The sequence below is a fragment of the Arachis stenosperma genome, chromosome 8, assembly GCF_014773155.1.
Source record: "Arachis stenosperma cultivar V10309 chromosome 8, arast.V10309.gnm1.PFL2, whole genome shotgun sequence".
In the NCBI taxonomy this organism is placed as follows: domain Eukaryota; kingdom Viridiplantae; phylum Streptophyta; class Magnoliopsida; order Fabales; family Fabaceae; genus Arachis; species Arachis stenosperma.
In genome coordinates this window covers 35158741-35230829 of record NC_080384.1, presented here as the reverse complement: position 1 = coordinate 35230829, position 72089 = coordinate 35158741, and the positions used below count along the sequence as shown (strand labels likewise).

Sequence of the window (72089 nt, the reverse complement as noted above, 5' to 3'; positions counted from 1 at the left end):
TAACAGATTACTTTGCTAAGGTCTTTCTTCATCCTCCTTGAGCTGCTGCCTTTGCCTTTGAGCTTTGCCATTTTCCTGAATTTTTTTGCAAACAACACAAACTCATTTTCAGAAGAGTTATCACTGGATTCATCATCCAGAGGGTTAGTCACAGAAGAAAAAGCAATTCCTTTCTTTTTTGAATCTTTTTTCAAATAGGAGTTTTCAAAAGCAAGAAGATTTCCTCTCAAATCATCAAGTGTCATGGAATCTAAGTTACTACTCTCAAAAATAATTAAAGCTTTTGTTTCCCACTCTTTTGTGAGACATCTCAACACTCTTCTCACTAGCACAGATTCTGAATGTGTGATTCCAAGAGCATCTAAGCCAACAGTGATGGTATTGAACCGTTCGAACAGTTCATCAATGGACTCTCCTTCCTTCATTGCAAACATTTCATATTCCCTGTTTAACATGTCTGTCCGAGTTTTCTTTACAATGGTAGTTCCTTCATGAGTGATTTGTAACTTGTCCCAGATTTCCTTTGCTGTTGTGCATCGTGATACTCGTCGGTACTCCTCAAAGCTGATGGCACAGTTGAGCAGATTGATTGCCTTGGCATTTAACTCCACCTTCTTCCTATCTTCCTCGGTCCAACTTGCTTCTGGTTTAAGAGTGACTACTCCTTCAGCACTTGTGGTAGATGGGAATTGAGGACCTTCTAGGATGATTTTCCAAAGTCTGTAATCCACGGCTTGTACAAATATCTTCATCCTCTCCTTCCAATAGGTATAATTTTTCCCATTGAAGAGGGGAGGTCTGTTGCTTGATTGACCTTCAGCCAGATTGTATGACAACACACTTGCGCCACTGTTTTCTGCCATGAGGATCTTTACTCCAAGCTGCAAAGCTTGATCTATTTGAGACCAAGCTCTGATACCAATTGATATTTTCAGTGGCTAAGAGAAGGGGGGGTTGAATCTTAGCCCCCTTTTTGCTTGAAACACTTGCTGACCTTCAGAGAAGACTTTTCTGTTTTTGCTCGTCGCTGGACACGAGCAACTTTGTTTTGTCTCGTCCCTTGCCACGAGACTTTTCCTTTTTGTCTCGTCACTTGGCACGAGATAATTCTGGTTTTTGCTCCTGTGTATTTGAAAACAGAAATGGAGTAGAAAGGAGAAAAAGATTGCACCCAGATATATCCTGGTTCGGCTGCTAAGTGCAGTGCAGCCTACATCCAATCTCCATCACAAACATGATGAAATTTCACTATAATCAATCTGATTACAACTTGTAAAGTGCTAACCCAACTTACAAGGGGATTCCCACAGAATCATGATACACAACATAGATGAACAAAGGACCTCTAAGACATCTATGGCTTTTTCTTTTAATTTTGCTCTCTCTGCCTTTTTCCGCTCTATGGCTTTTTCATACAAACCTCACTTGTTTGCCTTTTTCCATGAGACTCAAGACATGACAAAATTAAACAGAAAAATTACAAAACAGAGAACATTGAAGGAGAGAAAAACTGTTAGCTCAGGTAGCTCTGAGAACTCTGTGCCTTGCACTCTCAAATTTCTCCTTGCTTCAAACAGTGGTGTTCCCCCTTTTTAAAGAAAGGAAAGCCTCCACACTTGAAGCCAAAACCGAACCAACTTCTTCTCCTCAACAAACACAGAACCGGTTCGGCCACACAGAAAGAGAAGAGATAACCATGCATTAACCAACATGCAATTACATCTAGTCCTTTCTTGATCATCACCCTTCATCAATCCGGGCTCTCCATCCTTGGCTTGCTCTCCAAGATGGATTTCTGGCCCTTGATGCCTCATGATGATAATGACTTCATCTGCTTCAATCTCTGCCTTCAACCATCACTTCGCCACTCTAGCTACTCCCTGTGGTGGTTGAGCAGAATCAAAGACAAGCCATGCTTCAAGAATCTCTTCTCTTGGCCGAATCTTCAACGTCTTTTTTTGAGCATGAAAAGCTCAAGATTACCTCACCAAATCTAACCACATTTGGTGAAAATCTCAGCCACAGCTCATTTTTATTTTAGTGTGTTTTCTTGCCATCATTAGCTTGATGGTCTTGATACATGCAGCCTCTTCCTTTTCTTGGTTGAAGAACATTTCTTCCATTGTTTCCTGGACAAGGACCGAAGAAAGAAGAGGAAAGAGATGAGAGAGAATTAAAGAATCTGAAGAAAAGTAATGTAGAGTGGTTAAACACATTAATTTGAGAATAGCTTGCTTTTACTTCCCTTAGAGTGGCGTGCATAGTCATAATAGCCATCAAATTAATCTTCTCTCTCTTTCTTATGTTTCCAATGCATTAAATTAAATTTGAATTCCATCCAAAGTGAGAAATGGAATCCGTTGGAGGCAAGCAACCAAATTCAAAGAGTTGGGTTTTTCATCAATGTGCCCCAATCCCATTTTTTTCTTTCGGACCATGCATGCTCAACAAATTGGGCTTGTGACATTATTTAAATTTCTGTCCCAATAGTAACATTTGCTTTCCTGATGAAATTTGGAACTTGCACACAGCAAATGGAAAGCATGTAACACACTTGAGTTTAGAGCAATCAAAATCATTTGCGCCCAAGTAACATCAAATCAGCCATATTTATCAAAACCAAAGGCTGAATGTATTTTGGGCTTGCACCAGAAAATTGTTTTCGGCCCAATATTAAACCTGCACAACAAAATTATTTTAATTAACACATTAATCAAGATTAACTTAATAACTTTGCTGTTAATAATGTTTGATCATCATCAATTTAGTTTAGAGTTTTCCAAACTCATCATCCATCATCAGATATCCTCCGATCAGTAACATGATGTAGCATCTAGTGTATTGTCGGAGGGTCTTTGGGTCGTCCGTAGCGGACATCTGGCGGACACGATCCCGCAACCATACGAGCTTCAGCGTGAACGATTCCTTCCTCTGTGCTGCCTGCTGTGGAGCCATCGAAGGCCTGGCACCCAACAGCCGCTCCACCAATTGCCACATCTCCGTCTAGTACCACCTACCAAAGTCACGGAGGCACCCCAATAGGGTCCCCGTGGGCACGTAGCTCTAGGTGGTACGCAACGTCTTGCAGGATGATAGTAATCTCACCCCATGGGAGATGAAACGTGTGCGTCTCCAGATGCCATCGCTCCACGAATGTGTAGTCAAGGCATTGTCAAATGTGAAGTCTCTGAAAGGCACCGTGTCGCCAAATCCAACCTCCTTCAGATACGGGACGATGACGTTCAGTGGAGAAAGGGTATGACTCACTCGGTGAAAAAGTAGAAGGCGAGACCTCTAAAGAAAAAATATATGTTCATAATTATCAATAAATAATTTTAAAACTTTTATTGATTTTTTTAAGTTTAACTGTCGTTACAATGTCACTAATTTTTTAGATAGGTGCCTATATTTTTTTTTAAATTTTTATGCTGTTTTTATTTTGTTATTAGATTTTCTCAGAAAAAAATATTAAACCTAAATAGATATTTTTTCATAAATTACAGATTTTATAAATAACAACGTAATTACATATTTAGTTGCATATTTTTTAGAAAAATCTTATTTTGTAAGTTTCAATATATTTGATATAAAAAAATTCTAATTATAAAATTAAAAAGGGTAAAATAACTAAATTAGATGGCGTTCCAAACTAATAATTATGTAGTAACAACCTTAGACAAGTGAAATAAAAGAGAGTTCTAAATTTTTACCAGTAATCTATTGCATACTAACTACACAAACTATATTCTCCTTTGTCACTACTATCCTAACCATAGCTACATACACACATTTATCTATATAGGATTTTTTAAAATACAATAAATTAAAACTAACCGCAAAGTCCGCTGTCCTGACATAATACGAAGTCTCGTTCAGCCTGTTGATGTCTTCGTTGTTATCAGCTGCACGCGCCATCGTTGTAAATATCAATTATATGCTCAGAAATGGGTAAATAGGAAGAAAAAATAGTTGAAAAATTCAAACTAGCGCCCGATCAAATGCTGTAAACAAGTTATATATATAGCCGTCTCCAAGCCATATCTCGTTTACACCGTAAATAAGATGACTTTACATATATCTCATTTACAGTATAAATAAAATAAAACAAAATAACGAATTTCAATAATAATTTTTAAAATTATTTAATTCGATAATTAATACATTTAATTTATTTATTAAAATAAAAAATCAGATATTATGGGACAGGGTGAGAGCGTGAATTTGTAAGGTACACCCGGATTTAATTTTGAGGCGAAGTTATTAATGTTTACAGCAAGCGTGATAGATCTGCCTTTTTCTATCGTCATCTCTATTACAGAACTCTTCAAAAAGTTACTAGGTTTTATTTTTAAATAAAATAAACATATATTTTAAAATAAAAAATATTATATGCACACAAAAAATAGTCATATGTATTTGTATTATTTAACTAATTTTTAATATATATTTTATATTTATACAAGTGATTATAGATTTAATAGTTAATTTTTGTTTACATAATTTTAAAATATCCTAAACCAAACACAAAAAAATTTTAGAGTAATTATTCAAATTAGTCTCTAACGATTTTAAAAATGGATATTTTAGTCCTAAAAATAATTAATATACAGATCAATCTCTAAAAATTTTTTTGACAGACAAATCAATCTCCAATTTATTTTTCGGCAGAGTAACTTCCAAATCGGTCCTCAAGGATTTTAAAAGCGAACATTTTAGTCTCCAAGAAAAATTAATACACAGATCAATTTTCAACGATTTTTTTGTCAGATATAACAGTCTCCCGTCCATTTTACTTTTACTATATGTCAACCTTTATTATTATTAACTTAACTTTGTGTATGTGGATGATGGCACTAGCATATTAATACACTCTTTTCGTTAGAAACAAGTATTTAAGGTGAATAATGATGATTTGAAATCCAAATTAAAATATTTTCTTTTAATACAAACATGCATGTTTTTTAAAATAAGATATCTTTTGATTATATTAAATACAAAAATATCAAATAGTTTCAACTTTAATTTTTTTGTAAAATAATCTCTAATAATTTTATTATTATTATTATTATTATTGAGTATATATATATATACTTTTTATATTATAAATACATACAAAAGAATCTAATATATAAATTATTATTATTATTTTTGTCTAAAAAATACAAAAAATTATGATACAATATTAGTGTGCAATTAATAATAATAATAATAATTTTATTTTACTTTTTTTTTGGACGGAGAACTGATTTGTCTGTCGAAGTAAAACCTTAGAGATTCAATTGTGTATTAATTTTTTTAGTGACTAAAATGTCTACTTTTAAAATTCTTGAGGACTGATTTGGGTAATTACTTTGTCAGAAAATAAATTGGAGACTGATTTGTCTGTCAAAAATAAACTTTAAGGATTGATCTGTGTATTAATTTTTTTAGAGACTAAAATATATATTTTTAAGATTTTTGGAGACTAATTTAAATAATTACTCAAATTTTTATAACTAACAAATAAATTATAGAAAAACACAATAAAAATCAACAACACCGGAAACAAAAAAAAACAAAAGAAGAAACAGCAGGAGAAGAAAGAGGAATTGAGGGAAAATGAAAGAAAAAAGAAAGAATGAAGAAAAAATAAGGCTGACCTACTTTTTAGGGTTTTCGGTACTTAATTAGAAATTTAGTTGACTAATAATTTATTCACCTAACTGTTCAGTTGAAAATAATTGAAACATATACGTCCATAACATTTTTTTTCCCTCCTTGAAATATGAAAGAAAAAACAAATAGTTAGAAGGTAATTATGTGGGTAAATAAAAAATTATATAAAATATTTTGAGTAGGACAGGCTTGCATACTCCACTGTATCTCACTTAAAACATGAGACCTATGCATAAGATATATATAGAATTTTTCACTGTATTACCAAATAAAGTTTATGATCATTCAATTTCATTTTTTAGCTTCTTACTTAAAATAGAGAATGTCATTCATGCATGCATAAAATAAAAGCATTAACTTCCAGGCTGTTAGAAAAGCCCTATACATATCACAGAATCATCATTATCTTCGGTTGTAAAGAGTAAAGCTTCGCAATATAATATATTGCTCTTTCATGACATGATGTCTCTGCGGTTGTGTTCAAAATTTCCTTCTTTGTTTCGTGTAATAATTTCAAGTGAAATGAGATTTCAATGATTATCAATTTCATTGCAATTGTTTTAAGCTCTCTTTTTTTGTCTCGTGCATAAATATTCTAAGTACTAAGTCCTTAACATAGTACTTACGTTAGTTACGTACTTCTACTTAGATTCATTTTGATTGGCCACGGAATTTTCGTAGATCAGAAGCGCCAGCATATACTTTTGGTAATTAAAAAGAGGAAATTACTGCAGAATCTAATCTCCTGGATGTAATGACGTCCTCTGCACGTAATCAGATTCCATAAAATTTAATGTATATAAATAGAAAACTAGCAAAAACATTGTCGATTAAATTAATTCAATTGAAAAGATACAAGTAAGTTTGATTCGAGAAGTTTTAATTTTAACCTTTACATATAATGAAGTATTGTTTACAAATTGGATGGCTTACAAATTCTCTACTTAGCACAAGGATACGATAGAGTTTAATAACAATAATGAAGTTGAAAAACACAATTGCTAGGGTTCTAATTAATAGGTTTTATAATTGATTGATGGCATCTTAGGGTTTCAACAACTTAATTAGGTACTAGTACATTTTTTAGTGTGTAAAAACTATAAAGTATATTTTTTTAGGATATAATTATCTTGTCTTAAATGCACATGTTAAAATTATAAATTAATTTTTTTTAAAAAATCCAAAAAATATAAGTTATTTATTTTGTATTTATTAAAATAAAATATTTTACTAACTAATACAGACAGAAAAATAAAGATGAACATAATGACATGAAGTGAAATTAAATAAGAAAGATATATTAAAAGTGAAATAAAAAATAAAAGGAATAGATTGAAATTGGATACAAAGAGAATTATTCTACCTTTTATCCAATTTTATCTAATTTCTTGATCTAACAAAAAATGAACTTCTCAACTTAATTTGTTCACACTATAATTTGATAATTGAATCGAAAAGACTCCCCAACCTTCTATTAAATTTTTCTTACAACAAGAAAGAGACTCACTCAACTTCACTTGTCCATGCCATGATTTCATCACGAAACCAAAAAGTGTTTTGACACCTCTAATCACTTAATACTATGACTACAATAGTTTATGAGATATTTCTAATCTCTTATTAGGTTAAAACAAAAAAAATCCTAAACCCACAAACACAAAGCATAATCTAGTAACTAAATAAATAAAATTAAAATACATAAAATTAAATTAAACATTCTAAAAATATAAACAAATAATTTTTAAATAATATTTAAACTCTTTATATCATGAACATTTGAAATACGTATCAGTATCACTAACAGTAACCTTATCTGATGTTCTTAAAACACAATTGTTTTTATTAGCAAAGGGGCTTATGTGTTGCCCAAAACCAAACATATTAAGCTGCAACAACTCTGAAATATTAATACTCCTAAAATTTCTTTTTTCATCCTTTTGGGCCTTGAAGAGAAATGATTGAAATCTTTCACAACCGAAACATTGGGCTACAAAATTAGCCCATATCCGACTGCAATGGCCTATTAATCTTTCAAAATATAATTACTCCATTTGCATGCTTCCTTTCGTTGAGTAGCTAAACGGGTCCCTGGCCCTTCAAAATGACAATCTCATAGCAAAAACAAAATTTGAGTAAATGGCCTTTATGATTCATGAATCATGATCATTTGTCCCAAGGATAAAGTATTTCTATATAATTTAAAAAATTTTAATTGGTCTCTAATTATTAAAGTAATTTGTTTAAGAGGTCCTTATAAAAAAACAGTGACCTGTTAATATGTTAGGAGTGCTTAAACCAGTAATTTAAATAATTAGTGATTAATTAAAAATTTTATTTTAAATTATAAAAAAATACTTTATTTTTCAAATAAATAGTCAGAAACCAAAAAAAAATATTTACTCATTTAAATTATGCATATCCGTTACAATGTCGCATTACCTTGTTTCCTCATCCAAATATATTAGCTTATTGCTTGGAAAATATGTATTTGGAAACAAAAATTAAAACAACTATCAGTACAACTTTAAAAACTGAGGGGACAATGACAAAACATAAAATATGCATGATGCAATACAGAAAGGGACATGAATTTGTTTTTGCTTTAAAGAAGATTTTGATCCCGTACTTGGATGATGTATATTAAAAACTTTACTCCAATTATAAAATGATCTCATCTAAAACGATATCTAATCAACCATATGAATATTCGTTCACAATTCATGACAAACAAAAACACTTTATTATTCTCAAGTCCCATGCAATATGCATCTCACTGGATAAGACTATGTGACGACATATTCTTATGGCAATGAAAATGATGCGTGACACCTTCAAATTACTTTTACAATACAATCATATTCTAATTGGTTTCACCAAAACATTTGTCAGAATATAGGTCAACCATATAGGGTATCAGATTCTATTCCTAAAATGAACAGTGGCAAATGGCAACAGATGCATAGATGAACACACAAGGCAAGAAGATATGGACAACAAATCCGGGACTAACACTTGCCATTAAAAATTTCATCCAAGAATATTACTTTAGTTCCAACTATGATAGCAATTTCAATTATACAATATCCAGTTCATGAGAATTGAGAAAAATGGCAAAGTTAAAATTGGCATCTCTCTCTCTCTCTTAATATTTCTTACAGTTACTGTTACATGTAGTAACTTTTTTATATGTAAAAAAGTGATAGTGATGAAAATTGAACCTAGTTATGCCATCTCTTACCATTTCTTACAATAGATGTTTCAAATACTCTGTCTAATTTTAAATATCATGTTTTAGATGATGTATCTAAACACAACTTTTTACCTAAATCTAAATACACCCTAAACATGATACTTAAAATATATGGATAACTGGATCAAACCGTGTTTCCATGATGATTTTCATTATCAGAGGCCTCTTCTTGATAATAAGGGGACAATTTTCCACTTGTTGTTCTTGGAATTGCAGATATTTCATGCAGCATTGTCACCACCTTGCGCATTGAAGGCCGGTTTATGGGAAGAGGGTTTGTGCAAAGAAGCCCTATGTTTAGTACCTTAATGATTTCTCCCTTGTACTTAACATCCATAGTTGGATCAATCACTTGATCCTCTCCACTCTGCTCCAATGTGGAAGAAACCCATTTCACCAAATCTTTGTCACCATATGCTGGATCAAGTGGAGCTCTCCCACTTACCAATTCTAAAATTACCACTCCAAAACTATAGATGTCACTCTTCTCATTCACTCTTAGAGTGTAAGCATATTCTGCATCACATACATTAAAATGCAATTTAATAAAATCAAAGATAGGTGTATACATAGTTAGTAAGTGATTAACCTTCCATATATAAATTTATTGTTATACCAAAGTAAAATCAAAGGTAAACAAAAGTGAATTTGATGTTAATTTTTTACCTGGTGCTATGTAACCATAAGATCCGGCAATTGCAGACATAGATTCTGCACCTTGGGTAACCCTGCTAAAAGTTCTGGCCACACCAAAATCGGCAACTTTTGCTCCAAAGTCTTCATCAAGCAATATATTGTGGGATTTGACATCCCTATGAACAATAGGAGGAACACAATAGTGATGCAAATAAGAAAGCCCCTCAGCAGCATCAATGGCAATTCTGTACCTAATTGGCCAATCCAACAAGCTTCTCTTGCTACTGTGAAGCAAATCAGCAAGGCTTCCATTAGGCATGTACTCATAAACTAAGAGCTTGCTATCACCACTGTTACAACAACACCATAGCCTCACAATATTCTTGTGCCTGATTTTTCCCAATGTTTCCACCTCAGCTTCAAAAAAACCATCTTTTTCAGAAACAGTAGTCCTGTTTTTTGGTCCCCATAATTTCTTCACTGCCACAGCTTCACCATTGCTCAGGACAACCTTGTAAACTTTCCCGGATGCTCCGCTACCAATGACATTGTCTTCACTCAGCAACTTCACAACCTCATACTCACTGAATCCAAGTTTGTGAAAAGATCTCCATTTTAACATGTTAGGCATCACTTTCTTCTTCATCTTCTTAATGCTCCTAAATTTGAACCAAAACCATGTTACCCCAACAACAAACACAATTCCAGCAAGCACAAATATGAACCTGAAAACCCAATCATACTTTATCTTGTTCTTCTTCTTCTCACCTAAATTTTGACAGAGCCCAGAGACTGAAGAAGAACTACACAGCCCTGGATTTCCAAGAAAACTCTTCTTGTAATTCTCATTGTCGAATTCTTTAGGGATCTCCCCTGAAAGCTGATTATTCGACAAATTCAGCAAATTAAGATTCAAATTCTGCAGCTCAATTGGGATCCTACCGGAGAAAAGATTCCCGGAAAGATCAAGATAATTAAGCACCGGCAAGGTTCCTAATTCACTTGGAATGTTACCATCAAGCTTATTATTGGACAAATCAAGATCATTAAGCTTTTCCAAAGCACTAATCCCCAAAGGTATCTCACCCGAAAGCTCATTATCACTAATCACAAGCTTCCCCAACTGACTCAATTTCACAACACTCGACGGAATCCGACCAGATAGCCTATTATGGCTGGCGACAAACTGAACAAGGTTGTTCAAATTCCCAATTTCCTGCGGAACAGACCCTGAGAACATGTTGAAGGAAAGCGACAAACTTGACATGTTGCTTGCGCCAGAAATAGAAGTAGAAATCGACCCAGTAAGGGAATTCTCATCAAGCTCCAGAAGAAAAAGGTGTGGCAGTCCCCACATAGCCTCGGGAACAGTTCCCGAAATGTTATTGTTCCTCATTCGAACCCTCATCAAGCTCCTGCAATCCCCCAGACTCTCGGGGATTCTGCCGGAGAACGAGTTGTAAATTAGCATGATCTCCTGCAACGCTCCCCGGCGGCACAATCCCGCCGGAATCTCGCCGGAGAAGCTGTTGTACGAAAGGTCGAGTGTCTGCAGGGGGGAGTTGCTCCCGAGTTGACTCGGCAACGACCCATTGAGCGAGTTGTTGAACAGTTTAAGCTCGTACAAGCTCTCGGCCTCGACGATACTCTCCGGCAGAGAGCCTTCGAGGTTGTTATCGAACAAGTTGAGAGAACCGAGTTTCTTCAACCGAGTCAACTCGGAGGGAATCGTCCCTGTCAAGTCGTTCCCGGAGGCGTCGAAGCCTTCCAAATGGGTGAGGTTGTTCCACACAGTGCCACGTGGCAATGAACCAGAGAGCGAGTTTCCATAGAGCTCGAGAAACACGATGCTGGTGAGGCCGGAGATGAGAGACTCCGGTATGGCACCCTGGAGGCTGTTATAGGTTAGATCAAGTATTCGAAGGTTGGATAGCTTCCCCAATGAAGCGGGAATTGGACCGAGGAGGTTGCAGCCGGAAAGAGACAAGTCCTGGAGGTTGGTCATGTTGCCGAACTCACTCGGTAACGGAGCAGGAAGAAAAGGGTTGTAGGACAAGTTGAGGGAGGTTAAGGTGGTGAGGTTGGTGAGAAACGAAGGGATGGTTCCGTTGAGGAGGTTTCCGACGAGGTTGAGGGATCGGAGGTTGGGGAAGAGAGAGAAGGAAGGGGGAATAGAAGCGGAAAAGTTGTTGAAGGAGAGGTCGAGGTGGAGAAGGGAGGGGAGAGAGGAGAGAAAAGAAGGGAGGGGTCCGGTGAAGAGGTTTCCAGAGAGGTTAAGGTGGGTGAGGGAGGTGCAGAGGGAGAGAGTAGAGGGGAGGGGGGAGATGAGGAAGTTGTCATCGAGAGAGAGAGTAGAGAGGGAGGGGAGGCGGCAGAGGGATGAGGGAATAGGGCCGGAGAGGGAGAGAGAGGAGAGGGAGAGGGAGATGACGTGGGAGGTGTTGGGGTTGCATGTGACGCAGGTCCAGTTGCATGGGGTGGGGTCGCGGGGGTTCCAGTCGGCGAGGGAGGAGGAGGATGATGGAAGTAGTTGCTTCTTGACTTCTAGAAGGAGCAGGCCTTCTTGGTTGAGTGAGAGAGTGGGAGTAACAAAGAAGAAGAAGAAGAAGAAGAATAAGAGAGGCATGGCGGTTATAGTTTACAGAGAGAGAAAGAGAGGGAAACGAGAGATTTAATTACGAGTAGTGCTCTCATCACCCACCTGAGGGACATACCACCATCATGCTACTATAATTATCACTACGCTACTACATTTTTGTACTAACATAGTAACATCTCTCTAGTCTTTTTTTTTTCAAACTATTTTTATACAAACATACGGAAAGAGCATACTATGCTTATTATAACTTCAAAATTGAAAACGAGATGGATTGAGATTGATGTTGCTGCAGGTTCATACGAGTCTATCTATATGATATGTTCAAATAAAGTTTTTCCGCAAAATTTTCTTTTTCCATTTCCAATTATACCCCTTATTTTGTCTTTATGTTTTGGTACCAAAAAATCAATGATGTTGCTATCTGACTGAACACATTTTCAACCGCATGCATGCATGCAATCAAAAATAGTAGTAAACACAGAAATTACTGGAGGGAAAAGAAGATTGAGGCCATAGATATATGGATACGATGCAGAGTGTGAGTCTAGTCTAATCTGTTGGGTCAACCCACAATGGAAAACAATAAAAAGAGTAGTTGTTAATAATAATGGAGAGTGGTTCGAACTTCTTCGGAAAGGCATGTGAAGTTGAAAACGTTGAACCAATGCAGACAGCTTTGAAAATATTGTTAGACTAGCTTTTGAAAATCTCCTCTCACTAATTAAACCAGAAAATCACTATTCAATTATGGTAACAACTTTTTTGACTCTTCAGTCTTCATAGAGGCCTACCATTAATAGCACTACCTATCTCCTAATTTATCAACTTAACCATTAATTAAAGCATAAGCAACTAATCAAGATAGATTTCTTCAATTTTAACTGAGTCACTATTGCTCTTCTAAATATTTATACCACTCTTTTCATTTTTAAATAGCTATGTATACAATATTATTGCTTGAATTAAAGTTTGATAGGAATTATTAAAACTCGTATAAAGATGAGTTACTTATATATATAGTATTATAAAATTACTAAAAAGAATTAGTTTTAGTGGTAAATTTTAATCATAATAATTTTATAATCATTAATTTTTTTTTGTTAATTTACTGTTTTGTAACAATTATATATTTGTTATTACTGTTAAAGACAAAAAAAATTACTACTAAAATTAATTTGGTGTAGTTAACGTTCTTGAAGCGATAAAGGTGATTATGCCAAACCCTGTCGTAGTAGGTATTCAATTTTGAGACGTCTTCATGTCATATGATTAAACAGTTGAGTTGGTGCACTGCTAAATCAATAAACATCTTATCAAAAAATTCGAAGCTATATGTGTTAGTGATGCTGTCTAGTGTCTATGCATAGGACTAGTAATTTTCAGATCTATATAACCTTTGTGTTTCTTAACGTTTAAATATATGTAAACTTTATATTTAAAAGAATAGTTAAGATATTTAGCGAGTCTCTTTTTAGAATAAATTGCAAAATGAATATAAATAGTAATGTACCTAAATTATATCCGTTTCACACACAAAATAAAGATGCTCATGATGATGAATATGTTTATGCTTTACGACAAATTCTTCCAGAGTGGGGAGTGTTGAAATTTTGCAAATACTGGCGATGCACTAAATGGAGGCACATAATTAATGAATATATGAGTATTAAATTGAATGATGGGATTGACAAAATTACTCTTAGTTTCAAATGATTGTTATTGATGTATGATTAGGCATCACAAACAAATTTCCAAGTTCCAACTCTTTCTTTTTGACTCGACTTTGGTGCCCAGAAAGGCCACTATGATATTGATTATTGAAAAGTACAGCTTAGAATTTTGCATACGATTATGCCTTTTCAGATTGACGCTAGCTTCTTGGCATGTAACATGTTGCAAATCACAAATTAAATGTAGCAAACATACATCACTGTAGAATCATAGAATTAAACTAAGAGAACGACAGGTTCAATGCACATTCACATATACATTATATATATTAATTATTGATTAGGCCTTGTTTTTATTAGGTATAAATCACTTTAAGTATTTTCAACACTCAACATAAGTGCAACTTAAATTCAGTAAAAACATGAAGCTTATGCCTATTCTTTCCACGGAATCAAAAATTAAAATGAACAAATGTCTCTCAAGCAGGGATCAAGATAGAAACTTGTCATAATCATTTTTTTATGCACTTAGTAGATAATTTTGATACGCCAAAAATCAAGATGTAAATAACATAATGCATTTTATAATTTTTTAAATATGAATGTCATGAGAATGTAAATTCTTTTTTTGTACATAACAAAATAATAACATGTATTTTCTGTCATGATCCTGTTCAATATCTTTTCTATTATAGGGCTGTTTAATTAAGTTTCAAAACAATTATATTTATTTATGAAATTGCATACGGAACTGAACCATCAGTATTTAACTGATGATGTGTATATGCTACCAAACGCTACATACTCAGCACATGACTATAACAACTAAAAGTTAATGTCCAAGAAAAAATAGTGTTTTTTTTTTTGTTTTTTAACGTATCTTTTAATCTGACAAATCAAGGGTTAATTCGTCGCAGTATTGGGCTCCATTAAAAGTTTGTTGTTGGCCAATGGATTGTTGTATGTACTAAACGAAATTTAAACCCCTAACATTTATTTAAATGGACTAGTAAGATAACTACTAGAATAACACAATTTGGTTTAAAGATATATAGGGTTTACCTAATTAAAATGAAGCAATCAATTTTTTTACTTTTTTGCTTCTTATGATATAGTGTCAACACCATAAATAACACTTTTAGACAAGGTTTCTTCGTTTCTAACTTTCTATAGATATAAGTTGTTAACTTGTTATTGTTATAAAATAGGTAAATTCTAGCCTACCCTTTCTATAATAACATGTAATTTACCCTCTGTGACATGTCATCTTTTAATTGGTTGCTATGTTAACTATGGTTAAATTCTTGGTAATTAAATTATAGCCCAAAGTGGGTGATTATGTAATTAAATACCTCCAAATTTAATTTCAATGCCATCCAGAAATCCCATATCATCATCAACATCACCATCATCATCATCATCATCATTATTTTCATTTTCTTTTTCGTCTTCCCCTTCTACACTATCATCATAAAAAGCCATCATAATCGATTTTACGTTCTTAAATTTTAAGATTTTCTGAATTTCGCAAACGTAAACTTAGTCTCACCTGGGTTAGGTTCACAAAAGAAAAGCAGTTTTTATAACTAAACACAAAACACAGAACACGACCTTACTTGAACAGGATCTGTTCTATAGGCTCGTACATCTGTATCCTTGAGTTCTAAGAAGACTTTGGTTGAACTATGACCGTGAGGTCAGAGCGTGATTAATTGTTCCAAAGCGCATGCCATCTGAACAGTAGAGGATCGTTCGCACTACAATCTGTATCCTTGAGTTCTAAGAAGACTTTGGTTGAACTATGACCGTGAGAGCGTGATTAATTGTTCCAAAGCGCATGCCATCTGAACAGTAGAGGATCGTTGCGCTACAACCTTGTGGTCGAGATGGTCTCACGGTGTTCTGACAGACTCAAATATTTTTTTCCTGGCCATTTAATTAGTTATTTTCTCTAAATACTTAGTGTGTGTTTGGATCATAGTTGTCAGAACCGGACCGGATCGGTCGGTTCGACCGAAAAACCGGTAAACCGGACCATATACCGGTTCGGTCCGATATTTAGACCGTGTAAGGTTGAGAATCGGTACGGACCGGTCAAACCCGGTGTGAACCGGTAAAAACCGGTCAAATTCTGTGAAAACCGAACCGGTTTGAGTCACTTGGTCAACGTTGAAGGTGAATCTACAATGGACTAGCGATATGCAACTCCACGATGCTCTACACCCTCCAGCCACGATGCTCTACACCCTCCAGCGCTGCCAAGTGTCGCTTGTGATGATTTTTGGATCCAGCATAAAGCCAACAAGCTTCTTCCACCACCAGGCTAGAGTATTTCTTTTTAAATATTAGACAAATTATAATACATATAGCATTCTTTCTTTTTACTTCTATTCAATTTATTTTAATTTCAAAGTCACTCATTTTTAAATCAATTACATTTTATTTAACTATAAATTTTATTAAATATATACAAATTAAAAATATAAACAAAAAATTTAATTAACCACAATTTATTTTTTTAATATATTATTTTATTTTTTATCTTCATGAGGTTGATAGTTGAAAATCGTTAGATGATATTTAGTTAAACTAGTCAAATCATCTAACGGTTCTTAAATATCAACTTCACAAAAAAATAATTGTATGTGACTTTTCACCAATAATAATATAACAATAAAATAAATATAAACTAATTAATAAAGTATTAAAATTTAAAAATGATAATTATTTTTATAAAGAAAAAATAAAAATACTAATAATAAAAAAATAATTAAATTTTATATAATTATTTAATTATACCAAGTTAACCGGTTCGACCAGTGACCCAGTGACCCAGTAACTTCACCGGTTCGATCACCGGTTCGGTTCTGACAACTATGGTTTGGATTACAGTTTGCAAACCGGAGTTTGAATAAAATTAATTTTGCAAACTTGATTTTGATGAAAAGTAAGTTTGTATCAAGTGATTTATGTTTGGCAATATTTATATCAAAATGAATTATAGTAAAATAAATGTTGTTTGGATTACACTATTCAAAATCACTTTTAGATACAAAATTACTAAAATAGACATCAACTTAAATAATTTTTGTATATTATTTTAATTTATATATTTGAATAGATGTTATTAATTAATTCTATAATAAAATTAATATTTATACACTAAGATAAAAATAATATATAAAAATTGGCAAAATATACTTTTAATTAAAACTAACAAAATATAAATTTTAGAGAGTACTAAAAATAATAAAAAAATTAAATATTTATTTTGGTAGTAATTGAAATAAATCAAAAAAAATTTATGATATTTTTATACAGTATATTTTTAGTACTCTTAGTACTCTTTTTTAGTATGTTATAATTTTTTATTATTATTATTTACAATTAATTTTTTGTTTAATTTACTTTTTTAATAGGATCAATATATTATATTAAAAAAAATAAAAATAATACAAAAAAATTATAATTATAAAAGTGTATAATATCAAATAAATAATTAATAAAAAAATAGTAAATAATAGAAAAAGATAGTTCATATAAACAAAAATAATATAAATAATACAATAGTATGCATAAAGGATAAAATTGGTAAAAAATAAATAAAGATTGAGTATTGATGGCTAAAAGCCCGTTGGTGAAACGCAGAAGCTTATTATTTCCTGGTTCATCAAAATATGGAACACCCAATGAGTTGATTTTTTCTTTCAATTTCAGAGAAAAATGGGACTGGGGTAAATTGAATTTCTACACAATGATAAAAATATAACTTTATTTTTTAATGTTTATAGAAATTATATATTTATCTCTCTTATAAAAATATTTAATTACAAAATTACCCTACTTTAGTTAACATATTAACTCTTATTGAGTTAAATTAACTCAAAGTAAAACTAAGCATCCAATTAAAGCATGTCACGTCACGAAGGGTAATTTACATGTTGAAATAGAGGGGGTTGGATAGAACTCACCTATAAAATAACTAAATAAATAAATAAAGAAGAGATAACAAATATAAAATAAAGAAATATAAAGAGAGAGAAAGAAGTATTGCAACATAAAGAAAAAGAGAATTGTTTATTGTTTTTGTGTGTATAAAAGCCTCATATTGCTTCACTATTTATAGGCGTGTGAAGCTTACAATTTCAACTTCTTTAATTTATGTTTGTCATGAGGAGTCAGCATTGAAATCAAACACTCTTAATTAATGATGGTCATCCACCTCATCTTTCATCCTTATCACAACACTCTCCCTTTGATGACCATTTAGGATTATTGTCTTGTTAAAATCTTACTAAAGAAAAATCCAGTGGAAAAAAATCTTAGTGAAGGAAAAAGAGTACAATATCCTTTAGTGATAGGGACTGCCTCATTAAAAACCTTGTCAAGAAAAATCCAATAGAAAAAAAAAACTGACCAAGGAAAAAAGACTACAGTCTCCCCCTCTTGCCAACATCATTTAATGTCTCGAAATCAGCGCATTCCAATCTCATGTACCAATCTTTCAAAGGAGGATTTTGGGAGTGACTTTGTGAACAAATCTGCCAGATTGTCACTTGAGCAGATCTATTGGACATCAATTGTCCCTTGATTTTTGAAGATCATGAGTGAAGAAGAATTTTGGAAAAATATGCTTTGTTCTATCACCTTTGATATATCCGCCTTTAAGTTGAGCAATACATGCTGTATTATCTTCAAATAGGACAGTTGGAGCCATCTTATGATCAGTCAGTCCACATGATAACAGAATATATTGAATCAGACTCCTCAGCCAAAAACACTCGTGACTAGCTTCATGAATTACTAGTATTTCAGCATGATTAGAGGAGGTTGCTGCTATCGTCTGTTTCGTGGACCTCCATGATATAGCTGTACCACAATATGTAAACAGGTATCCTATTTGAGATCTCCCTTTATGTGGATCAGACAAGTATCCGGCATCTACATAGCCAACTAGTTGTGACTTGGATCCATAGGGATAAAACAACCCCATATCAACCGTTCTATGAAGATATCGAAAGATCTGTTTGATTCCACTCCAATGTCTTCTGGTTGGAGAGGAACTATATCTTACTAGTAAATTCACGGCGAATGATATGTCAGGTCGCGTATTATTAGCAAGATACATTAGCGCTCCAATGGCACTAAGATATGGTACTTCAGGACCAAGGATATCTTCATTTTCTTCCTTAGGACGGAATTGATCCTTTTTTCACATCTAAAGATCTTACGATCATTGGGGTACTCAAAGGATGTGACTTATCCATATAAAATATTTTCAAGATTTTATCTGTGTATGTTGTTTGATGAATAAAGATCCCATTTTTTGTATGCTCGATCTGCAGGTCGAGACAAAATTTAGTCTTTCCAAGATCTTTCATCTCAAACTCTTCTTTTAGAATTTTTATAATTGTTGGAATCTCTTCAGGAGTTCCAATGATATTTAAATCATCAACGTACACAGCTATAATAATGGATCCAAATGCAGTTTTCTTTATGAAAACACAGGAGCAGATATCATCGTTCTTGAATCCATTTTTGGTCAGATACTCAGTAAGACGATTATACCACATTCGTCCAGATTGCTTTAGACCACATATAAAGAACTTTGCAATTTGACTGAGTATAGCCCTTGCGAATATTCATTTGATGGTTTAGATATCTTCAGTCCTTCAGGGACTTTCATATAGATATCACGATCTAGTGAGCCATATAAGTAGGCTGTTACCACATCCATTAAATGCATATGCAGTTCATGATATGCAGATAAACTGACCAAATAACGCAATGTTATCGCATTCACTACAGGGGAATACGTTTCTTCATAATCTATACCGGGCCTTTGTGAAAAACCTTGTGCCACAAGTCGGATTTTGTAGCGCACAACTTCATTTTTCTCATTTCATTTTCTCACAAATACCCATCGGTATCCAACAGGTTTTACATCTTCTGGTGTACGGACTACAGGTCCAAAGACTTCACGTTTTGCAAGTGAGTCTAACTCAGCCTTCATGGCTTCTTTCCATTTTGGCCAATCATTCCTTTGTCAACATTCTTTGAGTGACCTTGGCTCAAGATCCTTATTTTCATGCATGATATTTAATGTCACATTATATGCAAATATTTCATTGACAATTGTCTTATTTCGGTCCCATTTCTCTCCTTTAAAGACATAATTTATCAAGATCTCATCATTTTCACAATTTTCAGGTACCTGAACGTCTTCTGGCATTAAAATTATATCAGAATTTTGGACAACTGCATGTGTCTTTACTGTGTCTTTTTCAACAGGAATAGTATTTACCTCTTTTCTCTTTCGAAGATTTTTATCTTTGGAACCGACAGGTTGCTACAGTGGCTATTTGTCCTACTGGGACATCAATTCAAATTGGGATATTTTTTGCCCTGCCACGCTTCTGGCATGAATTTGCTTTAGTAGCTACTTGTCCTACTAGGACATCAATTCGAATTGGGGCATTTTTCGCTGGTATATAAGATTTGGTTATCCTCTTTGTATCGGAAAATGAATCAGGCAATTCATTTGCTATTCTTTGCAAATGTATAATCTTTTGAACTTCTAGTTCACATTGCCCTGATCGAGGATCTAAATGCATCAACGATGATGCATTTCAATTAAGTTCCTTTTCAAGAAGCTTATTTTCTCCCCCTAATGTTGGAAATTTTGATTCATCAAAATTACAATATGCAAACCGAGCTTTAAATACATTTTCCATTTGTATCTCAAGATACCTTACTATAGAGGAAGAATCATATCCAACATATATCCCCAATTTTCTTTGGAGTCCCATTTTGATGCGATTAGGTGGTGCAATGGGAACATATATCGCACACCAAATATTCTTAAATGGAAAATATTTGGCTGCTGGCCAAAAGCTAATTGCATAGGAGAGAACTGATGGTAACTCGTTGGCCTCAAATGAATAAGTGTTGCTGCATGTAAAATAGCATGCCCCCAAATCGAGGTTGGGAGATTTGTTCTCATAAGCAAGGGTCTAGCAATTAATTGAAGGCGCTTAATAAGAGATTCTGCTAACTCATTTTGTGTGTGAACATAAGCTATTGGATGTTCAACACTTATTCCATTAGCCATACAATAAGCATCAAAAGTTTGGGAAGTAAATTCACCAGCATTATCAAGGCGAATTGCTTTGATTGGATTTTTTGAAAATTGTGCTTTTAATCGAATAATTTGAGCCAATAATCTCGCAAATGTCAGGTTACAAGAAGATAATAAGCACACATGTGACCATCTCGAAGATGCGTCTATCAAGACCATAAAATATCTAAAAAATCCACATGGTGGATGAATAGGTCCGCATATATCACCTTGAATCCTTTCTAGGAATTCAAGGGACTTAAATCCAATCTTTAGTGGTGATGGCCTTAAAATTAAATTTTATTGAGAACATGCAGCGCAACAAAATTCATTAGTTTTAAAAATCTTCTGGTTTTTTAGTGAATGTCCATGGGAGTTTTCAATAATTTTTCTCATCATGGTTGTTTTCGGATGACCCAATCTATCATGCCAAGTTATGAAATCATTTGGACTAGTAAACTTTTGGTTTACAATGGCATGTGATTTAATTGCACTAATCTTGGTATAATATAATCCAGATGAAAGTGAAGGTAATTTTTCTAATATAACTTTCTTATTTGAATCATGAGTTGTGTTACATAAGTACTCATGATTTCCCTCATTCATAGTCTCAATATGATATCCATTTCGGCGAATATCTTTAAAACTCAACAAGTTCCTTAGAGACTTGGTAGATAATAGTGCATTATTTATTATGAATTTTGTTCCTCCAGGAAACAAAATTATAGCTCTTTCGGAGCCTTCTATCACATTGTCCGAGCCAATAATAGTATTAACATATTCTTCTTTTGGCACAAGATGGATAAAATATATATCACTTTTAAGAATAGTGTGCGAACTTGCACTATCCGCAAGGCAAATATCTTCAAAATATGTCCTTGCCATTTTTTTTCAAAAACAAATGATAATTATAAAATGAGTAGAAGTACATACAGAGTCAAATTATTCACATGAATACTTAACAAACACATACACATATCAAATTATTCCATCATTGATCAAATAGCCAATATTAATTACCTTCAGAATCCTTAAAGAAATTAGATATATCATAATGAGTGGTGGAATTTTCATCATTTGAAACAAAATTTGTTTCCTTTTCTTTGTCATCCCTTTTCAAGGATGCTTGATAAAGATCAACTAGGTGCCTTGGGGTACGACAGGTACGTGACCAATGGCCCTTTCCACCACAACGAAAGCATTTATCCTCAATTGATATACTTTGCCCATTATTTCTTTCTTTATCCCACTTCTAGTGAGATCTTTCTTGTGAACATAATTTCTTTTCTTTCCATAATTTTTTTTTGTTATCAAAATCTTGCCATTTACCTCTTCTGGGGTTAATTGCCGCATTTACTTCAGGAAATGGGGTGGTGCCAACTGGGCGCGCTTCATGATTCCTTAAAAGTAACTCATTGTTGCGTTCAGCAACAAGAAAATAAGAAATTAACTCAGAATATTTTTAAATTCTTTTTCTTGATACTGCTGCTGCAGGAGCACATTCGAGACATGGAAGGTCAAGAAAGTTTTCCCTAACATATCGGGCTTGAGGAAGTATCACATGATTGTACCTTTCTTCAAAGTCTTTCCACAGATCTGCAAGATCTTTTAATGTGGGATATTCATTTTTCAATCATTCGCCAAGATGACGATGAAGGAAAATTATGGCCTTGACTTTTATCCTTCTGGGATGTATTATTTTCAGTCTCAATGGTATCTTCAAGATCCATTGAATCAAGATAGATTTCAACATCTATATCCATGTTAAATAATTATTTCTAAATATATCAAGAGCATTATATTCAAGATGAAAGAGTTTCGACATAATAAAAATTTGTTACCTGGAGTCTTTCTAAAATTTGATCAGAGTCTCATGCTGATAACGTGTTATAAAATAACTAAATAAATAAATAAAGAAGAGGTAACAAATATAAAATAAAGAAATATAAAGAGAGAGAAAGAAGTATTGCAACATAAAGAGAGAGAGAATTGTTTATTGCTTTTGTGTGTATAAAAGCCTCAGATTACTTCACTATTTATAGGCGTGTGAAGCTTACAATTTCAACTTCTTTAATTTATGTTTGCCATGAGGAGTTGAGCCATTCAGTATTAAAATCAAACACCCTTAATTAATGATGGTCATCCACCTCATCTTTCATCCTTATCACAACAGTTATGACATTAAGAGTGAAGTACCAACCCGACCCATGTCCATTTCTAAGAATGACAACACGACCCCTCAAAATAAAATTGATCCACTCCAGTCCATGTTTCCTGATTCCGTCACACAACGCAGTCCCTGTGGGTATTTTTCCGTCAATTCTGAACAGAAAATGCTGACGTGTCAGGTTCAAAAATGGACAGGGGTCTAATTGTCTCTAAATTTAAATTGGTTAGAGGTTTATTTGTCCTTATAATTTTTTAAATAATATTTTTTTAGATTATTTTTTATTTATTATATTAATATTCTTTTTCCAATAAATTATTAAATATATGGTATAATAAGTACAAACTAATTAATAAATTATTCAAATTTAAAAATATCATTCATTATGAAACTAAATAAATAATTCTCAAATATAATTTTTAAATACATAAATAATAAACATCAAAATTCAGTTAATACATTAATAATAATAACCCTATAATATACTATTAGTATTATGATCTAGATAATTTTTCATAATAAAGTGAAAATTAACAACACATTACTTGATATATAGTAAAATATTTTTGAGTAATAACAAATTTAATTTTTTATCTCTTTAAACTAAATTAATAATTCTATTTGATATCTTTGTACTAAAATACACTATGAGCAAGCTACTAATACTAAATGAAATAGTTAAAATATATAACCTTTAATGACATAATTAAATACTAATTGAAATAATTCTATTTTTTATCTCTTTAATTAAATTTTAATATACTTAAAATTTTAATTAATCTATATTATTCTTATATTGATAAATCTTTATCAATCTATAACCTTATGATCATATGTATTATTAATAGATTAATAATATTATTGATACTTTAAATTTATTGAGTTTATAAATGGTCTACATCATATATTAATTATATTTTAATTATTTCATAGTATTAGTAGTTTACTCATAGTGTATTTTAGTACAAAGATATCAAATAGAATTATTAATTTAGTTTAAAGAGCTAAAAAATTAAATTTGTTATTACTCAAAAATATTTTACTATATATTTAGTAATGTGTTCATTAGTTTTCACTTTATTATGAAAAATTATCTAGATCATAATACTAATAGTATATTATAGGGTTATTATTATTAATGTATTAACTGAATTTTGATGTTTATTATTTATGTATTTAAAAATTATATTTGAGAATTATTTATTTAGTTTCATAATAAATGATATTTTTAAATTTGAATAATTTATTAATTAGTTTGTACTTATTATACCATATATTTAATAATTTATTGGAAAAAAATATTAATATAATAAATAAAAAATAATCTAAAAGAATATTGTTTAAAAAATTATAAGGACAAATAAACTTCTAACGCATTTAAATTTAGAGACAATTAGATCCCTGTCCATTTCTAAAACTAACACGTCAGCATTTTTCGTTCAGAGTTGACGGAAAAATACCCACAGAGACCGCGTTGTGTGACGGAATCAGGGGAAAGAGACCGAAGTAGATCGATTTTATTTTGAGGGGTCGCGTTGTCATTCTTAAAAATAGATAGGAGCCGGATTGGTACTTCACTCATGACATTAACCCAATAGGCCCAATTGAGAGAAGTAGACTTAGTTGTGATAGAAAATACTATAAATAGGCTGATAATTGGTTGTCCAATCCACTGACCAAAAAGAAAAAAAAAAGGCCGATGATTGTAATTGCTGGGTAAATGAAATGTAAAAGTGATTTTATTCTAGTTTCTTTAGAGTTTAGAGTAGTTTGGCCAATTTTGCTCCAACTATTCCAATTTTGATGTAATAATTGTGATTCAATTTGTTAATTACGACATTGGTAAACGTATTATCATGTCCTCCCATTTGAATAAATAGAAAAAAAAGTCACTAACCAAGAAAATCGAATTAAAACGACCAGTTTGACTGCCCGCAAAACTTATCCGATTCATGATACAAATTAATCAGCATTGAATTGGTCAAAAAATCAATCAAATAAATAGTTAATCAATTGAATTGGTCTAAATTTTTTAGTAGTTAACTAATTTAAAATAATAAAATTTTAAAAAAATTTAAATTATATATTTAATGCATAAATATATTAATTTATTATGTTCAATTCAATTTCGATTAAACTTCAGTTAAATTTTTAAACATTTAAACTTCTAGCTCTAATTCTACTAGTTCCATAATTGATTTTCAAAATCTTGAAAAATAGATTCTGAATATATATCTTCTAAGTTTTAGATGTTTAATTTTTTTGTTTTTTTTTTTTTTGAAACAGAAAATTTGACATAAGTTAAAGAAAATATTAGACTTAGACTTAATTCGGTAAAATTTTTATTTTTTGAAAAAAAATTTATAAAAGTTAACTTTTAAAAGTTAACATTTTAAAAATGGTAGCATCTGTGTTTGGTAAAAATTATAAATGGCTTTTAATAAGCGTAAACAACAACAAATGCGATTACTAAAATAACTTTTAAAAGAGTAAACTACCATTTGTACCCACGAAAGTTGAAAACGCTGACATATCTACCCATAGAAAAAAGAAATTACCATTTGTACCCATAAAAAATTGTTTTTACAGGCAAAATTATCCAAATCCTCAAAAATTATCTAAAATCCCTAAATTACCCTTCTCTCCACACTATCATCTCCTTCCTCCCTCCTCTTTCTCAATGTTCTCAGCCACCCAATCCCAGCATCAACCACAAACCACCTCTCACCCTCCTTCTCATCATAGCTAACCCTCTTCACTTCTTTCGCGGTCGTTGAAACTCTGTCAATTGCTTAAAAGATGTCCTTGGCGGCAATTGCTTGGTGGGCGGTGGAGAAGAGTGCGAAGACCATGGGCTTTTCGGCCTTGAAATTCAGCTGAGACGCTTCGAATCCGGGAACCCACCGCATCAGATTTAGTAGCTCTCTCTCCTTCACGTCCTCCGGAAGCCCTGTGATGAATATCGTTCGAGCCTAACCCAACACACAAATCACTTTCCCATTTTCAAGCAAGAAAGTTGTAAGAAGGTGAAAAGGAGAGCTACCTCTTCGGCGGGGTGGGGAGGAGCAGGGGGAGCAGGTGCGGCGGCAGGAGATGGCGGAGGGGGAGGAGCGGCAGCCGCAGGGGGCCATTGCTGGTGATAGGGGTGGATGCCGGTGCCAGACATGGCTACGATGAGATTCAGAGAGAGAGAGAGAGAGAAAGGAGAGAGTGAAACCCTATTCTGTAATATATGAAAGGAATTTTAACAAGGAACCTGGTTATGTCACTGGAGCAATGAGATAGTGATCTTGAATCCGAAAAATTGACAATTTTTTGTGAAGATTCTAAGAAATTAGGATTTTATTTTGAATTTATATATGTTCTATTCTTCAATTTGATCTAAGTTTGTTTTATTTTTTTGTGATTTTGAAGAGGATAGTGGTTGAGGTATGTTGATGTTGGCTTCATGGTGGACTTGCACCGTGAAGGTGCTCTTCTTCTCCGGAGAAGCGACAGCAAGTGTTGTTGTGACTGTAAGGATGAAAGAGAGGAGGGTGTGGTAAGGAGCCATTAGAGTAGCAGTGAGGACTGAGTGGAAAGTAATGGTGAGTGTGTTAAAAAGGGAAAGAGGGGTAGTGGGTGGGTAAAGAAGGTGGTGGTGGGATTTGAGATTAGAAAGGGAAAGAGGGGTGGTGGATGGGTGAAGAGAGTTAGGGTTAGAAAGGTGATTGGGTGAAGGAGGTGGTGTGGTGGTGAAGATAAGGGTAATTTAGGAATTTTAGATAATTTTTTAGGGTTTGGATAATTTTGTCTGTAAAAATAATTTTTTATGGGTACAAATAGTAATTTCTTTTTTCTATGGGTATTTATGTCAGCGTTTTCAACTTTCGTGGATACAAATGGTAGTTTACTTCTTTTAAAATTTAAAAGTACTATAATAGACCTTAGATGCTTTTAAAATGAAAATTTAAAGATACTATAACTTCTAAAATTTAGATATTTATTAATTAATATATGAAATTATATCAAACATTTTAATTTTGATAAAAACAAACCAATTTTAAAAATTTTTCCTTCGATACTTTCAAAAACACACTTAACTTTTAAAACATATAAACATAAACACAAATTTTTTTATTTATCAAATACAAAATAAAATATTTGGATTTTTGAAAAGAACAAATACCTCTTCGAAAAACAACTTTACCAAACCAGACCTTAATATTCTTTCGGTGCAAAAGCCCAAAATATAATTAGTTAATGGTGTATTGGTGTAAATGAATTTTATTTGATGTTTAGTTATACTTACAGTGCAATAAAATTAAACTAACTAAATCTTCCTGCACAAATGTGGTTAATGTTCAACTGTTGATCCAAATTTGGAAGGAAAAAGTTTTCTAAGTTGATGCCACATCAACTGCTAGTTGCTAGTTATAATAGAAAGCTATTCTTTTCAGCAGTTAATAAGCAATCATACAGGAAGAGGATAGCATCTAACAAAAAATTTCAATCACTATACTATGTTCCAAATTCCAGAATACATATATGATGATAACCAACCAAACCAAATTATTTCCATTTGCCTCCTCTCAAGATTGTTGTAACTAATGTACATTTTCATAAACTAAAGCCGCTGGACTGCCAAGTACGGAATGCTTCAACCAGCCAGGAGTTTCTTGATTCCAGATTTCTGGTCGGCGCTGAGCCGACTTGGGAACTTGATGTTGAATTTAATCCTCAAGTTTCCTTTCTTTGACGGATCCTTTGGAAGCGGCATCCCTTCCCTTGGGACGACCTCCTCGTAATCTGGATGGATGACACTGTTGATGGGTATGGTTAAGTTTCTACCATCCAGCGTCGTAAGGTTTACCGTGTATCCGGTTAGAGCCTCCACGAGAGAAATCTTCTGAGTTGTGATCAGATCATTTCCTTCACGAGTGAAGACGCTGTGTGGTTTCTCATCGATAATGAAAACAAGGTCTGCAGGCGTTACATTTGGTTGTTCGTTTCCTTTCTCCGGGAAGGTGATCTTTGTTCCCTTCTTCCAACCAGGCTTGACATTAATTGTCAAGATCTCCTCCACTGGCATGGTTTTGCTGCACTCGCAAGGAAAGCAAAAAAAAAAAGTCATCAGTAATCAATTCAAGTCAGAAGAAATAAGATTATGAAAATTGACTCGGAAGAAAAAGGGAAAGACAAAGTATAATATTTCATAAGATGCTCCAATATTTTCAGTAGGTAAAATAATAACTAAACATCAGAATCACATAACAATCAAAGCAATATATCATACCAGTTAGATTGAGAGGAGATTTGGAAGGTCATGTGCAATATACAAGAACAAGTCATATGAAAAACTTGTTACAACAGATACTGCCTCAAAAACTATGAAGCATGGATACTAAAACAAACAAGGAAATAGACACAACACAACACAACACAACACGGGAAACACACACATACGAGTGTCAATGGAATGCCGTGTAATATGTCAAACATATAGACACAGCAACTCAAGGAAGTGTTTGTGCTACATGGTTTAAAAATATATCCCACAAAATCTGGTTCTTAAGAGTATAGGTAATGAATATAGAAATTGTAATGCACCATGAACTTAATAAAGCTTTAAACAAGTATAACATTACATGATAGCATGTTTGGTAGTTTCAATTCCTACAAAAACTATATATGTAATTATGTCATATTCAATGGGAATTGAACTCCAGCACATCTTGCAAGTTCTAGATTATAAGCTACTAATAACTAGAGCTCATGCATTTCCACAACAAGAGATCATATTTTCACAATCATGTCAGCTATCTTAATTTACCATACAACGGTTAAACTACATGCAATTATACAAACCAATGTAGAAAATCTATAACGCCAAGAAGACTTCAAAACTCCTAGTATGATGGCTACTGCAACCCAGGAAACAATACTACTAGTATATGCAGAAACCACCAACTTAGCTCCAAGTCAAATGTTCGGAGTTAAAAAAGGGGTAGCCTGGTGCACACACACATGCATCCTGCACTACGCAGGATCTGGGAAAGAGCCTGCAGAAGAAGGGTATAATGCAGGCTGCCTAAAGCCCTAACTTAATAAATGCAGCAGTTGCTTATTCCACAGCTTAACAGGGAACAATGTACTGTTATTGTGGCACATTTAAATAATTACTAGAACCTTCATTATCTTTTCTTCTCTATATTTTCTTTTTCCGATTAAAAATATGATCTGGTTTTTTGAAGTCTTCAACACCGGTGGTTGCTCAACATAAACTTCTTGAATAAAACCATTTAGAAAAGCACTTTACATCAAGTGCTCGTTTGTTGTAATGGTTTATCAAGCATCCTAGAAACTTGATGATATAGTGGAAATCTCTAGCATCCTAGAAACTTGATATAGTGGAGATCTCTGACACCTTGGTAGGGGTGGAAATGGACCGAGCCAAGCCAAACTTCAACTTTGACGAGCCTGGTCCATGTAAATAGATGGCTCAAGCCTAGGCCTGTTACCTCTCAGGCTTTATTTCAAGCTCGAGCCCAGCCTATTTAAAGCCCAACAAGCCCACGAGCTTATTTGAAAAGCCTGTTTCGTGAATTATAACTCAAAAAAATAAACTTAAAAATTCTAAATTGACATCAAATGCATTTCAAAATTTATAATTCATAATTTGTAAAGCATAATTCATTTATATATCAACCATTAGTCACATATCATAACTATACTTACAATCCATAAACTTTTTCTTTGAACAAAAAGGCTACAATTGGTGAGAACTGGATTCATGCGAAGAGTTTATTTCTAATCTTATGCAGAGTGAGTTTGAAATGTCTATGTTGGGAGAATTCAACTTGGTATATTTGATGCTAAGGCTAATGAAGGAATCCTTTTAGGTTATTCATTATCTAAAAAAGTACTTTATAAACAAAGAAAGAAATGGCATATAGCAACATACACAAGACAAATTCTAGATCAATATAAGCTAGAGAAAGTGTTGGGCATATTATATCCCACATTCCTAAGTCATCAAACCAAAGGACATGAAAGCCATAAAAAAACACACCTGAGAAAACAAAAAGTCACAAAGGGACAAATAAATAATGAAGAGTATACAATTCAGCACTTAAAAAAGAGTATACACACAATAGAACCAACCGGCAGTATTAGTTGAATTGTATATTTTACACAAATTACTTGGTACATATCAGATACAAACAGCAGCCATAAGAGCATCTTGTTAATGAATAAATTAACCAAATAAGGAGCCAGAAAAAGCAAGTCATGCTATAAGGCCAATTAGTTTCTAATCAAAAGTAAAAACCCAACAACGAACTCAATTACTTGTGTCTACTATCGAGTACTATCATAACAAAGTAGTAACCAAGCAAACAACTAGCACAAAATGTAGCATTATTAGAATGAAAGCTACTAGATGCAAGATCAAAAACTCACCCACTAGCATCAATAATTTCCCTGGAGATCTTCATCTTCTTAGTGGTGCCTTTATATATCTCCTCAAGGGTGCAGGGAAGCTTGTTCTCAATAGGGGGAGCCTTGCGTGGACCACCTTGACTCATGTGCACCCCTGCTCCACCACCTCCTTCACCAAAAGATGCAAACATGTCATCACCAAACATCCCATTAGGGAACCTTGATCTCATGCCACCGCCACTGCTCCTTCCCATGCCACCAAAGGGGCTTGAAAACCCAAAAAACTCAGCAAAAATGTCATCGGCGTTTCGAGGATTGAACCGAAACGACCCCGGCATGTCACCGGTGGAAAAGAAGGTGGATCCACCGCCACCAGAACCAGCATCAGGTGGTGGAACCTGACCCTTCAAACCTTCTTCCCCATATTGGTCATAGATTGCTCTCTTCTGAGGATCACTCAGCACCTACTCAGATGGAAAAAAATCATTTGGGGTTGATTGAATGCAGAAAAAATTGAGATTTTGAAATACCCATTGATAAAGAAAGAAACTAAAGCTTACATCATATGCTTCGGAGATTTGCTTGAACTTGGCTTCAGCTTCTTTTTTGTTGTTGGGGTTCTTGTCGGGGTGCCATTTCATGGCGAGCTTTCTGTAAGCTTTCTTGAGGTCATCTTCGGTGGCATTTTTATCAACCTGCAAGACCTTGTAATAGTCCACGCCCATGTTCGGTGGCGGTTGATGTTCTTCTCTCTTTCTCTTCTTCGGTTTGTCTTTCTCTTTCTTTCTTTCTTTCTTCTTCCTCTGTTTTTCCTGCGGTGGGGGGATTCAGAGCGCTTGGTTTCCGTGTGGGTTTATGGGTATGGTGGCATTTCAGGGAGGTGTTCGAAGTATGGTTCGATTGTTTGAGAATGCTGTGGAATGTTCTAGAAATCTGAAATCCACAAGTTTTACTCTTCAATTTTAATTATTTTCATTTGTTAGTTAATTATTGAAGAATTTTCACAAAATCAATTTTGATGTTTTTTTTTTACACAGTTGTAGATATTAAATCCAAGTCAAATGTATATTATTACTTTATTACTTTAATACGAGTCTTATAGTTGTAGATAAAAGTTAGGGGTGTTGGCGGTGCTGTTTGGTTCGGTTTTAAGAAAAAAAATCATTCGATTTGAACGTTTAATTTATATGTGGTGCGATTTAAATTGGATGAAATTTTTTGGAAATTCAATCCAATTCGATTCGATTACAAGCGGTTTGGATCGATATGGATTTGTGATTTTTAAAATAAAAAAAATTTAAATACATATAACAAATCTTAACATCAAATTTTAAATAATCAACAATAACATAACAAATCTTAACAATATCTTAAAAAGCCAACAATAACATAGCAATAGAAATAAAATTATAGGTTAGTTAAAATAAATAAATAAATAGCATTTTGAACATAAAATATTTATTAAATAATAATACTACATAAATAATAGAAAAATGAATAACAAATTGAACATGTTATAATGTTCTAAGTATAATTGTAAATATAATAATAAAATAATAAAATAATAATATTATAGCACATTGTGCGGTTTAGATTGGATTGGATCGGTTATGAAAAGTAGATCCAAAATCTGATCCAATGCAGCAGTTTGCAAAAAACAGAATTCAATCAAATCCAAATTAATGCGGTTTTAATCGGTTTTCAATTTGGATCGGATTGAATGAACAGTTTTAAAATTATCTTTATATTATGTTATTTTTAACTTTATTAAAAGATAATATTAAAATAATTTTAAAATATAAAAAATTTAAAAAAGACTATTTAAAAATTAAGAACAACCTTAAAATTTAGGGTTCATTATAATAAGCTAAGGAGGGAGAAAATTTACATCAACCAGCAAAAAATAAAACTGGTTTATGAATCAACCAAGACACATTTTTATGTAGTTCGAATTAACTTAATTCGAACTTCAAACTATGTAATACACACGCACACACCCACTAATTCGAATCAACCTGATTCGAATTACACAGCATTATAAAGTAACTCAATTTTTGGTGCTAGTAGTAATTCGAATTACTTTGGATTGCATGTGTGTAATTCGAATCACCTGATTCGAATTTCTGTGTGTAATTTAGATCAGGTTGATTCGAATTAGTGGATGTGTGAGTGTGTGTAATTTGAATCAGACTGATTCAAATTATATAAAATTTGAAGTTCGAATTAGGTTAATTTAAACTACATAAAAATGTATCTTGGTTGATTCATGAATCAGTTTTATTATTGACTTACTGGTGTAAATTTTCTCTCCCCTTAACTTATTACAGTGAATTACCCTAATCAAAATGTGTTAAACTTTTATGCTAACGGTAGATATTGTAATAATTTTGAACAAGCACTTGAACGTCATAGAAAAATGAGCATTTTGAGAGAGAAGAAGGAGAGCGGTCATGCATTATAACAAGATCAAAGAAAAGAAAAAGAATGATATCAAATATGAAGCAGGAAAGTCTGAAACTGCCTTCTATTACAAAACAATAAAGAATCCAATGATGAAAAGGATCAAAGTTTTAGTAGTAATGACTACATAGTAATGAGCCTAACTAATTAACAATAAGGAATTTGGTGAATGAATGAAGCATCAAAGAATGACTAGGAACAACTAAACTACAACTAACAAGGAATTTGGTGAATGAACCACCTAATAATTCGAACCGGAAGCTTCACAAGACTCACTGCCAAATTGGCCAATCCGGTGCAGCAGATGCAGCATGGGCACAAACAACTCAGTATTGTTCTGCATTACATACGTTCCAATCAAGAAAAACAAATTAAATAAAAACGACACATGTTTTCTGTCTTTAATTTAATTACATATATGAATATAAAACAGAGATATTAGAAGAGAGATTTACATACCCAAGAACCCAGATAATCGCACCAAGAACAGACAAAACCAAGGCCAATAGAGCAAAGGGTAATCCGATCAAGAAACCCAATGGCCGGCATTGGCATCCATCTTCATCATAATCTCCCATCTTAATTGAATATGTGAATAAGAAGAAGAATCAGAGAAGTGGAAATTGACTTTATAGAAGGCACAAAGCGTGTTGTGTTGAATTTTTTTGGTGCACCAAAACGGGTTGATTTTTTCTAAACAAGAAGCATGATATATAATAGGCAATAGCATGACGCAGACACCGCCTATATATATAGTAACAATTTAATTGTTGTCTACGGAACATGACTGAAATGCCCTCATTCCCAAATCTTATATATTTATCTTATTATATACCTTAAATCATATCTAATCCAATTTATGGGAAAAGATTGAAGGCTAACGATTTTAATTTATATTGATTTATATACCTTAAATTAATTTTTCATCCCATGAAATAGAAAAGCCTTTCACCGTTTTGATAAAATATAACTAATTATTGGTTAAAGGGAAAATTGATTCTCTCGCAGGTGGAAATATAACAGAAGGAGACTTTAAATCCATGAAAATGAGTTAATCCAATTTGTTACTAATAATACTAAAGAGATAATATCTTAAAATTATTTTATTTAATTTAATATTTATAATTATATATTTATTATATTTAAATATTTAATTATTTTAACAGTAACTAAAAATTATAAAATAAAATAAGGCATAATTAATTTAAAAATATAAAATAAAATAATTTTAGATTATTTTAAATTAATTTTTTATTTTTTCATTTTTGTAATATTCGCTACACAATAACAGATAGAGAAAATTTTAACAGTAGAAATAAAATATATATAACATAATAATAATTTTTATAATAAAATTATTATATGTATGTAAAAACCAGTTATTAAATTATTTATTAACTATTATATACTTGTGTATAAATACATATATTATTTAATATATTTTAATGTATATTTTGTATTTCAATATATATTCTATATTATGGGTTCTTTTTTATCTACATATTAATTTCAAAATATCTAATTTATAAATTAAAACACAAAATAGTAATTTAAATAATTTTTTAGGTTTTATATTTTAAAAAAATTGAGTAATTTTTTTAACAATACAATTGAAATATCTTTCTTTCTATATATATTATTAAATAATTATTTAAAAATTTATTTCTTATACAATTAAAATTTAAAAGTTAACTCTTGTTGATATTCATAATTAAAAATTTTTTTTAATTAATGTAATTACTGCTGAAAAAACTAAAACTAATTTTAAAATAAGATAACTAATATTTTTTGAATTAATTTAAAAAAATATCAATTTTATTTAAATTGAGAATAGATCATTTTAATAAATATTTAATATAAAATTTTTAAATTACCTATTAAATACTAAAAATTACCATAGTATGTGCCTATGTGGTGATAACTTTCTGTTGTTGCATGCTACTGCCACCTCTGTTTTGATATTTGAGGCTACCATTATCGAATTTGATGAGCTTAATAATAATAACTTTGATAGTAATCATAGTATCTAGTTGGTGGAGGTTAATATTGGTAATTCGCGATGCAGTTTCCTTCTATGTTAGTTGGCCACCGTCTGCTGACATTGACTGGCTTCATTCTTAATGAGTTAGTACTTAGTACATTCACATTCACGCGTTTCCACAATAATCATTTCGATTTCCTCATTTGCGCATGTCTCTCTTGACGGTGAAATGGTGGGTTAATACTTAATAGTGAAATTAATTTTTAAAGATTATTTTTTTAATTTATATTTAAAAATTTTATTAATTAAATTAATTATTAAAAAATTACAAATTAACTATTTTTATTTTTTAATCATTGAATCAATACTTTTTATTAATAATTGATAATATAAAATATTAATTTACATACGTAATATCTAGTATATTCAATTACTATCTCGTAACGTTCTATATAATCAATTATCGTTGTAAACTATTAGTTGAGTAACCAATAACAAAAATAATTAATTTAATTAATAAATTTTAAAAAAAATTATTTAAAAAATACTCATCTTTTAAAAAATAATTTGCTTATTAATCCATAAAATGAATATATTTGACTTAAATACCACCACTAATATCATCATAAACTACGTATTAGATATTTGTTAGGATTATTATTAGTATAAATCTTTAGTTTTTTTAATAAATAGAATAAAATATATATTTTTTTTAAAATATTTATAAATTTTATTTTATTAAATTTTTTAAAACATTAGGACTAATAAAATAATAATGTATAATAAATATATTTGATTTGCTTGTATTAAAGATTATTCTTGCAAAATTATACTTGAATTTGATTATGTTTTTTTTTTTTAAATTAGTAAACTCGTTGATTTGTTTTTGGTCATCAACTCGTCCACTTTTTATTTTCAACAAGAAAATAATGGGCTCAGCCAACGATGATTTTCAATTTCCAATAAGTAAATCATGGTCCAAGCCCACATATATAAGAACAAAAATTAGTTTTTTTGGTAACCACTCCTAACCCAAAGAAAGTTCTATAACTTTCAGGTGTAGTGGCTAAGTGAGGAAGAGTGGGGTTCTGAGGTATTTATGTTTGGGTTCTGGCCCTTGACCTGCTTCTGCTTGCAGGCCCTAACCATATATACTTTTAGCCAAGACCAAAATTTTTTAAATTTTGAAAAGAATATATAATTAAATAGGTCTCTTAAAAATTTTGAGTTTGATATTTTTGTCTTCAAAAATTTTTTCTTACATTGATGTTGATGTTTTTTAATTTTATAAAAGTAAGACGTATAGATTATTCTGTTACACTTTTAAAAATTTATTTGTCCAAATAAAAAACAATCTAATTAAAATAGGAACTTATATATATTTACTAACAATGAGTCTGATTAAAATATGGACTTATATGTATTACTTTTATAAAATTTAGAGATTTCAACTTAATAAATTTTTTTTACGGATAAAAATGTCGGACGCAAAATTTTTTGGAGACCTACTTAAGTATATACTCTTTTGAATAAAAATAATCAATTCAACCAACTTAAGTTGGTTTATAGTAATTAACTTATTAGTTGTTTAAACAAATGTTGGAGGTTCAATCCCACCATGCAATAACTCATTAGTCAGCAAAAAATCTTAAACACAATGAATTAGTCCTTAGCTTCCGGATTTGAGAATAACGCAAAAAATAAAAAAGAAATCAATTCATTTGTGTTCTTTTTGGCTAAGGAACTAATTAATTTTTTTCAATAAGCAATCAACCATAAAATTAATGGAGAAGTAAATGTTGAAAAACAAAAAGAAAATTTTAAAAGAGAAGATAAATATTATTAGCTGATTATTAACTTAAAATAGTTGGTTTCCACTCTTTTTTCTATTATTGCTAGTCCGAGTTCACAATAGCATTTGAGCATCGTTTAACGAGGACAAGAAACAAATATATTTAAAAAGAAAAAAAAAATCAAAAGTAGAGAGCCCTCTATAATAACCAGCAAGAATACTGTGAGAAAAGAAACCCTAAGACCTAAATCATCTCATGTCTTTTCTCTTTGAGATGACCAAAGTCAATAGAAAATATTTTTAAAATAGTTACCTTGTTACTTTAAGTTAGTCATTGCGTCTGAACTTTGAGCAACATAAAGATAGTGCAACTAGCACTAATCATGATTTAAATTTCAGCTTAGAGTTAATTGATCACCAGTTCACCACAATTTATTTGGAAAAATTATGCTACTAGCAAAACGCCCTAATTAATAAGCTTTATATATATGGAATGATATTTAGCCTATATATATATAGTTCACATGTTTTTTTGTCTAAATAGTTTCTTGTGAATGATCAGCGATCAAGAGGGAATAATCCCTGGAAAATTGTGACCCGTCTCATGTTTGTGGCCCACAAAAAAATTAACAACGACATTTGGCTATATACATAAATAAACCGTAAACGGTGATGGCGCCAACTATGTCGTTGTTCTTACTTCTTAGCTTGGCACACACGAGACATATACGGATATATATTATGTATATATGTAGATGTAGACGTATATTATGCATGCAAACAAGTCTGCAATATACGGATCTAAAGTGCAAACAAAATACTTGCCACCACAAAATTTACTCAGAATACTTACACGCACCAAAGACAAAATGTTCATCTCCACATATACATGTTGATGCTTCTGGGCCAGATCTTAAAATATCATTTCCAAATTCAATTCCCAAGTGACCCACTTATTTTATATATAGATCCAATATGCCGCGCGCCTCTGCCTCCTTCCATCCATCGTTTTCAAATAATTGTTACTCCTTATAATTATATCTTATACCTACATATATATCCAATTCATCCGTATAACAATGTATCTCTCAAGATTTGAATCTACCTTCAATTATTATTTCGTTCCCTGGTAAAATTCACAAATCTCAACTAATTAATTTGTACGTACATGCATTATAATAAGAGAAATAGAAAGATAGAAAGGTAGCAATGAAAATTTCACCAACCTCGTTTAGTTTCTTTCAACCATATAATTTGGGGGGTTTCTATTCATTCTTCAATACTAAGTGTCTTTTTAAACTAGGACTATCTAGAATGTTATCATGTTACAGTAGTTGGAGAGTAGAAAATGAAAAATTTTAGGACTATGATTCATCTCTTTAATTTTTAAATTTCTAAAAGAAAGTTTCGAAGTTTTTATTTTTTATATTTTCAAAAGATAATAAATTTAAATTTTTATCTTTTAATATAGCATGTGGCCATCGCAGAAATATCACTTGTTCATTGAAATAAATAATAAAGTTGAGAAGGGGAAAATTGAGGCTCATCAATGATGCCTCATTGCCTTTAATAATAAATTTCCTAAACGAAAGGAAAAGTTGTTTGTGTTATTACTTAAGACAAGAGTATATTAGAGCGAGATATAATCATGATTAAATATTTACCTCTTCTTATATTATTATAAATTTTTAAAAGAATTAATTTTATGACGTCATATTAAATTTTTTATAATTTAAAAATATAAAGTTCGATTTTATTGACTTTAAAAAAATAATTATGCTAACTGTATATTAAAAATAAGTTATTTATATAAAATATATGTTAAAATACAAAATATACGTTAAAAATAAATTAAACAATATATGTATTTATATATAAATACATAGTGACATATTTAATAATTAATTTTTGGTGTGCATATAATATTTTTTTAAAAATGGTTAAGTACAATTTTAGTTTTTAAGGTATAGGTCGAAAATTTTTTTTGTCTCTAAATTTTTTTGCATACAAAATCGTCCCTAAGATTTAACTTAATTTTAAAACCGTCATTCGAACTAAAATACCTTTCTTCTTCTTCACTAAAATACCAGTTTTTATTCTTTTTTTTTTTCTTCTCGAGCAGCATCTCTTCTTCCTTTACTTTTATTTCATTACAGCACCAACAACAACAACAATAAAATTAAAAGCAAAACCAATATAATAAATATAAAAAATAAAATCAAAAATACAAAGTTTAAAGAATTGATTTTGTTTTCTCAAATATACAAAAAAATGAGATCAGAAACGCAATAATAATGAGATCAAAAAAATAAATTCAGAACCACAAGATCAACGAAATCAAAATCAGAAATACATAAACAATAAAATTAGAATTAGAATCAAAAGCAAAAAATCAAATCAAAAACAAAAAAATTAGAAGTAGAAACAACCTAGAGTATATATTAATAAAAAACCCACCTCAAAAGGGGCAAATCCAGTTTCACCATTCAAGTTAAATATTGAAATTGCAGTCAACAATCTCAACAGAAGTTTAATAGCACAATAAGAAGCTAACAATGCGAGAACATAATTATAGCAATTAGAACGCAAGGAAAATCTCCGAGTCTTTGTGTTTGTAGCAATAAGCCAAATTCTATAGAAGCAAAGTCCCATAAGAATAAAATTGGAGGTTGAAATTACAAGGGTATTGATTGCACATGGCATATAGGAACCAAAGGCGCTATCAACTGCTTTGGCCCAAATCACTGTTTGATTCTGGCTTGCAGTACCAACCGAATGGTTTCATGAGTGATGGTTCTACCAGAAACACACACAGACGGTAGTAGTGACAGTGATAAAACGCGATGACGATGAAGCACTCCTCTTTCTTTTCTTGATCGTGCATTTTCCTTCTCTTTTTTTACGAGCTCTTCGATAGTGACAAGATATGGTGGCAAGGCGTATCTCTTCTCTCGAGAGAGAGCTCTCTCTTTCTCTGGTTCTGATTTTCTACGGCGACGGCGGCTCCAAGCCTCGTCAGTGTCGTCTCTCTTTTCCTTTTTTTCTTTCTCCTTCCCTTCTTCTCCGTCCTTCTTTCTCGCGATTCCCTTTTCCCTTTCCGTTCTCTTTCTTTTTTTTTTATTTATAATTTATTTAGTTAGGGATAAGTTGGTAGTAAAAATTAAATTTTTAGTAAGAATGATGATTTTAAAACTAAGTTCAACTTTAGGGATAATTTTATATGCAAAAAAAATATTAGAGACGAAAAAGAATTTTGACCTATACTTTAGTGATCATAATCGTACTTAACTCTTTAAAAAATTACGAATGAACAAAAATGACAAGTATATGCTAAAATTAGCCATTATATACTTTTATATAACTACATGTATAAATGACCTGGGATAATGAGGCCAGTAACAATGAGTGTTCAAGATTGGATGAGTAACTGATAGAAAACAAAAGGATCTGGGATTTAGCAAGGGAGTTAGGAGTAGTGCTATATAATGAAAAAGATGACATTATGGCCATTCTCCAACAACAGAATGAAAAAATTGTTCAAAAAAAAAATGGCAAAATAGAAGGCAAAAGCTAGACGGAACACCCAAAATCCATAAAAAAGTGTGCAATAATTTTTTTAAAATGATTTTAGTTCTTGGAATGTTAGGGCGTTGAGGGGTGACGAAAAGTTGAGAATGGTAAAGGTCCTGAAGAGAAAATATGATTGAACATGTTAGGTTTGGTGGAAATTAAAAGGCAGATAGTAACTAAGTTTGATATTTTAAAAATTTGGGAGAATGGTTGTGCGGAATGAGACCATGTTGAGTCTGATGGTGCATCTGGTGGGTTATTGTTAATATGGAATGATGAGTTTTTTAAAATAAGAAATTGTTATAAAGGCGAGAGATAATTGTGTTTAGATGGGATATTCTTAAAGAATAATTTTAATTGTGCTTTTATTTTGGTTTATGGTGCACATGTTAGAGATGAGAAGCTTGTTGTGTGAGAAGAGTTGAGTTACATAACTCGTTTATGTTAGGTTTCTTGCTGTTTTATGGGAGATTTTAATGAAATTGTACAGGTGGAAGAAAGATGAGGCACTGATAGCTTATCCTTGTTGGTGAAAAATTTCAAGAATTGGATATATGATATGGGTTTGGTAGACTTGCCGATTACTGACCGCAAGTTTACCTGGTTTAAAGGTCGATCTTGTAACCGTATTGATAGGACTCTGGTAAGTTTGGAATGGCTTGAAAATGACAAAGAGATAATTATTAGTGTTCTTTGCATTTTAGTTTAAATTTGTTCTATTTGTTGTCTTCTTATGCTCTATTTTATGTGTTGAGCTTCTTTTAAAAAAAAAACATGTATAATTAATTTTTAATGTATATTTTATATTTTAATATATATTTTATATTAATAATTGATTTTAGTATATACTTAATATAATTATAGAATAAAATATAATTATTTATATATTTTTTATTTATTTAAACTTTTGAAAAATAATTTGATGATACAGTATATAAAAATGTGTTTAATTTTAAAAATGAGAAAAAAATAATACATTAAAAATATGATATAAAGACAGAAATATAAAAATGAGTATTTTTTATTTTATTTATTAATGAATTAAATATGAGATAAAATAAATAATAAAAAATTTATTTTATTTTATTTTTTTCAAATAAAGTTTAGAATATAAAATAAAATAATAAAAAATATAATTATAAAAATTTAATATTAATAATAAAAAATAAATTATATTTTTATTTAATATTTTTATATTTTAAAAAAATAAAATATATTAATTTAATATCTCTATTTATATTTTATCTAATAAACACGATTTTATATCAAATCCTTATATTTATTTATCAGGGTGAACAGTCCTTATAAATAAACACAGGAATCAGAGCTGAATTATTAAGGGTGGGTCTATGCATGTCAATGCCACCGTTTTGGATTGTTTTAGTGGGTGAGAAAATTATGGGACCTCTCTTTGAGAATGACACCCCATTCATCATCCTCATATATATAAGAGAAAGAAAAACATAGATTCCCGTTTACAACAACATATATATGTAATTGTAAGCACCAGCAACGATACGATCATTATTGCTAATTTAAGGACAATTTTTTTTATAAATCAATTCAAATATTTGTGTCCATGTTCATTATCATTAGGACCATCAGTAGTAAAGACAGTTGTGTCTTTTTTGGTAGTACTAACAAATTAAAGTATGTCAGTTAAGTATAAGAAAAATAAATGGTTCCTCTCATCAGTATGGTCCCTTCATCCACATGGTATGAGTTTGACCTGAAAGACCCATGACCTAGATTAAATTCCAATGCCATTAATTACACACCATCCATATATGGATAGATGCTGACATTTTATTTATATGTAATATAATATGAACAGTTATTTAATCCAGTATAATTTTATTTGTTAACACGGGTTCTATCATGTCATGTTATATATATAAGTAACCAAAAAGTTAAACTTTGATAGTTTATTAATAAATTAAAGGCATGATTGTAAAGGGTTACTATACGTAGTTATTACGTACTGTATTTCTTAGATTTTATCTAACATTTAACTAGTAGTACGTATATACGTAACATCCAATTTGGAGAGTCTGGATAATAATAATAATACACCTTTTTAAGTATAAATAAATGTTTATAAACTGAATTCCAAAAAAGTTATTCATTTTTTTAATTATCCTATTAATCTCTATAATTTTATTAAATTTATAATTAAATTTTTTGTATATTTTTTTAATTAAATCTTTATATTATTTTTAATTTTATAATTAGATTCTTTTCGTATTAAAAATATTAAATTAATAAAATATTTCATTCAAATGATATGTGATTAAATTTTTTATTTTAGATATCTTCAATTTATAAAAAAATATTTCACTAATTTTAATATTTTCATACTAATAAAAACTTAATTATAAATAAAATTAAAAACAGTATAAATATCCAACTAATATATATATATATAAACTTAACTATAAATTTAAAGAAAACCATATACAGAATAATTAAACCTTTTAGATTATGGGATGTATTCAATGATAGGATCTGCAATATCTATCACATTTTTAGAACTAACCTGGTAGTTAAAAATGAAATCTAGAACTTTGTAGTTAATAAAAATGAAATTTCAACTGTAATGACAAGAAAAAGTTACTACTTAACACGAAAGTCTTGTGTATTTTAAGAACAAGTTTAATTAAGTTATTTGTTCTATATCATTCGTTGTTTGAAATATTAACCATGTTTATAAGAAAATCTTTTGTTTTCAATTAATAAACAAAGGATTCTATCTATACTTGCTTGAAGAGTATTCTTTTGTGTTTTGGTATCAATTCAAGCTTGGGCAATATCGTGCACGATGCATTACACGTTTAAGACAGGAAAATCAAACTTGTACAACCATTTTAACTGAAAGTTACAACATTTAATAAACTACCGCACTTTAATAAGAGAAAAAAAAACATATTTAAATTATTATCAAAGTAAAAGAAATGCAATAATAATATATATACAAACGATACAATTAATGAGCAGCTTCTTGAAGAAGTGCTTTCTAATAACGAAATTAATTTATATTTATGTGATTATGGTGAAATTGAAACAAGATATGCATTATCTGTTAAGGGCGAATATAAGTACAGGGGTCAATTTCATCCACCAACATCAACACATAGCATGCATGATGCATAGCTTTCATTTTCCACTGTACTGTGTTACAACTTATATCTATGTATGTACAGAGCGTGACAGATATAAACACCTTCAGCTGAGACCACTAGCCACTTCTCCCACTCATTTAGTATTAATTAGTATATATCCATTTCCATTACAACTTTGAAATTTCCTTCATTAAATCGCCAACCCTCCTTCAGCACATTCAATCTTATAAACATACGGAAAAGACATCCACGAACCAAACTAACATAAATATACAAGAGGCCGTTTTAGTTAGTGTAGATTACATTTAATGTCAACCCTTATTTATATGCTAAAATTCACTTATTAAATTAGCGGTATAATACAAAATATAAATTAAAAATAAATTAAAATACCACATACTCATATATGTAATGACTAATTTAATAGTTGATTTTTTTGTTAAATTTAGTTAGTTCAGTTTTAAATATAATTAATCAGTTTATTTATAATTTAATTTAGGGTTTATTTTATCCTTTAATGGAGATCATTATAGAATTAATATTAAAAAAATTTTATAAACAATAAACACCAGTGAAAGGGGTCAAAATATGCAAAACCATTTTTTTTCTTTTTCTTTTTCTTTTTAAAACTTTTATTAACTAAACTCGTGACCACTAGGTGGTATGGTAATATATATATGAGAGGAAAGCTAATTAATAGCGAGTTAATAATGTTATTATTGCAAATTCATTTATGGTGACAACAGTTAATATAAAATATAAAATATAGAGAAATAAGACAAATTTTTTTTTGAGGAATTTTACAATAGATTTATAATATTTTTTTTAAAGTAGCAAGTAAATTTTAAGAAAAAAATTTATAAATAAGTCCCTTGAAACTTGCTATAATATAATGGATTTATAGGTTCAGAACGAAGAATCATATTTAACATTGTAATTTTTTAGATGCCTAGAAATCTAATATTTCAATTTTAATTTTATGGATTTGTTACGGTAGGTAACCGGAGATTAGCCCAATGAATGGCGTTAGGCGGCCCAAGTGTGTAACGGAGGAGAATTTCAGGTAGGACCGCAACTCGGGAGGCTCCGTCCGACTTGTGCTCGCATGTGAATGGGGGGTGGTACCTGCAAGGACACTCCGATGCCTAAGTTAGCAAGGGTATAAGCAGGTCTTAGAGAGTATTGGACTTAGAGATACCTGAGGGGTGTCAGTGTATTTATAGTGGTGAGCCAATAACCACCGTTGGAGTAGTGCCGTATCTTTAGGGTGATAACCGTCCCTACTATCTTGGGGAGGTTAAGATATGGCTTTATGAGGCGGTTAGAGAGATTTTAGGGGCGGTTACTCATTTGAATGAGTGTTTATCTGCCAGCTAATCTCACATCCGACCTCTTCATACCAAGTCGTGGTTGACACCGACTTCTTATGTGAAAGGCGGCGCTTAGCTAGGCTTTAATCCTTTGGATTAGGCCTTTTAATTAGACCTGGGCCTTTGCATTGGGCCAGGGTATGAACAGTGCCCCTACTTGAGCCCAAATCTTTTTAAAGTTTGGGTTCAAGTATTTAACTCGGGTTCGTAGTCGACTTGTTTGAAAGAACATGGATCTTGGAAACCGACGTGATTTCCGCGACTTTTAGTTTCTGACAGTTACGTCAATTCAAGCGTCGTGTCCGTTAGGGAAGCGTTTTAGGGATTGAGGGCTTTGGTAACGGTGCAGTCGCATTAATGACTGCCTCGTTTTTACCATTATGCCCCTTAGCCTATTTATAAATACTTTCCCTCTCTTTCCATTTTCCGTTTCTGCGATCTTTCAAACTTCTTCTTATCTTGTTCGTATTGCATCCTTGCGCTCGAAGATTTCTGTTCTTCTCCAACCTCCATTTTCGGATAAAGGTTAGTTTTGCTTTTCCCATGTCATTTTTGTTTGCATGTTTTGTTTGGCGAGTAGATAGGTTGACCCGTAGATTCTAGTTTCGAATCTTTCTTCTTTAGTGGCCTTGTTTTTTGATTTTCTTTTTCTTTTTCCCTTTTGTAGGTTTTCTGCCACTTTTCTTTACATAAAAATGGCTTCTGTAGACATTCTTTCTCAGTGGGTTGACGATACGGTCCTTGGGGAGGAACCGTTGGTCGACGCTGAATTCATCACTCACCTCCGAACTCATCATAGGCTCTGTACTTCGGACGAGGACGAGCCCAAATATGAATTGATAATCCCGGGTCCTGAAGACCGGGTCTGCTTTGGAAGGGTTAATGAGGCAGCCCCTCATTTTTTCTTTATGTACGAATGTATGATCACCCGTTTGGGTGTTTTTCTCCCTTTCTCGGATTTCGAGATATCCGTTTTTGCACCATTGTAAGGTTGCCCCTACTCAACTCCACCCCAATTCCTGGGGTTTTTTGAAGATTTATCAGTTTATAAGCCACGCTTTAGACTTCCCGACTTCATTGAGAATCTTCTTTTATCTTTTCCATATGACTAAGCCCTTTAGTGGGCTAAACAACAAACAACAATGGGTATCCTTCCGAGCCATTCAAGGTCGGAGGATTTTCACCCTTTTTGACGAATCTTTCCACGACTTCAAAAACTTTTTCTTCAAGGTTCAAGCTGTAGAGGGTCACCACCCCTTTTTTCTGGATGAGCATTCCTCCCCTCGCTTTCCCCTTTACTGGCTGCCGGCCACCCCTTGCGAAAAGATTGGTCTAGACGACCTAGACGAGGTGGAGGCGGCCATTGTAGGGTTTTTCCGAGAAGCATGGGGGAGGGCCCCATACTTAGATACAAGGAAAATCCTCCAGGGGACGTCGGTTTTTGTTCAATCTTGCATAGGTAGTGCATGCATTCTTTATTTCCGAGTAGTTTCCGCCGACTTATATTTTACCGACTTGTAACTTTTGTCATTTGTTTTCTTTTGTAGATATGGCAAAAAAGAATGCTCAGGAGGCCTATCAAAGGGTCCGGGAGGCTAGGGCGAAGTCCCGGGCTAGGTCCGGGGCGGTCACCTCTCCTCCCCCTCTTCCTCCTCCTCCTAAGAACACTGGCACTCCTACTCAACCTATTGTAATCTCTTCCTCGAGTTTGCCCCGACCACCCCCCTCTGCCCAAATTCTCTCCGAACCCGAGAAGAAGAAGCGCAAGACTTCAGAGTCTGGCTCTTCTTCCTTCGATGGTGGGGTTAAGGCGGATGCTATGGCATTCGTCCGAAAGAACATCTATCCTTTTATACATATGGATGATGTTTCTGTTCGAAACCACCTTACCACCATGGCCGAGGAGAGTTTTAGGACGGCGGGTGTTTGTGGCAAGCTTTTGGACATTTTTGAGAAGGCTCCCCTTAGCTCCTTGGGTGCAACCTCGAGGGTTGAGGAGTTGGAGGGGAGACTTCGTATTTTTGAAAGACATGAGAAGGAGCTGAGGGAGGAGAGAGATAAGTTGAGGAAGGAGAGGGATCACCTGAAGGAGGAGGAGGGTAAGCTACGGGCCCAATGTACCTTGGAGGCTAATCTGAGGAAGACGGCGCAAGACAGCTACCACAACTTATTTCAAGATATTGTGGCCGTGAGGAAGGACTTGCTGAATTCTCGGAACGCATATGCCGAGTTGGAGGACTCTATCGCCGATGGTGCCGAGGAGTCTTGGAGGATTTTCTTGGAACAAGTCAGAGTTATCGCTCCCGACTTGGACCTTTCTCCGCTCCATCCCGACAAGGTGGTTATTGACGGCGCCATCGTTGATCCTCCCGTTCCCGAGGTCATTTCCGAGTCAGACCTGAAGACTCGGGGACAGAGAATTATCGAGTCTCCTCCTCGTCCTACGGATGCCTCCGGTTCTTCTTCCATTCCTCCTCCCGGTCCTGGTGGTGTTCCTCCTGGTGGTGGCGATTCCTCTACTCCGTCCAAAAAATGACTTTTTTATCTTTGTGGCTATATGGGGGCCCGGCCTGTGGGTCCCCTCTTTTTAAACTTCTATTTATTTGTTGGTGGTTGTGAACAATTTTTCTTCTGGCCTTTTAAGGCCGTAAACAAAATGATCCGTGCCCTTTTTTGGATAAGGGTTTAAGTTACTTTGTGCGTGTACATGCTTTTCTGCTTCGAATATGTTTGATCCTTTCGAAAAACCTTTTGTTAGCTTGCTTTGTTTTCTTGAGCCTTTTTCGTGCAAAGGCTTGTATGCAAACTTTAAGCTTTCTCAGGTTCTCATATCTCTTTTGTTATCCTTTATACTCAACTTTTTTGCTTTAGTGAGTTTTTATGACTTAAGTTATTTTTGTGATGCGTTTTTCGTTTACTCGGAATATATCCGAGTTTTTCTACTCGGGTTATTGTCTCCGACTTATGAGTCGGACTGTTCCCGAGTTTAATACGATCAACTTATATAACCTCTTTACACCGACTTGTACCTCGTCGTTTTATCCTGACGACCATGTTAGGTCGGTTCATGGGATTTTCACGCTTTGTCGAGCTTAAGTCGGTGCGTTTCGTAGAAAGACTTAGAAAAATAAAGGAGGATATTATAAGAGATATTATGAAGGAAAAAAAAGATCTTTATTAATCGGGAAGGTACCTTTTTGCTACTAAGGGTCTTGACAGCATATTTTCCCTTAGCCTCTACTGTGATGCCTCGTTAAAAACCCCTCTCCAGAAAAAACCCTTTTTTGGGAAAAAATCATGAAGCTGGGAAAAGAGTACATCAGGGAGTAGAGTTCGCTTCTAACTGTAGTACCTTTTCATATTACAAGCATGCCACGACCTTGGTAACTCAGTGCCATCCAGGTTGGTTACTTTATAATAACCTTTCCCTAACACTTCCTTGATTTTGTATGGCCCTTTCCAATTTGCGGCGAGCTTTCCATCTCCTGATTTGTTGACCCCAATGTCGTTTCTGATTAAGACCAAGTCGTCAACGACAAATGTTCTTCGAATGACTTTTTTGTTGTATCTGGTAGTCATCCTTTGCTTTAATGCTGCCTCTCTTATCTGGGCGTTTTCTCGGACTTCGGGGAGCAAGTCGAGTTCCTCTTTGTGCCCCTGTACATTTCCGACCTCATCGTGAAGAAACCCTTGGGCTTTGCTCATGATTTCTATGGGAATCATGGCTTCTACCCCATAGACCAGTCGGAAGGGTGTTTTCTCTGTGGCGGATTGGGGGGTCGTCCTATAAGCCCACAATACTTGAGGGAGCTCTTCCATTGATTTCTATGGGAATCATGGCTTCTACCCCATAGACCAGTCGGAAGGGTGTTTCTCCTGTGGCGGATTGGGGGGTCGTCCTATAAGCCCACAATACTTGAGGGAGCTCTTCAGCCCAAGCCCCCTTTGCTTCCTGTAGTCTCTTCTTCAAGCCTGCCAGTATGACTTTGTTAGCTGCCTCGGCTTGCCCATTGGCTTGTGGGTGTTCTACCGAGGTGAATTGATGTTTGATTTTCATACTAGCTACCAGGCTTCTAAAGGTGGCGTCGGTGAACTGGGTTCCATTGTCTGTGGTTATGGAATGAGGTATTCCATACCTTGTGATAATGTTTTTGTAGAGGAACCTGCGACTTCTTTGAGCGGTGATAGTGGCTAGTGGTTCCGCTTCTATCCACTTTGTGAAGTAATCTATCCCCACGATCAAGTATTTGACTTGCCCTGGTGCTTGGGGAAAAGGACCTAACAAATCCATTCCCCACTTCGCGAAAGGCCAGGGGGAAGTTATACTGATGAGCTCTTCGGGTGGAGCCACGTGGAAATTTGCATGCATCTGGCATGGCTGGCATTTTTTCACAAAGTCTGTGGCATCTTTCTGCAAGGTCGGCCAATAGAATCCTGCTCGGATTATCTTCCTGGCCAGTGACCTTGCTCCGAGATGATTTCCGCAGATCCCACTATGTACTTCCTCCAACACCTCGGAGGTTCTTGAGGTCGGTACGCACTTCAGCAATGGTGTGATATCCCTCTTCTGTAAAGGACATTTCTCACCAATGTATAATGTTGTGCTTCCCTTCGGATCTTTTTAGCCTCTTTCTCCTCTTTGGGGAGGATGTCGAATTTTAGGTATTCGACTAAGGGATTCATCCATCCGAGGTTTAGGCCGACTACCTCAAGTACCTTTTGTTCGTCTTCTGTTTTTGATACCGAGGGTTCTTGGAGGGTTTCTTGGATCAGGCTTCTGTTGTTCCCTCCGGGTTTGGTACTTGCTAACTTGGACAGGGCGTCAGCTCTGCTATTTAGATCCCGAGTTATATGTTTTATCTCGGTTTCCGCAAAGTGCCCAAGGTGTTCCAAGGTTTTTTTCAAGTATTTCTTCATACTGGGGTCCTTTGCCTGATATTCTCCACTTATTTGGGAAGTCACCACTTGTGAGTCGCTGTAGATCATCACCTTCGCAGCACCAACTTCCTCTGCTAATTTTAATCCGGCAATCAAGGCCTCATATTCTGCCTGATTGTTTGAAGCCGGAAATTCAAATTTCAAGGAGACCTCTATCTGGGTTCCTTTTCCATCTACCAATATTATGCCTGCGCCGCTTCCTGTTTTGTTGGAGGATCCGTCTACGTAGAGTTCCCATGTAGTCGGTTTTTCCTCTTGTTCACCTGCGTATTCTGCAATGAAGTCGGCGAGGCATTGGGCTTTAATTGCAGTCCGAGTTTCGTATCTTAAATCAAACTCGGAGAGCTCTATCGCCCATTGAACCATTCTCCCTGCAACATCTGTCTTTTGAAGGATTTGCTTCATGGGCTGGTTCGTGCGGACTCTTATTGTGTGAGCCTGGAAGTAAGGTCGTAGCCTTTGTGAGGCTATTACTAAGGAGTAAGCAAACTTCTCTAGTTTGTGGTACCTTAGCTCAGGGCCTTGTAGAACCTTACTGGTGAAATAGACCGGGTGTTGCCCGACCTCGTCTTCTCTGATCAGGGCTGATGAAACAGCCTTGTTTGCGACGGATAGGTATAGGACAAGGTCTTTTCCCGGTATTGGTCGAGTTAATATAGGAGGTTGGCTTAAGAATTTTTTGAACTCTTGGAACGCCTCCTCACATTCCGGAGTCCATTCAAACTGGCATCCCTTCCTTAATAGGGATAATGGAAGGGATTTTAGTGCCGATCCTGCCATGAATCTGGAGAGGGCTGCGAGTCGGCCATTGAGCTGTTGAACCTCTCTTAAACAAGTCGGGCTCTTCATTTCTAGGATAGCTCTGCACTTGTCGGGATTGGCCTCAATCCCTCTTTGTGTTAGCATGAAGCCTAGAAATTTCCCTGCTTCTACTGCGAAGGCGCATTTTGCGGGATTTAGTCTCATCCCATGCAACCTTATAGTGTCGAAGACTTGAGAGGTCGGTTAAGAGGTCGACTTCTTGCTTGGTTTTTACTAACATGTCGTCGACGTATACCTCCATTAGGCTCCCTAAATGGGAGGAAAACATTTTGTCATCAGCCTTTGGTACGTGGCTCCGCATTCTTTAGTCCGAATGGCATGACCACGTAGCAATAGTTGGCTTTTGGTGTGATGAACGATGTTTTCCTCCTGGTCGGGTTCATGCATCGGGATTTGGTTATATCCCGAGTAGGCGTCCCATGAATGATAGGTATTGATACCCTGAGCTGGAGTCCACCAGGGTGTCAATACTTGGTAGAGGATAGGGGTCCTTAGGACACGCCTTATTCAAGTCGGTATAGTCGACGCACATTCTCCATTTACCATTTTGTTTTTTGACTAGCACTACATTGGCTAGCCATGTTGGGTATTTGACCTCTCTGATAAAGCCGGCTTCCAGGAGCGCCTGTACTTGCTCTTCTACTATTGAGGCCCTCTCTGGGCCGAGCTTGCGTCTTCTTGTTGTACAGGTCGGGACCCTGGGTAAACCGAGAGCCTATGGGACATGAGCTCGGGATCAATCCCGGGCATGTCGGAAGCCTTCCCGGCGAAGAGGTCGGAATTAGCTCTTAGGAGTTCACCCAACCCTTGTTTCAGGGTTTCCCCTAGGTTGGCTCCTATGTAAGTGTTTTTTCCTTCCTCCTCACCGACTTGTATCTCCTCGGTTTTTCCTCCCGGCTGGGGTCGCAGCTCTTCTCTGGTCCTGGCACCACCTAATTCTATGGTGTGGACTTCTTTGCCCTTCCCTCTCAGATTTAGGCTTTCGTTATAGCACTTCCTCGCCAATTTCTGATCTCCCCTCACCGTTGCTATTCCTCCTGGAGTCGGGAATTTCATGCAGAGGTGAGGAGTTGATACCACCGAGTCGATTAGGGTAGTTCTGCCAATTAAGGCATTGTAGGCTGACCCTTCATCGATGACTATAAAGTCTATGCTCAGAGTCCTTGATTTTTCCCCTTTTCCAAAGGTAGTGTGAAGGGGTAGAAATCCCAGTGGCTTTATTGGCGTGTCCCCTAACCATATAGAGTGTCGGGGTAAGCTCTCAACTCTTTTTCATCTAACCCTAGTTTGTCGAAGGCGGGCTTGAAAAGGATGTCCGCCGAACTTCCTTGGTCTACTAGGGTTCTGTGGAGGTGGGCGTTGGCTAGGATCATTATCACCACGGGATCATCATGCCCGGGGATTATTCCTTGCCCATCCTCTTTTGTGAATGATAGTGGGGAGGTCGGTGTCTCATCCCCGACCTGATAGACTCTCTTCAGATGTCTTTTGCGAGAAGATTTGGTGACTCCACCTCCCGCAAATCCTCCTGAGATCATGTGGATGTGTCTCTCAGGGGTTTGTGGTGGAGGATCTCTCCTGTCCATATCATCTCGCTTTCTCTTTCCATGGGTGTCCGACCTCTCCATGAGATATCTGTCAAGCCGACCTTCTCTAGCCAGCTTTTCTATCACATTTTTGAGGTCGTAACAGTCGTTGGTGGAGTGACCATATATTTTATGGTACTCGCAATACTCGCTGCGACTTCTCCCTTTTTTGTTTTTAATAGGTCTTGGGGGTGGCAGCCTTTCAGTGTTGCAGATCTCTCTGTATACATCCACTATAGAAGTCTTTAGAGGAGTATAAGAGTGATACTTTCTGGGCCTTTCGAGACCGGGTTCTTCCTTCTTCCTGACTTCCCTTTCCCTTTCCCTAGAGGAGGAAGTAGGTCCAGGTCGTGAACTCAGGTCTCTTAATTTGGCATTCTCTTCCATGTTGATGTACTTTTCGGCCCTTTCTTGTACATCACTTAGAGAAACGGGGTGCCTTTTAGATATGAACTGTGAGAAGGGGCCTTCTCTAAGTCCGTTGACTAACCCCATTATTACTGCCTCTGTGGGCAGGTCTTGGCTCTAAACATGCCTTATTGAACCTTTCCATGTAGGCTCGTAGAGACTCTCCGACCTCCTGTTTTACTCCCAGGAGGCTCGGTGCATGTTTACTTTATCCTTCTGAATTGAGAACCTCATCAAAAATTTCCTGGAGAGGTCTTCAAAACTAGTAATGGATCTCGGGGGGGGCTATCGAACCACTTCATCGCTGCTTTCGATAAAGTGGTCGGGAAAGCCTTGCATCTCGTAGCGTCGGAGGCATCAGCTAGATACATCCGGCTTTTGAAGTTGCTAAGATGATGCTTTGGATCCGTAGTCCCATCGTAGAGGTCCATATCAGGGCTTTTGAAGTTCCTTGGAACTTTTGCCCTCATTATGTCCTCGCTGAAGGATCCTCTCCGCCCGGGAGTTGATCTTCTCCTTCATCGCGGGAGTTCTTGAGGGAGGATTCTAGCCGCAAGAGTTTTCTTTCTAACTCTTTTCGCCGTTCCATCTCTTCTTTAAGGTACCTTTCGGTTTCCTTTTGCCTCTCCCGCTCTTGTTCCAATTGCTCTAGGCGGCTATGGACCAATCCCATTAGTTCAGTTACGTGGGATGGTCCACCCTTTTCTGATTCGCGACCATCTGAGGAATTTACCTTCGGATTTTTCATTCCTGAGGTACCTTCTCTATGCTGGTCGTTATCTTCCTGGTGCTGGGCCAGGTCTTCATTGTTATTGCCCGCGTTCAGATTCTCTTCTTCGGAATCTGTTTCCGCACGGACTTCTTCATGGAATCTATCCGCCATCGAGGGATGATCTCTCGGGTCCCCGGCAACGGCGCCAATGTTACGGTAGGTAACCGGAGATTAGCCCAATGAATGGCGTTAGGCGGCCCAAGTGTGTAACGGAGGAGAATTCCAGGTAGGACCGCAACTCGGGAGGCTCCGTCCGACTTGTGCTCGCATGTGAATGGGGGGTGGTACCTGCAAGGACACTCCGATGCCTAAGTTAGCAAGGGTGTAAGCAGGTCTTAGAGAGTATTGGACTTAGAGATACCTGAGGGGTGTCAGTGTATTTATAGTGGTGAGCCAATAACCACCGTTGGAGTAGTGCCGTATCTTTAGGGTGATAACCGTCCCTACTATCTTGGGGAGGTTAAGATATGGCTTTATGAGGCGGTTAGAGAGATTTTAGGGGCGGTTACTCATTTGAATGAGTGTTTATCTGCCAGCTAATCTCACATCCGACCTCTTCATACCAAGTCGTGGTTGACACCGACTTCTTATGTGAAAGGCGGCGCTTAGCTAGGCTTTAATCCTTTGGATTAGGCCTTTTAATTAGACCTGGGCCTTTGCATTGGGCCAGGGTATGAACAGGATTGATTTAATAATTTTCCCTCACAAAACCTATAAGTGAATTAAATTTTTCTCATGAAGTTATTTAGTATTTTATATTCTTTAAACACCTACCAATGTTCTATAATAACTAAAGATGTAATATTTTAAGTTGGTCTAATTATTAATTTACTTATCTATTTAAATAAATATTAAAAATTTAAATATTAAAAATTTATTTAATTAAAAATAAATTTTTTAATATGACTCATATTTATCGTGTATTAGTCCTTACTTCGTTGAGTTAGAAATACTACTATAATAAATAAAAAATTACTCAAAATACTATAAAGTCTAACTAAAAACTAACTACTTATTATTTGTCAATATCAATTAATTTTTTAAATTTAATTTTTATTCACAATAGCATTCAAATGAATATTCAAAACTATATAGCACAACAACATTCAAAATCTCATGAAAAAAATGTGTATGAAGTTAAATTCAGATCTTAATAAGTCACCAAAAAAAATTCAGATCTTAATAATTATCGTGAAAAATAACGTGAATAGGAAAAAAAATCAATTTAAGACGAATAAAAATAGTTAAATTTGGTATAAAAAATCAAGTCGATGTGCTTTTTGAATAGGGAAGTGATAGGTAAACAATAACTATTTTAAACAATACGAATAACCATCAATCAAATAAAAATACATTATACTTTTAAATTATCTGCCTAAATTTTAATATTAAAATAATTATCTGTACACCTAGTAAAATGAACGTTCGATATATCTATTATTCACATTATTTAGTATTTTTATTGTCTATCTATACTTTTTTTTTAATATTATATTTGATTTGATTTTGGAGACGCAGATGAGAGGTGCATTGCAAGTTGCATGTAGCTGGTGTAGCACGCCACACGCCCAAACAAAAACATATATAAAATGACTTCATTTACTTCTCTCATAACACAACTTGTGGTTCACACACATCGAACCAAGGTCTCCTTCTCCAACTCTTCAAATAATTCAATTCCAAACTACTTTTCATGCACTAAATAGCTAGCACTCCTTGCTTCTTCATCACAATTTCAAATTCAAATTATCTTTCATTCACTTCAGAGTGTGTTGGGGAGAGGATTGATGCTTGCAGTGTCACCTTTGAGGACCAACAGAGATGATGAAATCCAAGGACAGGACATGGAGACCTTATCCATCATTGGAGAAGACGACTTTGCTGAATTATCCGAGGGCAACTTGTTGGAAAGCATCAACTTCGACGATCTCTTCGCCGGCATCAACCACACAGATGTCTTGCCGGATCTCGAAATGGATCCTGACATCTTCGCCGACTTCTCACTCGGCGCCGCTCACAATTCTTCATCCGTAGTCTTGAATGGTTGTGGTAAATCGGCTTCTTCGGAATCCCGGTCGAGTAGTCGAGGGGAGGAGATAGTGAGCAAAAGAGATGGATCCGTCGTATTGAATCCATCCCCTAGTAATAAAGAAGGTGATAATAAAGGAAGAAAACCATCATCCTCCTCATCATGTCAATCAAAGAATCCTCATCAAACCAAGAAAAAGGTTAAGAAGGTAAGTACAGTAACTTTAGAAATTACTTTCTCTTCAACTAATAATTAATTTGACTCGAAATCATTGGATATGAGATGATTAAGTAATTAGGCTTGGGTGAGAAGTTGATAAAATTAATGAACGTTTTAAGGTTCTGTCTCTATCTGTATACTGTCGCCCAGAGTGTGAAGGTACTCACTCACGGGTACCAGAAGTTACAGGGTGTCATAGAAGATCTAAATTTAATGCAACTGTCCTATATAGTAATTTTGATGATGCTTAATTTGTGTGAAATAAATAAAATTAGGTGGATTGGACCCCAGAATTGCACAGGCGATTTGTTCAAGCAGTGGAGCAGCTGGGAGTTGATAAAGCAGTCCCTTCAAGGATTCTAGAGATCATGGGAATTGACTGCCTCACCCGCCATAACATCGCTAGCCACCTTCAGGTAACAATATATATAGTTACTGTTGAAGAGGTATATATTGTTCTAAACTGTGGAAAATTGAATGCAGAAATATCGATCACATAGGAAGCATATACTAGCTCGGGAGGCTGAAGCAGCAAGTTGGAGTCAACGGAGGCAGATGTATGGTGGAGGGAGAGGGAAGAGAGAGGTGAGCCCTTGGGTTGCACCAACCATTGGTTTTCCTCCCACTCCAATTACACCAATGCCGCCCCAGTTTAGACCCTTACATGTGTGGGGTCATCCCACCATGCACATGTGGCCGCCTAAACCTCATCTGCCACCGCCTCCTGCACCTTGGCCTTCCGACCCTTCTTTTTGGCACCACCCTCACCATCAAAGGGTAACTCTTTCTCTCTTCTACTTTATATAATTTCACTTTTAAAAATATTACATTTTTATATATAAAAAATTAGTTAAGGTATATTTATGTAATTATATATAAATATATATTTATTGTTTAATTTATTTTTAATATATATTTTATATTAATAATTAATTTTGTATGTACACATTATATAAAAGTTGTTTTCCTTCACTTCATAATAAATGCTTTGTTTATTTATTTAAGAAAATTCACTTTTTTTATATATAAGTTTAGTTTTCATGCATTCATGTAAAACGTTTTATATAATTGTGTAATGATAATTATTCTCTTAGATAATCATTTACGCGTTTAATGTAAAAAATAATTATTTTCACTAATATAACATTATATGATTAGATATAAATATAAAATGGTTTTACTCTGTCCCAATGTATCAAAATTAATTTTTTCCGCAAACTAATTGAATCTATTTTTCTCTATCTATGGGCGAAATTCAATTGATTTAATCATCATATCTTATCTAATAGTAAAATTGAGAACAGCTTCAAAAATACGTTTAACTTTTTGATCATATCATTACTTAGTTAGGGTTTAGGGTTAAAACTAGACTTTTCTTGATTAATAATTGGTATTTGTATGCACTTAATTTGTGACTAAACTCTAAGAGGCGTGCATATTATTGTTGTTTGAGTACAGGCTCATCAAAAGGCAGTACCCCCAGGAACACCGTGTTTTCCACAACCTCTGACAACAACGGTAACTACTCATGACCCCATTTGGAACCATTCTACTTGTCTTCTCCTTTCAAACTTGGATCCTAATCTTTTTATATAATATCTCACCATGAGCACACATACATACACAAATCATGTTGTCACATATTTCAACTCAAAATTAAAGTGTGCTTTTGCTTCACTCACCAATATGAAGGAAATTAAATACAATTAAACATGCAGAGATTTGGTTCTCCGCCAACCACCACCGTGGCGGGTATCCCCCCACCACCGCGTGCCATCTATAAAGTAGATCCTGGCATGCCCAAGCCCCTAGTTGACTTCCATCCGGTAAATTTTCTTCACTCTCTTCTTTGTACTGTATACTTCGATTATTTTAATACAAACACAGTTAAAAGAAAGTAAATCAAAGTAATACTTCTTTCTATTGAATAAACAAGTTGTATAGTATTATATGAATTTAATTTCTATGTATTATTAATATAAAAAATTTTTAGATAAATAATTAATCTCGTATTATTACATCATTAAAAATAATTAATTTTAAATGTATTATTTCAAAAAATATTTAAGTGATTGAATGGTAGATCGGATAAAGCTCTTTTATAATATGAATGCGTAAAAATTAAAAAAATATGCGCGCACATGCGTGTGTATATATATATATATATATATAATTTATGTAAAATAATAATTTTACGTATATTTAATTATTTAATATTTTTTCAGTAAAAATAATTATTTTTTATATTAATTATTTGAATAATTATCTAAAAAAATAGTTATAATTAAATAGTTATATAAAATATTTTTTTTATTAATACAAATTATATATATAGAAAATCAAAATTTTTTTCTTTTTAAAGGTGCAAATACAAATAAAAAAAAGAGAAAATAGTTGGTTATTATTACGAAGTGGTAACTGCAGATGTTAGTTTTAATTTTGGCAAAATCTCACCAACATTTCTATTTATATGAAATTAATAGTGAAAAATTATTAAATAATAATTTATTTAAATATATTAAATTATTTAATAATTTTTAATTATTAATTTTATATAAAAATAATTACGTGTAAATTTTTATTTTTAATTTTTTACCGTAGATTTGAAAATAAAACTTTGGCATTATATAAAAAGTGTAGATATTAAGAGTAGATGTGCCTATTACAAAATTAATTGAAAAAATGTCTATTACAAATTAATTGATAAAAAATGCATATGAAATTTATTTAATTTGTCATGAAAATTTATTGTATATTTTAATGTTTTGTATGTCAGACATTTCATATGGGTCAAGCTGCAGTTTTATATATAAATATATATTTTATATTATAATAAAACAGAAAAGACTATAAAAGTCATACTACAATAAATTCAATATTTTTTAATGGTTAGAAATAAAATTGAATTGTAAATAAAACTGAATCAATAAATTAAATAACTCATACATACTACACTACATTATAAAAGGCTCACAATTGTATAATAATAAAAAAAATAATCGGTTCCATTAGGAACTAACTATAATTAACTAAAAAATATGTCTATTAAAAAAAATAAAAAATAATTTCTTATTATTTTAATTTTTTAAATTTTAAAACAAAAAATAAAAAATTAGTTTAGTTAACTTATATCATAGTTAATTCTTTAGATTAAAACGGTCTTCATAATATAATAATAAAAAATATTATATATACATAAATATTTTATTATTAAATCCATCATTATATATTTATGTATAAATATGTGTATATAATTTATTTTAATATGTATTTTATTTTTTAATATATATTTTATATTAATAATTAATAATTTAGTAATTAATTTTTTATATACACACTTAATATGATTGTATAGTAATAGTAATAATAATACTCCCAAATTATTATTATTGAGTTGATGTTAATAACCATCAAAGAAGAAAAAATAGAAAAAATATAATTCGACTATATTATGTGTATATTAAAATTATCCACTAAAGTCATTCACTAGTATAAAATATATATTGAAATATAAATATATATTAAAAATAAATTAAATTCATATATATATTTATACACAAATATATTAGTTATTGATTTTAGTATCTAATTTTAGTGTATAAATAATATTTTTAAATATAATTACTATATTGTGATTAAATAAGTTTGAATTGGTTAAATGTACCATGCCTGTAATTCTTCTTCATCTCCATATAAATCCATCTCTTTCTGTCATTTTTCGTCTTTGTCCATAAATACAAAGTTTCATTTGTTGGATTCGTCACGTTCCATGGATAGTTAATTTCCTTGTTCTATTTTCATCGTTAATCCCAATAATTAAATAATACAAGAAACTCACTGTTCGTTTGTTTCGGTAAATACAATTTCATGCATGATTGATTCAATTATTTAACTTGTTTCTGGTTGTTGTTATTGTGTTTAATTAATCAACAGTCAAAGGAAAGCGTAGATGCTGCGATTGGTGATGTATTATCAAAACCATGGCTGCCACTGCCACTTGGGCTTAAAGCTCCAGCGGTAGAGTGTGTGGTGGGTGAGTTACAGAGACAAGGAATTCCAAAAATTCCACCCGCAACTCCTGTGCTTAATTAATCTTTCAAGGAGAGGGCTCTATTTTTTTGCCCCTTTGATTTATGCTAAACCCTAATTCGACGACTTCTCAGCTTTTTTTGCTTGTTTAGTAGGAGAGTAAATGACAAATAAATTTTTAAAAATTTATACTTTGAATATATTAGTCTCTAAAAAAAATACCAATAAAATTTTTTAGTATAGTAGATGCGGATATACTATTTTTAAATTAGTCCTTATAATCATGATAGAAAGTCTTAATCTAAACTAATTTGTCCACATCTGTTATCCTAAAAAATTTTATTAGTACTTTTGGTTTTAGAGCTATCCAAAATATAAATTTTTAAGAGTTTATTTGTCGTTATACTTTTAACAAAAAGAGTGGACTACCATTACTTGTTTGCCATCACTACTATTCACTACTCATCATTCTGTGTATCCATGACCCTGTGGATTATCATATACAAACCCTAGCTGTGAGTTTTGTATTACTTATTAAATCTCATGATATGAGTAAGTTGATCCTAAGCTAGCTATTCAGTTATGCAAAAGAGTGATCAATTTGCGTCTATTTATATTCATGCTAATTAAGGTATGTGGTTGTATACTGTTTGTATCTTGTAATAAGAATACGTTTTTGTTTACTCCCTAATATGAGTTATGACAATATGATTTAGAATATATACATGTTTTTTCCTTTTACAAATGTATGCAGATAAATAATAATGAGGTATATTTCAATTAGCATGAATATATAGTATGTTTTTTTTTTTTTTACAAATGTATATAGATAAACATCAATAAATTAAAATTCAATTGACATAATTTTTCTATCTTCATCTAAACATGTTAGATTTGAGTCTCACTTTTAATTTTTTTAAAAAAATATATGCAGATACATTATTAGTCTTATATCGAACTTAAAAATTGGGTGAAAAGTTATTAAAACTTAAAATATTTAACAACAAAATTAGGATTATATTACTAAAATATTTAACAACAAAATTAGGATTATATTACTACTTAGCTTGATTACAATAATTTATTTTAATTTAAATATTTAGCTAAAATTTTAAACAACAAGAACCAATTTATACATTTGTTTATATATCATCTTTTGAGATATCATTATTAATTTAATATTTCCAATAATAATTTTATTTATCCATCTTGCAAGTTTCTTGGATACGGTTTTGATATGAACTTATATCATAAACTAAATTAAAAGATCTTAATTATAAATTATTTATTCATTCTCATTTTTCTAACCATTAAATAAATTATTATGTTTATTATTTATTTATGATAATTGATAAACTATTAAAAATTTAAAACCACCCTCAATTTTATAAACGCAGATAAAAATGTTATCAGTTTTGTTAACAATAAAAATGTGATTAAAATATTATAAAGCACAACAAAATATTCAATATTAAATATATTTTTAAAAAAATATTTTAAATATTAAATTTTAATACAATTTTTTAAACATAATTAAAAAAATAAAATATTTTTACCTATAAAATTTGATAATTTTAGACTAAGTATTTTTTTTGTAAATGTCAAAAATACTTTTAAAAAATAAAAAACATATTCCAGAGATCAAAATTTGGCATGATTTTTCTATATGTACTTTTTAAATAGTTATTTAAATATTTTTACAAAATTTTAGACCAAATATATAAACAATCTAAAAATAAGATTTGTTTATCATTTATAAAAAATAATATTTTTTTATTATTTTTGTTATATTTTAAAATATTTTTTAAAATATTTTTATTGCGCTCTATGATATTTTGACATTTTTTGTGATCAAAAGTAAAAATATTTTTGTCAATATCATAAAAAATAAACAATCATTTTAGTAGTTTACTTTTTATTTATTTAGTTTTAGAAACATTGAGGTAGTGTTTGGAAGAGAGACGGTGATTGAGAGACTGAGATTGAGAGATAGAAACTAAGAGACAGAAATTGAAATAAGTCTCAGGATTCTGTTGAGTATAAAGGGAGAGACAGAGACTGAAATAAGAATAAAGCTCTAATTTAATTTGCACAAATAGTAAAGTTGGGTTTAATTAATTGAAATATGAGTATTTTAGATATAAAATGTGAAGGTTCCAAAAAGCTTAGAGAAAGGGACGGGGTTAAATCTATGGCCTTCTTTAGTTTTGATTAATTAAGCCTAAAATCAGAAATTATAACTTGTCTTCTATTTAGTCTGCGCAGCGGATTACGCAGGAGACAATTCTGTTTTGTCCCATAAAACCAGAAAAACAGAATTGAGCAAAGAAGAAGAAGGTGACACAACCATATATCTTGATTCAGTTGCTTTGTGCAATGCAACCTACATACAATCTCCACCATAACGTTGATGAAATTTTCACTATCATTTAAGTATTACATACACCAATTCTTTAGGACTCAACATAATCCTATTTGAGACTCATCAAGCTTCAACGTAAACTTGATTTGCTAATACAACTACCTAAACTAAATACACTAAGTATTTACCCAACTTAGTAACACTACAAGAAAAAAGGCCTATGGCCACGCTTTTTTCTTGCCATGCTTCAAAAGCGTGGCCAAAAGTGGTCTATGGCCACGCTTTTATGAGGGTGGCGATAGATTAGAGATTTGGCCACTTTTTTTTTTGCCACGCTTCAAAAGCGTGGCGAAAAGGATCAACGGCCACGCTTTTGTAAGAGTGGCAATTGATTAGAGAAAAGGCTACGTTTTTTTCTGCCACGCTTCAAAAGCGTGGCCATAGATAGAAACAAGGACGTTTTAAAAGCGTGGCCACAGGGTTTCATTACGGCCACGCTTACAAAACGTGGCTATATGTTGGTACACTTTTGCCACGCTTTAAAAGCGTGGCCAAAAGTTTCTTTTTTGCCACGCTTCAAAAGCGTGGCCGTAGAGAGCAACAATAACGTTTTAAAAGCGTGGCGAGAGGGGCCAAACCGATTGACCCAAACCCGGCTCCCAAACCCGGCTCTCAACCCGGCCCAAACCCGGCTCCCAACCCGGTCCCCAACCCTAATCTCTCTTTCCCCTTCGAAACCACTAACCCTAATGTCTCTTTCACCTTCGAAGAGCTCCTCCCTTCGCCCTTCGCCCTTCGCCCTTCTCCCTTCGCCCGTCGCCCTTCGCCGTCCGAGCTCCTCCCTTCGCCCTTCGCCCTTCGCCGTCCGAGCTCCTCCCTTCGCCCTTCGCCCTTCGCCCTTCGCTCGTCGCCCTTCGCCTTCGCCTTCGTCACTGATGGAAACCACTTCTTCTTCATCTTGGTAATCTTCATACCCTTCTTCTCTTTCTTGTTCTTCTTCGAATCAGTGAGGATCTCTCTGTTCACCTTCAAGCTCCAGCAAACATGGGCGACGGCAAGCTCCTCCCTCTTCTTCTCCTCCATGCCCTCGAATTCCATAGGTATGATCGATTTTCCTCTTTTTATTTTCTCGATTTTTCCGTTGTTTTTACGTTTAGGGCTTTCCCTTTTCATTTTCATTTTCCCCTGATTCGTTCTCTCTTTTTTTTGGTGAATTTCAAATATTTTTTTGGTGAACTGATTCGTTCTCTCTGATTGCATGTTCCTTTTCATTTTCATTTTCATGTCCCTGGTTAAATGATAATGCTGAAGACACGTTGCTTGCGATGCTGTGGACGTACGTGGTTTTTTTTCTGGAATGAGAAAGCCACAAAGGTGCACTCTATTCACTATATTCTCCTATCATTTTCGATATCTTATGTTGACTGTTAATATATGTTGTTCGCGGGTAATAATGGATTCCATGGACTTTTTCCTACTATGATGAATGCTGATGATGATGAATGAAATGTCTCAGCCACGTGAGACACAAGGCTTCCGTAATTTACTCGTGTTGGTGTCAGAAAGAGTGAAATCTATCTTCTTCCTTGTGCAGTTGTGAATGATTGAAGTCAAAACCATGTTTTATGCTGATAAATCGAATTATAGAAGTTGACTAGAACCAAACATTAATCTCATTATTTAAGTACATTAAATTGATGTTTTTAATTTTAATTTTAAACTAGTTTTTTTTTATTTTAATTTTATTTGGTGGATCGGTGTTTTTTAAGTTAAGAGTATTACTTAATTTTGGACGATGATGAATGAGCATTATTTCATCATCACTTTGTTTGTGTGTCTTGAATAATACAATGGTGGCCTGGGTTGCATTGTTAAGACCAGCATCTTAGCATTTTTTTTTTATTTCTTTTTAATTCTCCGCTTGATGCTTGTTAAGTGATTATATGTGCCAGTGTATGTGTGCGTCTGTGAGATGATATGGTTGAAACTCCCGTGCTCATTTAAAGGGACTAACGTCATTCATTTCTATTAAATATAAATGTTATCTAACATGGTTCAAACTTTCTGTCCCGTTTTAAGGACTATTTAACGTTACTTATTAGCGTCAATTGTATTTTGTTTTGGATTCTTCTCTCCACTTTGCATAAAAACTCGCTTCTGATGAAAGATGCTGAAGTCACATAAAAGTGTTTTCTTGCTGGTTTTGGTTTCCATTAATTCTCACTGTTTTTTGCCTTTTGCCTAAACAGTATTTTCACCTCTAATGGCCTTATTTATTATTAGCTTTCCCCTAAAGAGGTTTTAAGTTACTGACTTTATATGATGTCATTTCTATTGGTGGACTGTGACTTCGTGAATGAATTTTAAGATAATCATACAATCTTACTTATCAATACTTGATATGATGTCGTTTATTTGAACTAATTAGTTACCTTTATTCTTTTTCAGCATGGCACTCTCGGGGCACTTGTCCAAGATTCTGTTAAGAGCCACTACGAGACCCTGTTTTACTGTTTTCCCTTCCCTTCCCCTGCTCCAATTCTCTGCTTTCCAGGTTCCCCTTTCATCTCATTTGATTTTATTTCTGTTTGATTAATCTGGTTTAGCTCATTCTGTTTAGCTTGTTTAGTTCAACTAATTTAGTTTAGTTGAATTAGATGGTTAGAGAATCTGGACTGGTTAGTGGATGTAGGTTTTGTTTTGTTTACTGCTGCTGTTCGGAATGAATTTGTCTTTCCTCTGAAAGTTGCCCTGGATGAACTTGTTTATTGTGCTGTTTTGGTGTTGAATTCTGGACCTGTGATTGCTGTTTGTTGTATTTTTTTCATTGTCCAAAATAGATGCTGTGGAAGTGTTACTGTTTCATTAATTTTTCTTGGTTTGTTGTTGCTGAGTTCTGCTCTGCTTGTTGCTTGGTCCATATTATATGAACTGCAATGATTTCAGTTTGTGGAACTGGTTAAGTCATATGAATTCTGTTTGGTGCTTGCTTGAACCTGGGAAACATGCTATTTACTGCTGCTGTTTATTAAGTGTTGCTGCTTCGTGCCATGTGTTAGCAACTCGTTTCCTTGTTGCGATTCTTTGTGCTTATTATGCATTCATGCTCATTACATCCTTAATCATTGGCTGCTGCTGATTTCTCAATTTGCATTTCCTCTTCTGCTCACTTTCTATGCATGCATATATGATGTTCATTCTTGGATTCTTTTGGGGGGGGGGGTTTGCCTAAATTTGCTTGGCATTGGGAAATTGTTGTGTGATCATGCAATTGCACTTGGATTCTTTTGCAACAATTATTCATGGATCTTATTTTTCATTTTCTTTTCACTATTAAGTGTGTGTTTGGATTTCAGTTTGCAAACGGGAGTTTGTATAAAAGTGATTTTGCAAACTTGCTTTTGATGAAAAGTAAGTTTGTGTTAACGTGATTTATATTTGGCAATCTTTATATCAAAATTGATTATAGTAAAATAAATATTGTTTGAATTATACTATTCAAAATCACTTTTAGATGAAAAATTACTAAAAGAGACATCAATTAAAAAATAGAATTCATATGAATAAGAAATAATAAGAATATCATAAAAAAATTAATAACATACCTGAAAGATGAGAGATTAGAACACTCAAAAAATAATATAAAAAAGGTCAATGATAACAATAAGTAAAAGATATAAAAGAACAAAGTCAAATAAAAATAAAAAAGACACCTCACATGTTAAACATAAAGAACAGTAAATGATAAAAAAAATTCATATGAACTAAAATACAATAAAAAATAAAAATATAAAAGAGAGTACTATACATTTTATAATGTCAAATAAAAAGATAATATTTTATAATTTATTTTAGTTCCATGAGTACTTTTTAATTTAGTATATTTTGGACTATAAATTTTTATTATTTATAACTCTTTTGTTACTTATAATTAATATACAATAAAAACAAAAATAAAGTTCAGTAAGAAATACAATAAAAATAAAAAGCAAAAACAAAAAAATTTATGTAAACATAGTATATAATAATTACAACTAACAAAATATATCATATGAACAAAAAAATTATAATAAAAAATAAATAAAATTTATATAAATAAAAAAATAAAAAAATTTATACATAATATAAATATAGTACAATAAAAAATAAAAAAATAATTTATATAAACAAAAAATAATAAAAATTAAAAAATACAATAAAAATATAACAATAGAAAATAAAAAAAATAACATCAGAATACTAAAAAAAACATAAAAATCAAAATATGAAAGAAAGAACTAAAAAATAATAAAAAAATAAAATCTTTAACTTGTCAGTGATAGAAACAAATATGAAAGAGTTTGATGAAAAAAACAAAATCTATAACGAAAGAACATGAACTTACAAAGAACTACTGTGAAATAATGTGGTTATGGACATCCTTTTCATAGAAGAAATGGGGGGTACAGTTGGTAGATATGAATTAAATTTCTTATCTAATTCCTCCAAGGATAGTTAATTTTCCCAACGTGAACGCAGAAGCTTAAATTTTTAGCTTCACCTGAACGTACGTTCAGAGATAAAAGCACTTCTGGGTTAGAGGTTATAAAAAATTTCCAAACATAACAATGAGACGTTCAAGGTGTTCAAACGAGCTTTTTTACTCCTCAACGTGAATCCCAAACACACCCTAAGTAAATAATTAAATTAATTTCACATTGTACAAAAGCACATGGGACTGTGGCCTAAAACATTGGATATCTGAAAGTAAATAGAAATTAAATTGATGTTTTCAGTGAGAAGGATTTCTGCTAATTCTGAGAGATTGAGGTTATTCATTTGTTTGTGATAGAAAACATTGTGTCCCTACTTTGATGTGGTTTCTGATGCTTGCATTGTGCTGCCATTATCTAATATAATCTGAAATTCTGAACAGCCATTTGAATTTGTATTTGCATTTCTCAATCATGCACTATTATTATATTGTCTATTGTTAATTCAAGTATAGTACACACGTCCTTTTCTTTTCTTTTAGCAAAAAAAAAGCCTGAAAATATATAGAATAACATTGGAAGTATTATTTTTGCAGTAACAACCACTAACAACACTGAAGCTATTGAGAGAGAAGAAGAACAAGTTTGAAGAGGTTCCACTATTTTGGCTTTGGTCCTTCCTCCCTGCTGGTGCCTTCGTCTCTGTCATTCCCTACTCAGTCTTCTCTGCCATTAGTCACAGATTTTTCAGTTTATTGCTTAGTTTTAAGGTGTGGAGCCTGGACCAAAGTAGTAGTTTTAACACTTACTTAAGTAGACAATAAATTAATTACTTGACCAATTTAAGTAAGTTTTGTTGTATAATTCTTTTATATAGAAAAAAAAGCTTTAGATAAAAATGGTTATCCCTTCACTTTTTTGTCTAAGAAAAAACAGATTTAGAAAAATAATATTTTAAAATTGGGAATGCTATTAAATACTATTAAATAGTTTATGTCTGTAATACTATTATTTTAAAATTGTTTATGTCTGTAATACATTTGATGACTTCTTCCATTTAGATATAGTCTACATGTTAAAGCTTCTGCCTGCAGTTTAGTTGCTTTAATGATGTCCACATAATTATAGTTCCAAGCTTGTCATGCTCAAAAAGCAGATGAAAACAACGGTAGATCTACTGAAAATATTATGCATTTTCTGTTTTTTTGAATATGTTATATCAATGCATTGAAGATTGAAGATGCTTGTTTAGCATATGCCTACATTCTCTTTGCTTCTCTTAAACTCGCATTCTTTTGAGTGCACCATTCTGATTATTCAAAATGGTATTACTTGTAAATATAGGAGGCAAGAGCCTATGAATATACTTCCATGAAGAACCTGAATGAGTCCGAGAATGGATTTTGGGGTGCTCTGGCCAGGAAAGCCAAATCAATTTGTAGTTGTTCATTTGTGTTTTTTATTTTGCAGGGCACAGGTCAAAACAATTTACCTTGCAATGATGATACATGAAGTACAAGAAAACTTTGATTAGGAATTCTAATTCATGTATTAGGAATTTCACACTTTTGGTATTTTGAAGACGACTTTGATTAGGAATTCTAATTCATGTATTAGGAATTCATGAGTAGTTATGATTTTCACTTTTGGTATTTTGTTAGTGTATGTTGTTATGTGATCACACACTTATTTTAGTGACAATTTTATGAAAGTTGGATTACTTGATAAGTGGTTATTGACTAAATTATAAAATTATCTATGAATTCATATTAGGTTTTATATATTTGTGAAGATTAAAAAAGGAATTAGATTACTGACCATCTTTTTCACCACACTTTAAAAACGTGGCCATATGGCCATATTTCTGTCTATTGCCACGCTTAGAAAGCGTGGCTGTATCTAAGCTTTTTCGCCACGTTTTTCAAGCGTGGACAAATCTCCTCTACTACCACGCTTTTGCCACGCTTTAAAAGCGTGGCCATATTTGGTCTACCGTCACGCTTGAAAAGCGTGGCCAGATCTACCCTATCGCCACGCTTTTACAGCGTGGCCATATCTCTGCCTATCGCCACGCTTTAAAAGCGTGGCCGTATTTCCCATCTATAGCCACGCTTTTACAAGTGGCAGTTTGTAAAAAAGCGTGGCAAACAAAAAGCATGGCAATAGGCTGCAAAAAGCGTGGCGATAGAGCAACCGCCACCCTTTGATAGGTCACCTTTCAAAAGCGTGGCGGTAGCTCAAAAAGCGTGGCGAAAAGCTATCGCCACGCTTTTTTGAGCTTTTCGCCACGCTTTAAAAGCGTGGCAAAAAATGTGTTTTCTTGTAGTGTGCTTCATTATTTATTTTAAAATTTCTGCAAACTCTATCATTGATTCATCATTATTTTCTAAAGATTCTATTAATGTCTCTAGCTCTTCAACTTCTCTTTTCAACTTGTCATAGATTATTTTTAGGGCTTCAAATGCTCTTTGATTTATTTCAGAAAACTGTAAATAATTCAAACGATTTTTTCTTTCAAATAGCTCTGTTTCTTGTCTTGATAAGTTACATATATTTCTTCTTTATTTATTGTCATAATTTAGTGTTTAGGGTTTCATTTAATTTTTCGACCTTTTTTTGTTAGTTCTTTTATTTCAGAATTTTCTTCTTTAATTTTTAACTTAGATAAACTTAAAGGGCTATTAATTTTAGATTCTCTTATTTGAAAATTCGATGAAACTAATTTTCCTGATGGTTCTTTTAATAATAGAACTGGGTTTTCAATAGCTTTATATTTTGGTATTTCTGTTTTTACAATTTTCTGAAATAATTCATCAACATAAATTCTTTCTCTGTTTTTAAATATTATACTATGATGGCTATTTGTTAAAGCATAATTTATTGCATATGTAATTGAAAATGGTTCATCATCTTGTTCCATTAGATTCTTTCTGTGAAATTTATAAGCTAAGCTTATAGATCTTCCAAGATTTTCAGTTGATAAAGGTATAGCGTATCCAACATGGGCATTGAATTTAACATTTACGTTTGCCAAGTTTCCATGAACAATTCCAATTATTTGATCTATTGGGTCATTAGTAATTCTTTTATCACAGATTGCTAGGCTTATTGGTGAATTAATTCCTTTCATATATGTAGATTTAATTAAGACTTGTATAGTACTAATATGAATCCATCCAATTTTAGATCTTTTTTGTTGATCCTTAATTTTCTCAATCTGTTTACTCAATTCTTCATCATTTATCAAAGCTATTTCAAGTTCTCCATTGGCGGATTTTATCTTTATAGGGGCTTCAAGTTGAATTTTTCCATAGTATATTATATTTTTTCTATTAAAAACTTCTTTTAAAAGATTTTGTTTATTAAAATTTTCATTTGATTTGAGATTTAATTCTGTTTTTAGAACAGCCTGTTTTTCATTATCTAATAAGGCAGATAATCTATAATAATCAGATTCTTCTGTTAATTCTAAACTTTCTAAATAATTCATAACTAAGAGATTAGGATAAAGGCGTACCTTTCTGGAGAAAAACTTCCTTTATTTAGTATATTTTACATAAGATGTTTTTATCTCCAAAGGGGAGATTATAGATATTAACTCCAGAGGGGAGTTTAAAATTATTTTTTCCTAAGGGAATTCTTTTTTTCAGACTATAGAATCGCCTCGGCAGCTTCCTCCTTGCTCTCCTAGCATATGAGTACTCTTAGCCTCCTGCTTTTTGTTTTCTGATGCCTTCTACAATTGCCTAATCAATCTATTTATAATGGTTGGGTCTGATGGACAATTCCCATCCTTACCCTTCTTATGACGTCATTGCTTACGTCATTGTTTATTATCTTGCACCAGCTACATTGTTGGTGCTCTATGACCTAAGCGCTTACGTCATTATGCAATAATGTCGAGAGATGCTTCAGATGCGCTGTCCTCTTCTTTTATGTGGGTGGATGAGCTGTCCTCTTCTTTTATCATGTGGGTGGATCCCATTTCATTATTGCTTTCTTCAGATATTTCTGAGACACACAGCTGGCACTTGTGGTATTCTCTGTTTTTTATCAAATAGCAGAGATTCCTTTTTATCCCTTCAGGGAGTTTTTCTAAGAGTCCAGATAGATTGTAGAATGCAGATTCAAACTCTACCAAGAGTCTCATCTCTCTTTCTTCAATTTCATTTCTTTTACTGGACACAAGCAGAGTATTTCTGCTTTCATAATTGATTCTTGTGTGAGATTCCCTTGTTATCTTTTGAGTTCTTTCGAAGACCCTTGCTAGTGTGCTGGCTAGTCTACTTTCATGACTGTAGATTGTTAAATCTTGAACTTGATCAATTGGTTGAAAATTTCCTGGGAAGACGGACATGAATATTACTTGATGTGCTGGAACCAAGCATTCTTCTTCTTCATTAAAAATAGGTTGACTATTCGTAAATTTTAGGGATATATCCCTTGGATTTACATTGTCAATCATATTTTTAAATCTCTTTACTGCATCAACGAATCCTGCAGGAAACTCACTAATAATTTTTAGATCATTAAAAATTAAAATTGTATCAATTAATCCATACTGGAAAAACTGATATGTGTCCGATGGGGAAGCATCTGGAAATATAACCAGCTTTGTTAGCTGTTATTTGGCAATAGGATAATATCCCAAAATTGCCCTTTTTTCTTCAGTCCAATTTAGGACTATGTTGAGGGTTTTTCTGAGATTTGATCTACAGACCCTTTTCTTTTCCTTGATTTCAGCTCTTGTAGGAATATTTCTCATTATTCCTGTTCTCTGGGCTTGAATCGGAGCTTTATCTGCTCTTTTTAGAGTTTGTTTTGGATGAAGAGCTTCATATTCCCTGAAGGATTCCTTTGCCTCTTCTAGTGTTGAAAATCCTCCTTTATGAATTATCCTTGACTGGTGTGTGAATGGTGCTGCTTTTTCCCAAGCATCATATACTCCTTTCATGGGGCCATTATAAATTACATAATATTTTTTATCTTGGGTGGATTTTTTAATGATTTCAGCAACTGTTTTATTTTCCGAAATTTTTTCTTCACCTGATTTGTCCACCATGCTTAGCTGGCTGAACTCTGATGGTTTTGCTTGTTGTGTTGATTTCATTGCTTCAATGGCCTTCTTGAGAGATTGGATCTGTGTCTTTAGTTGCTGGCAATGCTTGCATTTTTCGAGTTCTTGCTCATATTTTTGAATTTCTTGATCTAATGCGTTGTAGACAAACTCCATTCTCTTGTTAATGTATCTGCAATAACATTTTTGTCACCCTTAATATATTCAATTTTTATTGGATATTGTAACAAAAATAATTGCCATCTTACCAATCGTCCATGATTATAATCAACTTTTAAATTATATCGTATGAAACCTGTTAGGTAACTTGAATCTGTCCTTAATGTAAACTCTCTGGGTAGTAAATCAATTTTCCATTTCTTAAGAGATTTAATTGCTGCTAGAGTTTCCTTTTTATGAGTGGTATATCTCTATTCTGTTGGAGTAAAAGTCCCTGAAATATACCTGCAAAGTAATTCTTTTGGGGAATATTTAGAATCTAGTGATTCTTTTTCTTGTTCCAAATTTTTTATAGCTTTCTTAGCTTTTAGACATCCTGACCAGGTTATGTTTGAAGCATCTGTTTCTACT

General features: G+C 33.1%; 4 protein-coding genes and 1 pseudogene across 4 annotated transcripts; 2 read left to right on the top strand and 3 right to left on the bottom strand.

Annotated features, from left to right (window-relative positions):
• Window positions 1-8673: 8673 nt before the first annotated feature.
• On the bottom strand, window positions 8674-12372 carry LOC130944570 (receptor-like protein kinase HSL1). Its single transcript, XM_057872936.1, has 2 exons — window positions 9572-12372; window positions 8674-9421 (listed from the first exon to the last, which is right to left on the bottom strand). Exons 1-2 carry the CDS (start codon window positions 12165-12167, stop codon window positions 9030-9032), a joined length of 2988 nt encoding a protein of 995 aa, XP_057728919.1. The 5' UTR covers window positions 12168-12372; the 3' UTR covers window positions 8674-9029.
• Window positions 12373-15416: 3044 nt separating this feature from the next.
• Window positions 15417-15616, top strand: LOC130947166 (small nucleolar RNA U3; annotated as a pseudogene).
• An 11954-nt stretch (window positions 15617-27570) lies between these two features.
• Window positions 27571-31442, bottom strand: LOC130945225 (uncharacterized). The gene is made up of 3 exons (XM_057873952.1): window positions 31074-31442; window positions 30535-30977; window positions 27571-28172 (listed from the first exon to the last, which is right to left on the bottom strand). Exons 1-3 carry the CDS (start codon window positions 31236-31238, stop codon window positions 27734-27736), a joined length of 1047 nt encoding a protein of 348 aa, XP_057729935.1. The 5' UTR covers window positions 31239-31442; the 3' UTR covers window positions 27571-27733.
• Window positions 31443-32984: 1542 nt separating this feature from the next.
• LOC130946424 (signaling peptide TAXIMIN 2-like) lies at window positions 32985-33679 on the bottom strand. Its single transcript, XM_057875176.1, has 2 exons — window positions 33433-33679; window positions 32985-33310 (listed from the first exon to the last, which is right to left on the bottom strand). The coding sequence occupies exons 1-2, from the start codon at window positions 33549-33551 to the stop codon at window positions 33187-33189; spliced, it is 243 nt and encodes an 80-aa protein (XP_057731159.1). The 5' UTR covers window positions 33552-33679; the 3' UTR covers window positions 32985-33186.
• Window positions 33680-54936: 21257 nt separating this feature from the next.
• LOC130943532 (transcription activator GLK1-like) lies at window positions 54937-60328 on the top strand. The gene is made up of 6 exons (XM_057871447.1): window positions 54937-55568; window positions 55855-55995; window positions 56063-56356; window positions 57038-57097; window positions 57298-57405; window positions 59513-60328. Exons 1-6 carry the CDS (start codon window positions 55119-55121, stop codon window positions 59669-59671), a joined length of 1212 nt encoding a protein of 403 aa, XP_057727430.1. The 5' UTR covers window positions 54937-55118; the 3' UTR covers window positions 59672-60328.
• Window positions 60329-72089: the final 11761 nt, after the last annotated feature.

Coding starts and splice junctions, on each gene's coding strand:
- LOC130944570 (XM_057872936.1), bottom strand. CDS start 12,167: ATGCCTCTCTTATTCTTCTTCTTCTTCTTCTTCTTTGTTACTCCCACT. Junction 9,422..9,571: donor TTATGGTTACATAGCACCAG/GTAAAAAATTAA, acceptor TATGTGATGCAG/AATATGCTTACACTCTAAGA.
- LOC130945225 (XM_057873952.1), bottom strand. CDS start 31,238: ATGGGCGTGGACTATTACAAGGTCTTGCAGGTTGATAAAAATGCCACC. Junction 30,978..31,073: donor AAATCTCCGAAGCATATGAT/GTAAGCTTTAGT, acceptor CCATCTGAGTAG/GTGCTGAGTGATCCTCAGAA. Junction 28,173..30,534: donor GAAATTATTGATGCTAGTGG/GTGAGTTTTTGA, acceptor TTGCGAGTGCAG/CAAAACCATGCCAGTGGAGG.
- LOC130946424 (XM_057875176.1), bottom strand. CDS start 33,551: ATGGGAGATTATGATGAAGATGGATGCCAATGCCGGCCATTGGGTTTC. Junction 33,311..33,432: donor GCGATTATCTGGGTTCTTGG/GTATGTAAATCT, acceptor TATGTAATGCAG/AACAATACTGAGTTGTTTGT.
- LOC130943532 (XM_057871447.1), top strand. CDS start 55,119: ATGCTTGCAGTGTCACCTTTGAGGACCAACAGAGATGATGAAATCCAA. Junction 55,996..56,062: donor ACATCGCTAGCCACCTTCAG/GTAACAATATAT, acceptor AATTGAATGCAG/AAATATCGATCACATAGGAA. Junction 56,357..57,037: donor ACCACCCTCACCATCAAAGG/GTAACTCTTTCT, acceptor GTTTGAGTACAG/GCTCATCAAAAGGCAGTACC.